Source organism: Myxocyprinus asiaticus, chromosome 34 (assembly GCF_019703515.2).
Source record: "Myxocyprinus asiaticus isolate MX2 ecotype Aquarium Trade chromosome 34, UBuf_Myxa_2, whole genome shotgun sequence".
Lineage (NCBI taxonomy): Eukaryota > Metazoa > Chordata > Actinopteri > Cypriniformes > Catostomidae > Myxocyprinus > Myxocyprinus asiaticus.
The window spans coordinates 984,366-1,035,859 of NC_059377.1; the positions used below are offsets into that span (position 1 = coordinate 984,366).

The following is a 51,494-nucleotide window of genomic DNA, read 5'->3' on the forward strand; positions in this document are numbered from 1 at the left end:
TGCTACATGGTGTCTATAAAGTAACTTAATCCAACCAATAAATGTACTCCCGAACCCATACGTTTCCAAAATGTAAAAAAGATAATCCCATTCTACCATATCAAACACCTTTTCGGCATCAAGTGAGATGGCAGCGACCGGAGACTGATCATTCGCTACTGACCACATGATATTTGTTGGGCCTCATGTGTTCAGATAGAAGACAAAGGCAGGCCTAACAGTCATAAAAACATAACTCAAGCCCCCACCTTCTAAGTCAGATGTTTTACTGATAAAAATCGCGCCAAAATCAAACAAAGGGAGTCCAAAACAGACTACAGATCCATGAAGCCTTGCCCTCTAAAGGATTGAGCTCTCAACTCCTATTGGATGAGGCACACCACAGAAGGTCCCTCAAACATGACATCATCAGGACTTCAAATAATTCTGAAATGCTTCCAAAGTTGCTTCCACCGAATACGGACGTAGCTTTTTGCTGCTCTCCGGTGCAACCTCGTAGCTTAAGGAATTAATGTCCGACTTGAAACTGTGGCCATACAATCTCCATCTCGCTGGACGAGTTGAGATTATTCTGTGTTCAACCAAACACTAACGGATCCGAAGGAGACCGCCGAGCAATTCGCATCTTCATCCGTTGGCCTACAGAAGTGAAGAGATTAAAGATTTCTCTTCCATCTTCAGTCAAGTCGACATTTCTGAGTTCTCCGCCAGCCCGCCGAGAATCAACAGCCGTACCACCCGCCGACAATCAACAGCCGTACTGCCCGCCGACAGCGCGAGAAAACGGCCTCCCGTCATCACCCGAGCCTCGAGGAACCGGGTCAAAGTTAAAGGACGGAGGAAAACACATTCTACCTGCGTCCTCATGCGATTCAAGTAAGAGGTTACGTCTGGGCAGAGATAGAATATTATAGTGTGCTATTCTTGTGTTTCAAGGTTTTTGCTTGTACAGTTTACGGACCGCCATGTCCGCTAATTATTAATACTCAGGGTATTAATTATCACGAATTTGTTTTGCTGTATTGTGGTCCAACCAAATTGGACTGTTGTGCATTTTCGCCATCGCGGGTGAGACAGCAACTGAGTTCATCCATTAGAGTCAAATAACGCGGGACTTTTACGAGCCCCGCTCGTAAAACTGCGTCTCTGAGTGATGAACACGGCTGCTTTATCTCCAGATATCGCGAAATCAGCTTTCGGGCTGTCACTTAATCATCTCTCTCTCTCTCTCTCTCTCTCTCTCTCACTAACCACACTGACACACACACACACACACTGTCACACACACACCTTATGTGTTATAGGATTATTTTTATTTCCATATCTAATCATATCACTGTTTAGTTTGTAGTTGTAAGTCGGAAGTTTATTGACTGCATTGTATTAATTATTAATTGATATTACTGCATAAATAAACTTTGTTTATATTACAAAGAGAAGTGTTTTGGTTTGTTTTGCATACGCCTGTGTCATGCTGACGGGATGTCAGTGCTCGGATTCAAACCTTCATTCATTGTTTTTTTCCCGAAAATCGATATTCTTCGGATGTCGATTTTCCTAAGAAAACAATCTAATATTGAGACTGTTTTAATATTCGGTTATTAGTCCCTGATTCCAGGGTGGTGCCCCGTCAATGTTAATCCTTATTAATATTCTATTGATTTTTGATAATTGATAATTATCTTTGATTGAATTTGAATGATCAATAAGCTAGTGTTAATTTTAATTAATGTTTCATCGACGTTAACAATTAACGATTATCTTTGATAACTGTTGATTTAAAGGATTAAAAAAAGCTAACATTGATTCTCATCAATGTTCTATTGATTTTAATAATTAATAATTATCTTTGATAATTATTAATTATTGCTAATAACCAAACTTGCTCCTAAACGTAGCACACTACATTTACTGGAGTCCCATATGAGGTTTTAATGAGTTAGATACGATTGATTAATTTAAATATTGATTAATAACTACAGAAATAATTATTAATTATTTCTGATAGTAACACTGATCTAAACAACCAGTAAAGCCCTACATATTGATGAGACGCCTGATGTTGTCAGAAGAGCTGCAGCCCCGAATAAACCCCACCTGATCTATATGTATAAGAGATGTCATAACCTTACTTAATCGGTTAGCCAAAAATTTTACATCTAGTTGGATCAGGGAGATTGGATGGTAACTTTTACACTCGCTTGGATCTTTGTCCTTTTTTAAAGACTGATTCGGGCTTGTGTCATGGTTGGAGGAAGCTTTCCATTCTTTAATGATTCAGTATAAACTTCTAACAAAAGTGGAGCCAGTTCTGTAGCATAGGATCTAAAAAACTCTGTGGCAAAATCATCTGGCCCCGGAGGTAGTAGGTAGGGACTTAATTACCTCGTCAAGCTCCTCCAAGTGTATCTCAGAATCAAGAGCATTTTTTTGCTCAGTCTTCAGTTTAGGAAGATCTAATGGTTCCACAAAGTTTCTAATATCTTCATCAGTAGATGAAGACGTGGAACTATAAAGATCAAGATAGAACTCTTTAAAGGCATTATTAATACCAATGGCTGAGGTAAAAATTTCACCACCAGCAGATTTCACTGAGGGAATGATAGAAAGAGACTCTCTCTGCTTTATATATCTAGCCAAAAGCTTCCCTGCTTTGTCCCCCGACTCAAAGTCTTGCCTTGAATAACCAAAACTCCACTTTCTGTGACAAAATAGTATTATATCTGTATTTCAATCGAGTCAATTCTCTGAGGCCATAAGATGGCCTCTGCACTTTTAATATTTCCTTCCAACTTCACGAGTTCTCGTGTTTTGGATTTTTTGATGAATGAGGCATACTGTATGATCCGACCCCTAAGAACCACCTTAAGTGCCTCCCAAGCCACGCCCACAGAGGATACTGAGGACAGTTGGTCTCCATATAAACACTGATTTCAGTCTTTAACATTTGTTGGAAATCAGGATTTTGCAAAAGGGAACCATTAAGGTGCCAACTATATGATTTCTTTTTCTAGATATGTGGCAACGCCTCTAAACTCACCAGGGCGTGATCCGAGACTAAAATGTTTCCAATTGAGCAATCAACAACAGATGAAATGAGGGATTTGGATATAAAAAAAAATCTATTCTTGAATAAATCTTATGGACTGATGAAAAAAATGTATAGTCTCTTCCAGATGGGTTCAAAAGTCTCCAAATATCTGCAAGACCAAGATTTTTACACATCCTGTGAAGTGTCAGTGTTGCTCTAGGGGGCTTACACACTTTTGCTTCACTATGATCAAGGACTGAGTCCATCAAAAGATTAAAGTCTCTTCCCAAAATTATATCACGAGGGGTGCCAGCGGCTTGCAACATCCCTTCAAGATCTATAAAAAAGCCCTGATCATCAGCGTTAGGTGCATAAACATTAGCCAAAATCAGACTTTGCCCCTGAATTTCTGCTAAAACAATAATGACTCTTCCTAATTTATCATTAAACTGTTTGAGACATTTGAATTGTAAATGTTTATTTACCAATATAATGACTCCCTTGCTCTTACTTGAGCCAACGCTAAAGAAAAAAAAGTCCACCCCATATCTTCCCAAATTTTTCAGTTTCCTGCGGGAAATTATGTGTTTCTTGAAGAAACACTATATCATATTTCTTATGTTTAAGAAAAGAAATAACCTTCCTTCTTTTTATGGGGTGCCCCAACCCATTCACATTCCATGTGGAGAGAGATAGTAGACTCATATTAACATTTGACATTTTGATATAATAGAAAAAATAAAATGTGTGCCAAAAACAAAATTATGAAGACCACATTTCAACATTAATGCAACAATAAAACCCTGAACAAAACAAACAGAAAAAAGAAAAACGCATTAACCCCGCACACGACAGCGCCAACCGGCGTCAATCCCTTTAAACTCAAAGAGTCCATGTACGCCTACAAGAGCCCCCGCAACAACTTTGCCATCGGATTGCTCAATTTTGCCTCACAAATTTGTAAGGCAAAATTACATAACATCAAATATTTTGTAAAACAAACCCCAGCCAATAGGCAGAATAAACACAAAGAATGTGTAGACTCATTCACAGAACTGTCTCAAAGGTGTGTTCCTTCACAAAACAAATTCCATCTGATTTAAAGCCATTCAGTTTTCTCAGTCAGACAAACAAATCTTCAGTGAGCCAGCTGAGTGCAGCAGATGACATAATCATTCCAATGTCTCACAAAAATACTCCACAAATCATACTTCAGCCAACAGGAGGCATAAGCACAAGGAACTGACAGATTCATCCATAACTGTCCAGAAGTAGTGTTATTTAACAAAACAAGCTCCAACCGCTAGGCGGAACCAGCACAAAAGGAAACGAAACACGCATCCCGGTTCCTCGGATGGTCAAGAGTCAATTAACTCGGAGACCGCATAAAAGTATATCCCATGATTTACACAGTCCGCCAACTTTATAAAAGACATCCTTTGTGTGGGCATGTAGATATTTTGCAGTCATCCGTAGTGTCTATTCTCAATCTGCCTGGGAACTTCATTGTAAAAGTGATCTTCCGTCAATGCAAAAGTTTCTTTAAGGAAAAGTGTTAATCCACAAAACAAAACAAACTCCAGCCGCTCGGCGGAGCCAACGCAAAAAGAAACAAAAATGGTGCCCAGCCCAGTGAGTCAATCCACTTACAAGAAAAACTCACCCATTGTTTCAATAAAAGACATTGCCTGATTGGGACATGTAAATACTTTGCTGCCATCCTTGGTGTTTATTCTTAGTCTGGCTGGAAACATCAGAGCAAAAGTGATCTTCCACTGATGTAAGAGTTTCTTGCATTCCTTAAACAGATCGCGTTTCTCTCTTGTCGAGTTCGCAAAGTCCGGGAACAAGAAAATACTGTAATTCTTCCAAGAAAGCTTTCCTTTGCTCCCCGCCTGGCGCAACACGTGATCTTTATCGGATGCCTTTCACCCTCAGCAGATCTGTGAGCTGGGACTCTGTGAGCTCGCTAGATTTCCAGCTTGGAAATGTCGAGCAGACTCAGGATAAGCTCGTCTAGGAATTTCACCATATCTCTGCCCTCCTCATGCTCAGGAATTCCAACAATTCGAATGTTATTCCTGCGGCTTCTATTCTCAAGATCTTCAAGCTTTTCAAGAACACGTTCCAAATCAACTTTGGTCGCGGGCAGATTAGCGGCTAATTCCCTCTCTGATGACTCCAAATAATCGATTTGTTTTTCAACATCTGTCACTCTTGTGATTAGCTCAGAGAATTTTTTTCCATCGCCGTAATCGATCGACATACAGTATTACAGCGAGATCCTCCAAGTCAACATCACCGACATGTTGGACAGTTGACGCTGGATTCCTTCCCCCCGCCGCGCCATCCAAATCGAGTCCCCGGTCCACAGGCCTGTCTGGGCTTTCATCTTGAACCCGTAAGTGTCTTTTAATGTCTCCAGAGCCCGAGGATTTTGACTTCTTTGCCATATTTACCTCAAACAGTAAATGTGTAACTGGCTGTATCGAATTTCACTGGATTATATCATGAAAATAATTAAAAAAATTATCGAAGTGCACAGAGCTGTCTCACACGTCTACCCTTCGCATGGCATCACGTAGCTCCCCCTACGTTTAATTTTTAATGCCGCTGTCGAAGTCTGTTCGCCCTATGTTTCACCTTAGGTTAGTGTCGAAGTCTGTTCCCCCTATGTTTCCCCTTAGGTTAGTGTCGAAGTCTGTTATCCCCTATGTTTCCCCTTTGTCGAAGTCTGTCTCCCCTTTGTCAAAGTCTGTTCACCCTACGTTTAATGTTTAACGGCGCTATGGGGAACAATAACCGGGGAAACATAGGACTAACCGGGGGAAACATAGGGGGAACAGACTTCGACACATCACCGGTCCGTTCATTTTAGGTGCTAAAATAATACAATAAGATGAAATAGGAGACACAAAAACACATCATGGTGATCATGGTATATCTATATTTGCTTAAAATTCCCATAAGTGGACAGTAAATTTTGACTGGAATATGAAGTATGTAATGTATGGCAAACCACGAGGTACTTATGTCATAAAATGCAAACCGGACTGGTACCTCTTCGCTTTCAAACCGCACAAATCAATCGAACCACAAAAGGACCCACAAACAAACCGTACTCAAGCCACCTCCTGAGGTGGCCTGAGTACGGTTCACTTTTGGGTCCTTTTAGGGGGGTCTGAGACCACTTGGGTTGTTCACATATAAATATTATATCCACTCTATAAATATTATATCCAATATTAATTCCACAAGCCTCCCCTCCCTTCCAAAAATACTTGAAGAGTTCCTGATCATATATTAGCGGATGGTTGATTTCGAATGAAAAATGTAAAAGATTTTTAAAAAGAACAATTAGGGGGATCAATAAATGATGAACAATTTACTGCCATTGCCTGATTAATATGTAATCACGTAATCCATAAAAAAGTAACTAATTTGATTGAGTATTTTAAAATGTAATTTAATCGAATTACAAGTACTTTTGTAATCTGATTATGGAATCCAGATTCATTACTACCCACCACTGATTATATTCTACAGTTATACAGAGACATTGTCTTAAAGGTGTATGTGTACAAGCAATTACAAATGAAAAAATACAACAACATGTTACATGTACATATAAAAATAATAAAACATACAAAATGTTCAAGATCTTTTTACATGGACTAAATGAGTTGCTTGTTGCTGTGCTTTCTAAGACACATGGCTATAGGATATACCATACCAATACTATTAATAAAAGAGCCACATAAATAAGAATTACATAGCATTTCAAATTAGAATGTCGAGTTTGCTTTTTCAATGCTGTTCATGATACATGTTTTAAGTCTTATTGGACTTATTGTTATATATGACTCTGGATAAATGGAAAACTCAAGAAAGACATGTTAAAACTCCCTTTTTACTCATCCAACCACTGCTCAAAGATGAGATGTAGGATATGAGGCAGCTGAACATTATAAGCTGGTTGCCATTGCTTTAATATTTCCTGTCTGTTCATGGACTAAAATAAATAATCTTTATGTGACTACTATTTCCTGAAGAAAAGGGTGACTTTCCCATGGCCTTCATATTTTTCAAACACATAATCCCTTTTTTTCTATGATGGATATAGAGTATAGCCCAATTTATCTCTGCTGTATGTCTCTATTTTTGTCTGCCCTCATTGGAACGGTGTGTGTATTTAGTAATCAGGGCACTAAAATAGGGCAAATACCAGAGATAAAATGTGCTTTTGCAACAAGACTGTAGTGCAAAAGATATTAGTTCAGAAATACATGAAAACACTTTCTTGGCCATTAAATCCTGCTGTTGTCCTGCAGGTGGTCACTCGTTATGGCACTTACGCTTAATCACATCCATTTCACCAGAATTACAGTCAGTATCTGTATTAGTGTCATTTTCATATATTGTACACTACAAAAAAAAAAAACAAAAAAAAAAAAAATTACTCTAGGGAATAATGTCCTACTTTTTTCACTTTCTCTTAGGTTAGGTTAGATAATGATAAACTCTGAGCTGTTTCTCCTGGTAAGGAAGTACATTTACTTCAGTTAAATACATGCGCTCTTTGTTCTAGTCCAGACAACTTACCAGTCAGTTACCACTACTTCACCTCTTAAAGGACTTTATCAGGTTCAAAACGAGTTTAGCTTAACTGATAGCATTTGTGGCATAATGTTGATTTACCCCCCCCCCCCCCCTCAAAAAATAAAATAAAAAAATAAATATGAGTTAGAGTAAGCACTTACAATGGAAGTGAATGGGGCCAATCTGTAAAGCCACAGGACATAAACAATATGCATGTTAACATGATTTTAGTGTGATAAAATCACTTACTTTCCCTGTGTGAAGTTATATCCAATTTTACAACTTTGTTGCCATGATGACGTAACACTGTAATCCTACAACAACTGTAAAAACGATTATATAAACAACTTTATAGCTCAAATAATACACGAGTTTTAAACAAATAAGCATCACATTTATGTGCCTCACTGTAACCTTTTTTTTTTTTTTTTTTTTTTTTTAAGAAAAGGAGGGATGAGTCAAAATAATTTTTTGTGGTAATCAGTATTTAGCAAATATAGCAAACTTTTTTATATTTTCAATTTCTTAATTATTTAGTGTCAATTTATAACATTATGCTTTGTGTTATTTTACCCTGGAATTGGTTTAAAATACTAGCTACCACAGATGCAATGAGGTTTCTAAGACAACTGCTAAAGGAAGTAACTGTAAATTTGGCATCCTCTCTCTTCTGTTATAACACAGTGCTCTCTATTTTTTCCTTTTGTGGAAAAACCTTTTCCTTTTTGTGTAATTGGATTTTTTTCTTTTGCTGTTGGACAAACATGATTGTAGATTGTGTCTTAAAAATATATTATTTGTGTTTAGGCCCCCAGTGAGCAAGCTAAAGGTGACTGTGGAAAGGAACACAAAACTCCATAAGATTTTGGTTTATGGAGAAAAGGAACACAAACCTTGGGGGAAACAAGGGCAAGGCTCAATGTGGGGGCCAGTTCCCCTCTGGCTAAACAGCATGAATATAATGCCAGTATTAGTTATCAATCTGTAATACAAGTCATCATGGTTTACATTAGTAGATGTTGGTGGCCAATGTTTAAACAAAATGATTTTGTATGAACTGTAAAATTATTGACTAAAAGTCTTTGAATTCCATGCTGAATTAACTGCGTAAATGCACACAGTCTTTTGTTATCTGGCTGATGAAGGCTTTAGTCAACAATTAATTTATTGTCTATGTATATGAGAGAGTGTAGAGAGTGTAGTCCATCCTATCACCAGGGTTCAGTGATGGCACCACAGTCTGGCTGGAAGCTTGTGGCAGTTCATTTCCAGTAAAGTCCATCCTAAGTCCATGATTCAGGCAGTAGCCAGTGAAGTATCCCATGTCTTACAATTTGAGTTGGCATCAGTTCATCCTCTGTGAAGTCCATCAAAGTATCTTTCTTCTTTTGAAAGATTGTAGTCCTTTTTTTCTTTTGGTAGCAAAAAGTTTATCAATCTCCTATATCATATTTTTAGAAAAAGAATTAAGAGTAGGATTGAAAATACATGAAATGAATTTTGACTTAGGCTTGAAAGGTGTATTTTTCTCAGAAAAATTGTGTGATGCTGATTCATTAGGACTTATGATACCAGGTATGATACCGACTTTAAGTTGGAGATTCCGGTAAAATAGAAAAAGTCCACCTTTTTCTGGAACTCACTTGCTGAATTTGTAGGGGCAAAGGTGAGACCTTTCGACAAAACAGAGATACAGCTTGTTGACAATGGAGTCTCAGAGATGTGAATCACCTCTGCCCTGTTTGGTTCCTGATGGTCCGGCCCTGGTTTGGATGCCTTAATTGATCTGCCTCTTCCCCATCTGCTCTTCTGCCTCTTTGTCTTCTGGTTCTCAAAATGTTTTGTTGGTAGAAAATCTGTTGCAGTGTTGTCATCGTCACTACTACTACCACCTGTTCCAGTTGCTGCCGGCACGCTGCACAAATGTTTGTAGCTTGCTCCTGCTTAGCGTAGCTTATTCTTATATGTTCATTGTTTTATCCTTTGCCATATTACCAGATGCTTCGTGTTTTTCCAATTTTCTACTGTTTCAACTGCGTGTATTTTACTGCGCGCACCAGTTTTCAATCTTTTTTCTTTTCCCGCTTGTCTACATCTCGCGTCTCGACTGCGTGCATTCCTTTTCTCCACTGTGTTTTACACTGATTATTCCATCAATCTCAAACATCTACTGATCAGGAACCACATCGATCTAAAACCCTCGTTGCACAAGAACAACCATAACAACAACAAACAATTGTGTTAAGTCATGGCATTCGCTCATGTTATTTCTTCCTGCATTGCATGCCACTTGTTTACTATAGTTTCTTCCGTCAGCAGTGAGGGATTCACGTGATAAATGTAAGGAATTAATCAGGCTGACGGAGAAGGTTAATGAGTTAGAGATATGCATCCGAATGCTAGTGGAGGTCAGTGAGAAAGAGAAGCAGGTAGATACTGTTTCGAATGTGGGTAGTACAGCGAGCAACACACACACACTTTGGTTCCAGCTGTAGAGCCCCCACAGCAGGGCGTTTGGGTGACGTCTTGGTGGCATACTTGCTCAGTAAAGCGACACCAATATGCCGTTCCTGTTAGGGTTTCCAATAGATTCTCCCCACTCAGTGATGCACCCACTGAGAATCATGTTGATAAAGCTTAATAATTGGTGATTCTATTGTAAGAAACATGGAAACAGAGACTCCAGCCACCATTGTTAAATGCATTTCCGGGGATCGAGCGTCTGACATCCGATCAAATTTACAAGTGCTGGCTAATGCTAAACGTAGATTTTCAAAAATTGTTATTCATGTTGGCACAAACGATGTCTGGCTTCACCAGTCAGAGATCACTAAAGATAATGTTAAAGAGGTTTGTGAACTTGCAAAAATGATGTCAGACACTATACTATGCTCTGGCCCCCTCTCCACTCATCGTGGTAACAAGGTTTATAGTAGATTAGTGTCAATGAATGGCTGGATGTCTGAGTGGTGTCTGGAGAATAGCACAGGATTTATTACAGAGTTTTTGGGGTAGACATGACCTGCTAAAGAGAGACGGACTCCAGGGAAGGTGCCGCTCTCCTTTCTAGTAATTTGGCTCATAGTCTTAATAGTGATAGTATGTGACTAACTGGGGCCCAGGTCAGCAAGCAGACAAACTGCTTAATCCGAATGTTTGCTGGCTGCCTTGAGACATCACACAGGTCACATAAACTACAACACATAGAGACTGTATCACCTAGAAATCATATAGAGACTGTGTCTGTTCCCCGAACTACCCAACACAAAGCCCTCACTAAATAATTTAGAAAAAATGTGATTAAGGTCAAACTTGAAAAAAACAAAACAAATAAATTGAAGATAAACATCATATAAAGGTAGGGTTACTAAACATTAGATCTCTTTCTACCAAAACACTAATTGTAAATGAAGTTATTACAGATCATATTTTGGATGTGCTCTGTTTGACTGAAATCTGGTTTAAACCGGATGAATATATTAGTTTAAATTAATCTATTCCTCAGGTTATCGTTATAAAAATAAGCCTCGCCTGAAGGGTCGAGGAGGAGGTGTTGCTACAATTTACAGTGAACTTTTTGGTGTTACTCAGAGGACAGGATATAAGTTTAAGTCTTTTGAACTAATAATGCTTAAATGTGACACTGTCAGATATAAATAAAAAAACCTCGTCTTTTGCCCTTGCTACAGTATATAGATCATCCGGGCCATACTCAGATTTCTTTGGTGAATTTGCAAATTTTCTATCAGATCTAGTAGTTAATGTAGATAGAGCTTTAATTGTTGGTGACTTCAACATTCACATAGATAATGAAAATGACACAATGGGTTTAGCATTTATCGATATTCTCAACTATCTTGGAGTCAACTCATCGCCATAATCATATGCTAGATTTAATACTGTCATATGGAGTTTATGTTGATTCTATAGAAATTCTACCGCAGAGCGATGACATCTCAGATCATTACCTCGTCTCTTGTTTGCTGCGATCATGTCACTCAATCTACACCATGCTATCATTCAGGTACAACTATTCTTTCGACCACTAAAGATAGCTTCGCTAATAATCTTCCAGAATTGTCTCACATACTCAGTAAGCCAAAAAGTCTAGAAGAACTTGATGTAATAACAGAAAATATAAATACAGTCTTCTCTAGCACTCCTGACAGTGTCGCCCCCCTTCGATTAAAAAAAATTTAAGAAAAAAGCCCCGCATCATGGTACAATGATCACACTCATGCTCTCAAGAGAGCAGCTCGGAAAATGGAGCGCAAGTGTAAGAACAAAATTAGAGGTATTTCGCGGTGCATCAAAGGATAGTGTCTGTAGCTACAGACTGGCACTAAAAGCTTCCAGGTCAACATATTTTAGCAAACTCATAGAAAATAACCACAAAAATCCTAGGTGTTTATTCAGTACTGTGGCTAAATTGGTTAGGAATAAAGCATCCACTGAACCAGATATTCCGTCGCGGCACAATAGTAATGACTTCATGAATTTTTTTACTGATAAAATTGAAATAATCAGAGATAAAATTGGAACTATGCAATCAACTGTCACCTCAGAAAACAGTGTCTCATAATTTTCCTCATGAGCAGCTTCAATCCTTCGCTGTCATAGGTCATGAAGAGCTAACAAAACTTATCAAAAAATCAAAAGCCACAACATGTATGTTAGATCCAATACCAACTAAGCTCTTTTTTTTGTAATTAACATTTTTATTGATTCATATGTATATGACAGTAGAAAAAAAACAACACATATATAAAGAATCAACATTTTACATTTAACCCTATTAATAAAATCCCACCCTGACCCCTAACAAACACCCCTGTGGTCCCACATAACACACACACACAGCCCAAAAAAATTAAAAAAATTAAAACATAAAAATAAATATATACATATAAACATATACATACATACATACATACACATCCACATACATAAAATAAAATATATATATTATATATATATACACATACATACACAAATAAATAAATAAAATAATAATAAACATACATGATTACACTAAACTACACTCTCCAGATCGCCTCCCCGAGAGTCCCCCAAAAAAACTAAATATTTGCCCCATTTTTTAGCAAATAAGTCCCTAAACCCCAGCCTTCTACTTACCGCCTCTTCAAATGCAGCTACCCTCCCCATTTCCACACACCACTCCGAAAAAGAGGGTGCTCCACTTGACTTCCAACCCCTTAAAATTACTTGCCTGCCAATCATGAGACTGGTCATAACCCAATTTTTTATGTGATTATCCCCTAAATGCATGACCGCCCCATCACCCAAAATACAGAGTCTGGGACAGAGCAAAACCTGAGTGTTCAAAACATCACACAAATACCTCTGAACCCTCAACCAAAACTCCTGGATCCTAACACACCCCCAAAAGACATGGGTAGTGTCTCCAACTTCTGACTGGCATCGCCAGCAAGTGGGTGTGTCTTTAAGACCAAGCCTATATAATCTAGAGGGGGTCCAATAAAATCTATGTAAAATCTTAAATTGCATGAGGCGAACCCTTGCATCTCTAGATACAGACTTGACATTTTTAAGAATCTTAGTCCACACTCCATACTCCAATACCAAATTCAAATCTTTCTCCTATACTCTCTTGAGAGAAGTCAAGGCTCCATCCCCCAGACTCTGAATTAGTAGGGAGTAATACACTGATGCTTCATGGCCTTTTCCGAAAGCAGCAATCACCTCTCCCAAAGCACCTGCCGCTTTAGGGGGGTGCGTGCCACTCCCAAAAACAGTGCAGAGTAGGTGGCGAAGCTGTAAATACTTATAAAACTGAGATCTGGGAATGCCAAAATGTTGAACCAAATTTTCAAAAGGTCTCAATACTCCACCCTCATACAGGTCACCAAGTGTATTAACCCCCCTCACAATCCAATCTGACCAACAAAAAGGGGATTTATTAATACCTAGTTTAGGGTTCAGCCATATGCTCGAGGCTGCGTTTAAATACAGGTGCATCTCAATAAATTAGAATGTCGTGGAAAAGTTCATTTATTTCAGTAGTTCAACTCAAATTGTGAAACTCGTGTATTAAATAAATTCAGTGCACACAGACTGAAGTAGTTTAAGTCTTTGGTTCTTTTAATTGTGATGATTTTGGCTCACATTTAACAAAAACCCACCAATTCACTATCTCAAAAAATTAGAATACATCATAAGACCAATAAAAAAAACATTTTTAGTGAATTGTTGGCCTTCTGGAAAGTATGTTCATTTACTGTACATGTACTCAATACTTGGTAGGGGCTCCTTTTGCTTTAATTACTGCCTCAATTCGGCGTGGCATGGAGGTGATCAGTTTGTGGCACTGCTGAGGTGGTATGGAAGCCCAGGTTTCTTTGATAGTGGCCTTCAGCTCATCTGCATTTTTTGGTCTCTTGTTTCTCATTTTCCTCTTGACAATACCCCATAGATTCTCTATGGGGTTCAGGTCTGGTGAGTTTGCTGGCCAGTCAAGCACACCAACACCATGGTCATTTAATCAACTTTTGGTGCTTTTGGCAGTGTGGGCAGGTGCCAAATCCTGCTGGAAAATGAAATCAGCATCTTTAAAAAGCTGGTCAGCAGAAGGAAGCATGAAGTGCTCCAAAATTTCTTGGTAAACAGGTGCAGTGACTTTGGTTTTCAAAAAACACAATGGACCAACACCAGCAGATGACATTGCACCCCAAATCATCACAGACTGTGGAAACTTAACACTGGACTTCAAGCAACTTGGGCTATGAGCTTCTCCACCCTTCCTCCAGACTCTAGGACCTTGGTTTCCAAATGAAATACAAAACTTGCTCTCATCTGAAAAGAGGACTTTGGAACACTGGGCAATAGTCCAGTTCTTCTTCTCCTTAGCCCAGGTAAGACGCCTCTGACGTTGTCTGTGGTTCAGGAGTGGCTTAACAAGAGGAATACGACAACTGTAGCCAAATTCCTTGACATGTCTGTGTGTGGTGGCTCTTGATGCCTTGACCCCAGCCTCAGTCCATTCCTTGTGAAGTTCACCCAAATTCTTGAATCGATTTTGCTTGACAATCCTCATAAGGCTGCGGTTCTCTTGGTTGGTTGTGCATCTTTTTCTTCCACACTTTTTCCTTCCACTCAACTTTCTGTTAACATGCTTGGATACAGCACTCTGTGAACAGCCAGCTTCTTTGGCAATGAATGTTTGTGGCTTACCCTCCTTGTGAAGGGTGTCAATGATTGTCTTCTGGACAACTATCAGATCAGCAGTCTTTCCCATGATTGTGTAGCCTAGTGAATCAAACTGAGAGACCATTTTGAAGGCTCAGGAAACCTTTGCAGGTGTTTTGAGTTGATTAGCTGATTGACATGTCACCATATTCTAATTTTTTGAGATAGTGAATTGGTGGGTTTTTGTTAAATGTGAGCCAAAATCATCACAGTTAAAAGAACCAAAGACTTAAACTACTTCAGTCTGTGTGCATTGAATTTATTTAATATACGGGTTTCACAATTTGAGTTGAATTACTGAAATAAATGAACTTTTCCACAACATTCTAATTTATTGAGATGCACCTGTAAATATCCGAATTAAACACTCTGGACACTTTTGTCCATAACGAGTGCAAATGCAAAATAACGGGGTGCGACTTAACCTCTCCGGCTAGTTTGATCAAAAGGCTTTGCAGTGGCGAGATATGGGCAAGAACTCCCTTTTCAATACAAAACCAGGGAGGGGCTCTCTCAGGTGGAAGTGACCAGTGAGCCAAATGTCTAAGACCGAACGCATAATAATAAAACAAAATCCTGGGTAGGCCTAACCCACCTTTGTCAATCGGCCTATGTAACTTATTGAAATTTAACCTGGGGCACTTAACATTCCAAATGAAGGACTTCGCTATGCTATCAAATTGCTTGAAATAAGAGAGGGGGACATCTACAGGGAGAGACTGAAGCAGGTAGTTGAATTTTGGAATACAATTCATTTTAATAACATTAACCTTCCCAATCATCGATAAATGTAATGAAGCCCACCTGCTCACATCACTTGAAAACCTTTTTAATAAAGGGTCAAAATGAACTCTAACTAAATCAGACAAATTTGCTGGGAATAAAATCCCCAAATACTTAATGCCCTGTTTGGGCCACTGGAAGGCGTCCGGCTGGAAAGCCGTTTCTGGGCAGTACGCTGTCAGCGCCAAAGCTACGGATTTAGACCAATTGACTTTGTATCCTGAGAATTTGGAAAAGGAATTAATAATTCTGTGGAGGCAAGGCATAGATCTAGTGGGGCACAGAGACAAATAATAAAATATCATCTGCGTAAAGCAGAAGATTATGCGCCACACTTCCCGCTGTCACCCCTGGAAAATCATCCTCCTTTCTTATCACGGCTGCTAATGGTTCCAGGGCAAGACAGAACAATAATGGGGAAAGAGGGCAACCCTGCCGAGTGCCCCTACTCAGAGTAAAATAGTCTGAAATTAATTTGTTTGTACCGCTGCTACAGGGTGTTTAGCGTAACTTAATCCAACCAATAGATGTACTCCCGAACCCATACATTTCCAAAATCTTAAAAAGATAATCCCATTCTACCATATCAAACGCCTTTTCAGCGTCAAGTGAGATGGCAGCGACAGGAGATTGTTCATTCGCCACTGACCACATGATATTGATGAGACGCCTGATGTTATCAGAAGAGCTGCGGCCCCGAATAAACCCCACCTGATCTATATATATAAGAGGTGTCATAACTTTACTTAATCAGTTAGCCAAAATTTTTGACAATATTTTTACATCTAGTTGGATCAGGGAGATTGGACGGTAACTTTTACACTCGCTTGGATCTTTGTCCTTTTTAAGAATCAGACTGATCCGGGCTTGTGTCATGGTTGGAGGAAGTTTCCCCTTCTTTAATGATTCAGTATAAACTTCTAACAAATGTGGAGCCTGTTCTGTAGCACAGGATCTAAAAAATTCCGCGGCAAAACCATCTGGCCCCAGAGCCTTACCAGTAGGTAGGGACTTAATTACCTCGTCAAGCTCCTCCAAGGTTATCTCAGAATCAAGAGAGTTTTTTTGCTCAGTCGTCAGTTTAGGGAGTTCTAATGGTTCCACAAAGTTTCTAATATCTTCATCAGTAGACGAAGGCGTGGAACTATAAAGATCAAGATAGAATTCTTTAAAAGGCATTATTAATATCAATGGCTGAAGTAAAATTTTCACCGCCAGCAGATTTCACTGAGGGAATGATAGAAAGAGACTCTCTCTGCTTTATATATCTAGCCAAAAGCTTCCCTGCTTTGTCATCTGACTCAAAGTATGACTGTCTTGCCCTGAATAACCAAAACTCCACTTTCCGCGACAAAATAGTATTATATCTGTATTTCAATCGGGTCAATTCTCTGAGGCCATCAGCTGACATACGGTGCTTTAGATCTGCCTTGGCACTTTTAATATTTACTTCCAACTCCACAAGTTCTCGTGCTTTGGATTTTTTAATGAATGAGGCATACTGTATGATCTGACCCCTAAGAACCGCTTTAAGTGCCTCCCAAGCCACCACACAGAGGATATTGAGGACCAGTTGGTCTCCATATAAACATTGATTTCGGACTTTAACATTTGTTGGAAATTAGGATTTTGCAGAAGGGATACATTAAAGCGCCAACTATATGATTTCTTTTTCTCTATACAGTATGTGGCATCACCTCTAAACTCACCAGGGCGTGATCTGAGAATAAAATGTTTCCAATTGAGCAATCAACAACAGATGAAATTAGGGATTTGGATATAAAAAAAAAAATCTATTCTAGAATAAATCTTATGGACTGATGAAAAAAATTTATAGTCCCTACCAGATGGGTTCAAAAGTCTCCAAATATCTGCAAGACCAAGATTTTTACACATCCTGTGAAGCATCAATGTTGCTCTAGGGGGTTTACACACTTTTGCTTCACTGTGATCAAGGACTGAGTCCATCAAAAGATTAAAGTCTCCTCCCAATATTATATCATGAGGGGTGCCAGCGGTTTGCAACATCCCTTCAAGATCTATAAAAAAGCCCTGATCATCAACGTTAGGTGCATAAATATTAGCCAAAATCAACCTTTGCCCTTGAATTTCAACTAACGCAATAATGACTCTTCCTAATTTGTCTTTAATCTGTTTGAGATGTTTGAATTGTAGATGTTCATTTACCAATATAATGACTCCCTTGCTTTTACTTGAGCCAGCACTAAAGAAAACATGTCCACCCCAAATCTTCCCAAATTTTTCAGCTTCCTGCGGGGAGAGATGTGTTTCTTGAAGATACACTATATCATATTTCTTACGTTTAAGAAAAGTAATAACCTTCCTTCTTTTCATGGGGTGCCCCAACCTATTCACATTCCATGTGGAGAGAGATAGTAAATTTATATTAACAACTGACATATTGATATAATAAAAAAACAAAATTGTGTGTGAAAAACTAAATTATGCAGACCACATTCCCCATTAGTGAAACAATCAACCCCCGAACATCCCCCTGTAAGAAAAGGAAAAGGGAATCTTTATGGATAATTTTCTATCCGTTCCGGAGCAGAACTTCAATAAATTGCCCTTGAAGGTCTCTGCGTTGTTCTGTCTTTTCTGAGCACTAAAGTAAATCAATTATTGTTAATTCACACATTTAATTCCGTTATTCATTTTATCTGACTCCAATTTTAATTAATCTGACTCCAATTTTAAGTTGACCTTTAATTTATATTTAAGCTCAAATTAATTTCTGATCATTCTTTTAATTTAACATTTTTAGGTTATTGATTACTCTAAATCCTCTTCTATTCATTGTCCTTTTGATCTTTGGAGACTTACACCGGCCGTTATTAAATTACGTAAACATCCCAAAAATGGATAGTCAGTTCCGTTCTTAGTCAGTGGTTGTAGGGTTAACTAATATCGTCTGGTTTGGCTTTTCTCATAACCAGACAATATTGCCGCTTAGTACGTACATACACGTACATACAACTTGCTAAGACGGGTGGTGAGCAGTGACAGAGTCTTTAAATGGCTTTCTCCTACCCGGTTGTCCTGAGTGGTTTCTCCTATATTAAAGCTCCAGTATGGTCTACCCTGGTCTATTGAAATTCAAATCCTACCCGGCTGTCCTAGGTGGTTGTCCTACCTGGTTGTCCTGAGTGGTTTAAATTCAAACTGAGAGTCTTTAAATGGCTTCCTCCTATATTAAAGCTCCAGTAATGATTTCAGAGGAATTCAGAATAAATCAAATAATAACAATTTATTTGTCAGGTAGGATGTAAAACATTGTTGCAGAAATTCAAATCAAAGCCAATTTCACATGATCATTGTTTTTTTCATATAAAGTGTGCAGCCCACCTTCTTTAGCCCCTGGATATTCCTTTAGTTCATACCAGGCAGTGATATTGTGTTGGGATGGCCATGCTGGTGTGTGTTGACATGTTTATGTATGCGGGATGGGTGGAACCTAATTTACAACAGATTTGTGGTGTGCAATTTTGTTCCGGTGCTACTCCGGGAGGCCATGTAACTATTTCTTTGGGTGCAATAAGAATTCGTGAAGTGTATGGCCCCTTCGTATATTTCCATACCCATCTGCCGCATCCTAATGTGTGTATGAGCAATACCCGTTGACCCAGCTTGATGCATGTGGGTCCGGACACCTGCCTTGTGTCCGGTCTCCATGGGATTGCAGAGGTTATCCTGAAACAGAAAAGGAAAAAATACAGTTTATTGGTTAGCTGAACCTTTAAACAGTTTGCATTGAGACAGGTGATACCATCTTGTCTTTCCTCTGACAGCCACAGCCACACAGCTGTTGCAGACCGCTTTTACCTCATATGGTCCATGCCATCTTGGAGCGAACGTGCTTTGTTTTACAAAGACGCGCACCATTACCATCTCTCCTTCTGAAAATTTAGTTTCAGAGGTTGGGTTAAATTGCATGTCATTTGTTAGGTCTGACTGTTGCTGCTTTAATTCGGCTCGTGCCTGTAGCACTCTGAGCCTTTCTTGTAATTGGCCCAGCATGGTCTGTTGTGTTGCAAGCATGAGAGGCCCCAGGTCTGCTGGGGAGACATTTGGATCAATCGGAAGCTTCATGATTCTTCCGGTCATGAGCTCATATGGGCTGGTGCCTGTGGCTTTTGATGGGGTTGCACGTAGTACAGTGAGGACAGTTGGTAAGGCATCTGTCCACCTGTTTTGATGTTGTGCAATTTGTTTAGCTAGGTTTTCTTTGATGGTGCGGTTCATGCGTTCCACCATACCTGAGCTTTGTGGTCTGTAGGGAATGTGAAATTTTTGTTTGATGTTAAGCGTTTTACATATGTTTTTCATAATTTGCCCAGTGAAATGGGTTCCCTGATCAGACTCGATTTGGATGGGCGCACCCCAAAGAGGGATGATTTGGTTTGCCATCACCCGTGCCACAGTGTTTGCAGTGTTATTGCGGGTGGGAATTGCTTCCACCCACTTTGAGAATTTGTCAATGATTACCAAGCAATAACGACATCCCCCTTTGGCACTGGGGAGTGGACCAATGAAATCCAACTGTAAGGATTCCCAGGGTCCCTTAGGTGGGTCTGGTCTGCGTAGATTAGTGCGTCCATGTTTGCCCTGATTAACTGTTGCACAAACTAGGCATGTACTACACCACCTGTCGACATCAGAGGTCATTCCTGACCACCAAAATTGTGTTTTTATCAACTGCTGTGTTTTAGCAGCTGATACATGGGCATATTCATGGTACAGTTTGATTATGGGTTTTTGGAGGGCTTCTGGAACCACATATTTTCCATCTCTGAGTATTATGCCCTCTGTGACAGTGACTAACTGATCTTGCCTTAGGTGTGGTGCAATCTCTCCCTCAGCTGTCCACAAATCTTTTTGATACTGTTTAAGGTCGATGGGAGTGATTTGGACCGCACTCATACCAAGGGCAGCTAGTTTGTCTGGTTGCCACTCGTCCCCTTTCGTGGCTGCTATTTTTGCTAATTGATCGGCAATGTTGTTGTTTTTCTCTTGTTCATTGGGGTTTCCGTTTATATGTGCACGTACTTTGATGACGGAGATAGACGATTCACGCGCTTTGATTGCTTGCCAAATTTCAGTGATGGTGCTGAAATGTTTTATTGGTGTTCCTGCAGAAGTGAGGAATTTTCGCAATTTCCATTGGGCCATAAAATCATGCACTACCCCAAAAGCATAACGGCTGTCTGTGTATATGCAAAGTGGTTCATGGTAAGCTTTAATGGCTTCTAGCAAGGCCACAAGTTCTGCTTCTTGTGCAGACATACTTGGCGGTAATTTTAATAGTAGTTGTTTTCCAACATCTGAGTTGAGAGGATGAGGAGCCCACACCACACACCCAGTATAGAAATGACCCTCATTACAAAACCGGGAGCCGTCAATGTAAACTTGGGTTTGGTTTGGAAGTTTTTGATCCTGTACAGGACTTTGTACTTCCTGTTGTGGCTCACAAGTGTGCGGGTGTCCCTCAACATCGCCAAGCAGATGAGGCAGAATTCGTGTGTTTACTGTTATGTCACGCGCTTGTATGTCTGTTATCCATCTTGCTAATCTTTGTGATGAAACACCTTTTATTCGTCCCTGCAGCAGCATTTGAACCGGCGTGTGCATTGTGTGCACAACAACAGGCTGGAAACCAACAATTGGCTCTGTTGTTGTTAACATCCAATGAACCGCCAAAACATTGAGTGCATGGGTCGAAACCTTGCTCAATTGGAGATTTTTTCCGGCTATAGTGTGCAATCGGACGCAGTTTTCCTCCATGCTCTTGTGCTAACACGCCACTGAGTGTGTTTTCATACGTGTCTACTTGGATATGGAAAGCTTTAGTTGGGTTGGGCAAGCCTAGGGCAGGTGCGGAACATAAACGTTGTTTTAAATCAGTAAACGCACGATCATGTTCTTCGCTCCATTCAAGAACGTCAGACGGTTTTGTTTTTCCTTTTAACAGTGAATATAAAGGCACTGTGGTATTTGCAAAATTCGGGATGAAATCTCGCAAGTAGTTTGCTGTTCCTAGCACTTTTTGCAGCGCATTTAACGTATGAGGTCGGGGCAGTTCGGCAATGCATTTATGTCTGTCCTCTGTTAGTGCTCGGTGGCTATGGGTTAGGGTGTAACCTAGGTATTGCACTTCCTGTTGTGCAATTTGCGCTTTCTGTTTAGTTTGAAGCCGGCTTTTCCTAGCGTCTGTAGGAATGTTAAGTGATCGTCAAGTGTCCCTTCTGTGGCAATGATGATGTCATCCACATAGTGAGCTACTCTGCCTGCCCCTAGTAGGGGGCAGAGTGTTTCTTCCACAGCTCTGTGGAAGATTGCAGGGCTGTTGTGAAGGCCTTGTGGCATCCTTTCCCATGTATACTGAATTTGATTTACAGTAAAGGCTAATTTCCACTGGTCTTCACGTTTAATCTTGATAGACCAGAAGCAATTCTTTATGTCTAAGACAGTAAACCAAGAGGCTTTTGTTGAAATTTGCGATAATAGTGTAGAAGGATTTGCCACTATTGCGGTCGCTTTAGGTAGGACTCGATTCAGACGCTGATAGTCTATACAAAGCCGCCATTTTCCGTTTGGTTTAGGTACTAGCAGACACGGAGAGTTGGTAGATGAACTGCACTGTCGAACTATGCCTCTTTTTTCAAGCTGTTGGACTATCTCCTGTACAGCGGCCTCTGCCTCTGGCTTGATGCGGTATTGTTTTTGTGGGGGAGGTGGCTCCCCCCCAATGCATACTTCAAATTCAATGAGGCCACAGTCGTGTTCGTGGTCAGCCCAAACATTGTTATATTTATCCATTAGCAGTTGTATGGGGTCTGTTTTGGAAATGGACGTAATGCTTGCTTTATCTCGTGAAAAACATTTCTTCACTGTTTTATTTGTTCGCAATTCAATTTGTTTCTCAAGGCAATGAATTACAAAACCATGTTTTTGCATGATGTCCATACCCAATACCGTTCCTTCACTGTTGTCTGGTAAATACCAAAAAGGCTCTTCTAGCATTATCATGCCTAAGTCGAGTCAAACTCGCTGTGTTTTGGTCGCAATCATCAGTGTGTCGCCTATGCCTCTAATTCGTATGGTTTCATTTGTTAGAGGTAAAGGAACATTTGTGCAGGAGCATGCGGCGCCGGTATCGATAAGTATGTTGGCTAACCGGCCTCCAAGGCTAGCCCTTATTTTAATACGGTTGCCGCTGTTGATTATACTCCCTATTGGAATGGAGGCCACGCATCCCTACTGTAGGTTATATTTTGACAGCAATGATTGGAGTTCGGTTTGAAATTTGTTATTTTATCCTGTTGTTGTTGTTGTTGTTGTTGTTGTTGTCCCTCCATTTGTCGGGGAGCACTTGGGTTGTTTTGCATACTCCATGTATCTAAACGTTTGAGAATTTCAGTGTCGTTTTTGGAGGGTGCTCCCTTTCTTTCGTGTTCAGCTTTTAACTGATTACAGTCGCGTATGTTATGATTACCTCGTCTGCAATAATCGCATCGAAGTCGGGTGTAAATCCGGTGTTTTGGTTTTTCTGCACCCTGGCCCTCCGTCACCCACTGGGTTGCTGCAATAGGACGCGATTTAGACTGATTGTGTCTATTTTCGATTTTAGATGCCCAGTCTATCAATGCCCTGTACGTATTTTCAGCTGGGTCGGCGCCATTCAAAAGAGCTTGTTGAACAGCTGGCCCTGCATTATTTTTTAGGAACTGAAGTAAAACTTCATGATCCCTATCTGCGTTCTCTAGGCCGGAGTATTCTTTGTACAATTCCCACAATCGCTCTGTATAACTTTCGAATGGTTCTTTATTTGCTTGTTTAATGTCTACAATTCTACTCCATTCTGCATGACTGGGTCCTCTCATATCTAACAGTGATTGCTTTAATCTTTCGTACACTTCTGTGTTGGTTTCACGATCGCGTCTGTTTATAATGCGTCCCGTTTTCATTTCCTCATTTAGTTTTGGTCTGAGTTCGTTCGGAATAGTTAAGAGAGCAATTTGCCATACGTCCCTGATCTCTAGATTGTAAACATTGGCCTGTAACATTAAGGTGTCCCAGTAGGGCTGGAATGGGCCTCTTCTTGGCATCATACCAATTATTTCTTTGTGTTTGCTGCATTCCTCACACGTTAAAGGACGACTGATTGCTGTGATTTCGTCTTCAGCATTTGTTATGGTCTTATGGACCGCGACTTGGACTGATTTTTTCGGAACATCGCTAACTTTCTGCCGCGTCATAACCGGGCTGCGTTCTCTTGTCTTCTGAGAGGGATCATCCCCATGAGCTCGGTTACGAGCCTCTCTTGTGGACTTTGCGTATGCTAATGCGTCATCATCGTCGTCACTATCTTGTTTTCTTTCCGCATCAAATGGTAAATTTATGGCTGCTTCTTTTATAGCTGATATTGGGAAGCCTGCGTTGTTACAACAGTCTTCTAAAGCGGATGCATAATTTTGACCTGATCGGAGTTTTTGTTGGAGATCATTAATCTGTGCTTCCATCGCATCTACCCGTCTTGCCCAACTTTGCTTTTCATACACACACGCGTCGACTTGAGCCCTTAACTTTTTTAAATCTTCCGATCGCGATTTCTCTAATTCTTTAATGTTTACTATCATTTGTTCGTTTTTCGCCATGGTGTTGATGTCGTTACGGCGAAGCAAGTAAACAATAGCGACGGAGGTTTTTCGGTATTTGGATTTTATTTCTAATTTCCGACCTTCCGTAGAGTACCATGATAAAATTTTGTCATTACTCCATGTTAAGTTTAATCCTTTGTCGCGTAAACGAAAAAGGAGATCTTTGAATTGAACGGCAAGCGCCTCCATTACCTCCTCATCTACACTGCTGCTAGCATATCCCTGACGATCCATGTTTATGTCTAATTTCTTTAGCCCCACCGGATTTTTCGGTCTCCGGTCTAACAGTGGGTATTCCGACCCGCTCTACAAAATGTGTCTATATGGGGTGCGTCTGTGCTTTCCCTCAACACTTCTAAAAAGCAAAAAGAATGGACTTACCAGAGCTGATGAAGACAGAGAAGTAGAAGAAACTCAAACCTCATCCTCAGTACACAACAGGAGATCACGGAGGATGGTCACCACTGTAAGAAAAGGAAAAGGGAATCTTTATGGATAATTTTCTATCCGTTCCGGAGCGGAACTTCAATAAATTGCCCTTGAAGGTCTCTGCGTTGTTCTGTCTTTTCTGAGCGCTGAAGTAAATCAATTATTGTTAATTCACACATTTAATTCCATTATTCATTTTATCTGACTCCAATTTTAATTAATCTGACTCCAATTTTAAGTTGACCTCTAATTTATATTTAAGCTCAAATTAATTTCTGATCATTCTTTTAATTTAACATTTTTAGGTTATTGATTACTCTAAATCCTCTTCTATTCATTGTCCTTTTGATCTTTGGAGACTTACGCCGGCCGTTATTAAATTACGTAAACCTCCCGAAAATGGATAGTCAGTTCCGTTCTTAGTCAACGGTTGTAGGGTTAACTAATATCGTCTGGTTTGGCTTTTCTCATAACCAGACGATATTGCCGCTTAGTCACGTACATACAACTTGCTAAGACGGGCGGTGAGCAGTGACAGAGTCTTTAAATGGCTTTCTCCTACCCGGTTGTCCTGAGTGGTTTCTCCTATATTAAAGCTCCAGTATGGTCTACCCTGGTCTATTGAAATTCAAATCCTAACCCGGCTGTCCTAGGTGGTTGTCCTACCTGGTTGTCCTGAGTGGTTTGAATTCAAACTGAGAGTCTTTAAATGGCTTCCTCCTATATTAAAGCTCCAGTAATGATTTTAGAGGAATTCAGAATAAATCAAATAATAACAATTTATTTGTCAGGTAGGATATAAAACATTTCACATGATCAGAATAAACAAGCATTACTAAAAATAAAAGACAAGTCAAAGAAACATACCTGACAAAACTACATGCAGCGGTACAGCATGGGAGATCTGTATACAGATTCCCAGAACTTCATGCCAACTTTCCTTAAATATCCAGACAGAATAAACATTGTGTACCAAATGGTATTATCCTATGGACAATGAGGATTTGGGGGTGAATGGGTTCTAGACTTCCTGGGGTTTAACCTTGTTAACATACAGGAGATAATTTCAATTGTAGGTCAAGGAGGGGGAGCCACCTCCAGAATTATGCAGTATTTGGCAAAGACCTTATAACTTTGTTACCATTAGTTTTATCAACATGGGAAAGAGACCACTATACCAGTCGCACAGAGACCTCTTAAATGATATCAAACACATACAGTTGCATTCTTTGTTTTCATGTTATTTGTTATATTTTTTACATATAAATCTTATGTCTTTGTGTTGGTCCAGAGCTGTTGAAGGGGAGAAGGGGAGAGAGAAGGGGGGGCAGCAAGGTGATTTCCAATTGATCACACTGTGGTGATATTCAGGTGTAGATTTCAGCAAAAGGCGATTTGCACTTTATCACACGTGGTGATATTCAGGTGTAGATTTCAGCGTTTGTGAGAGAGTTCTATGACGTTGATTCTCGCAGAGTTCTTTGACTTTTAGATGGAAATGGCGCCTTTTGGTTGTAGACATTCTGGTGCCAGCCTTACACCCCCAAACAAAACAAACAGAAAAAATAAAAACATGCGCATTAACCCCACGCACTACAGCGCCAACCGGCCCACTCACATGAGAAACATCCAATGGTTTACTCAGACATTGATTCTATAAAAGACATTGCCAGATTTGGACATGTAAATACTTTGCAACCGTTTTTTGTTTCTATTCTCAGTTTTGCTGGAAACATCAAAGCGAACGAGATATTTTTCTGATGTAAGAGTTTCTTACATTCCTTGAACCGATCTTGAGCGTTTCTCTCTTGTCGAACTCGCAAAGTCCGGGAACGAGAAAATATTATGGTTCTTCCAAGAAAGCTTCCCTTTGCTCCTCGCCTGGCGCAACACAAGATCTTTATCGGATGATCTCAGAAATCTGGCCAGAATCGATCGGGGCCTGTCTCCCTCAGCAGATCTGTGAGCTGGTACTCAGTGAGCTCGCTCGATTTCCAGCTTGTGGCCCTTTATGTCGAGCAGACTCGGGAAAAACTCGTCTAAGAATTTCACCATATCTCTGCCCTCTTCATGCTCAGGAATTCCAACAATTCTGATATTATTCCTGCAGCTTCTATTCTCAAGATCTTCAAGCTTTACAAGGAGATGTTCCAAATCAAGTTTGGTCGTGGGCGGATTAGCGGTTAATTCCCTCTCCGAAGATTCCAGAAAATCGATTCATTTTTCAACATCAGTCACTCTTGTAGCTAACTCAGAGAATTTTATTTCCATCACTGTAATCGATCTACGTATTACGGATTTCAGTCAGGATTTAGTACAGAGACTGCACTTATCAGAGTTAAAAATGACTTGCTCTTATCATCTGATCGTGGCTGCATTTCTCTTCTAGTGCTTTTAGATCTTAATGCTGCCTTCAACATGATAGATCACAACATTCTCTTGAATAGGCTGGAGAATTATGTTGGCATTAGTGGACTTGCATTAGCATGGTTTAGGTCCTATTTATCAGACCGCTACCACTTTGTATGTGTAACCGAGGAATTGTCAAATCAAACAAAAGTTAAATATGGAGTGACCTTCTGACACGCTACTGTAGGTGCTACTGGTTGTTTAGATCAGTTTTACTATCAGAAATAATTAATAATTAATATTTATTAATTATTAATTAATATTTAAATTAAATAATAGAATTTAACTCTTTAAATTCTATTCTCTGGGCACCACTCTTTGGCAAGAGAAAATTATAGCAAGTTACTGATCGAGTCTACCCTGAAGGTTGAGTATTTTGATTATTAATCAAAATAATCAAAAAGGGAGGAACTAGTTAAATTATTGCCATACAAATCTAACAGTAATCTAATTACAGTTAGTTTCTAACACTAATAAAATAAGGTAACATGGGAGTTCTTGATGTGGCAGAGGCTGGCTTCAACACAATATTCAAACAAAACAACCAGGAATACTTCTTATTATAATATAACAAGATTTATTATAATCAAGCAGTAATGAACACAGCCAATACTATCTGAATATAATCAAAACATAACAAGGAAATTCTAAACTAACAGTGGAGCTATATGCTAGAATGTGGGTGTGTGTGTGTGTGTGTGTGTGTGTGTGTGTCTAGATGCGGTAACAAAGGAACCAAAATGGATGACTAGATCCAAAATGGAGGACTAGGTCATTTGAGGGTGGAAGGAAAGGGGAAAAGGAAAGATGGCTTGATCAGTTCCAGAGCAGTGGAGTTGATACCACGTGAGGGTGGAAATGAGCAGACACACAAAGGAAATGATGAAACAGGCACGAGAATTTAGTACACCAGCCTGAGTTGGACATAAACTGTGGCGCCGCTCACTCAGTGAATATCAGTGAGAGAGAGAGAGAATGAGGTAGAGAGAGAGGGAGAGAGCAAAAAGGTGCATGCAATCTAATTGAGGGTAACCGCTCGTAACAGCGGGACTGAATTACTAGTTCAGATCACTCAACAAAATGAACTTCACCCAAAAATTAAAATCTCCCAACTCAAAACTGCAAACAGCCAGCAGACTTCTACATACAAAATATACTCAAAACATCAGCATTTAGAATCAAAATGTGCTGGCCACCTTTCAGTTTTTCAAAATAAATTCACTGTTGTCTTGCAGTAAAACTGAACCTGTTATTATAAGTATACTAGAAGACTTGAACAAAGCTAAGTTAATCTTACTCTTCCGTGGCCAAATGGTGAGGTTAGGAAAAACGTGGTCTCTTTGTTCTCAGTCCAAAAAGGAGGGAAAACTCCTTCAGCATGTGCACGATACAGATGTCTCTTAACAGCCAGCCGGAGCTTAGCACAGAGAGAATGAACAACATCAGTCCACTGGTTTTATTGACAAGATGACATAATCGGTCGTAGGCCGCTTTCAACCAATGGCGATTGAGACTGGGTCCATGGGCGGGACTTCCCATCCAGTTGTGAAATTGTGAAGGATCCTGGGGAAACTGAGTTCAATGTCTCCCCTTTGATCATAGAACAAAGGAGCATGCAGTCTCAGCTGCCATTTTGAGTGGGCCAAGGCCCTACACCCCCCCCCTTTGGTCTTAAGGTTGGGGTTCCTACCACAGTCCTTGAGAGCAACCCAAAAGTTGAACAGTTCAGTCCCTGAGGACAACCCGAAAGTTGTACAGTCCATGTGTCCTGGGTTAGCATGCGCTTAGTTCCTGGAAGCATTAACAGTTCATAAAGGCTTTTGACACCTGGGCAGTCATAGTAGGTAACATCTGGGCGATGAATTTTAACTAGGCTAACTAACATAACTTCTATCAAAACATAGCACTTCACATCGGTAAACACATCATACATTGCAATAACCCTTTGTTATCCCTGAATTTTCTATGATTATGAAAAGGAAAATGGGAAAGATTGTTACATTTATTAAAACTGTTCCTGGGCAGAGTTAGGAGCAGTTAGTGGTAGAGGGGTAGACAGGTGCTTGAAACGATGTGGAATGAGTGTCATGGCATCCAGTCTAGAGTGTAGTGTTTGGATGTGTCTGTGCATGGCGTATGCGATACCTGCCGTGATGATCCAACCACTGAGGAGGAGCCCAAGGGCAGTCAAACTGATGGGGTGTTCTTGATAAGACGATAATTTTCCTATACGATTGAGAAATGTAGTCATGAGCCCAGTCGATTTGAGACTGAACTTTACTACTTTGGTCCCTTCAGCTAGAAGCTGCTGTTGAAGGGTGTCGTCAATAGTGAGGTTGTGGCCTCTGAATGCGTCCATCATCTCAATCTCTGTGTCGTATCTCTCTGGACTGAGATGGTGGAGGACAATGTTGGCTATATGTACAGTGGCCCCATGTGGGACCTTCAAGAACATCGTTTGGTTTGGGATTGTTAATTTAAGTGTTTGTGTCATGACGGTCGTATGACATTAGGATCTCGGTGGCAGAGGTACTGACAAGCCATCGACTACCAGCTCTTTCTACCCTAGATTCTGTTCCTTCATCTTAAACAGACATACTAGCCTGGCATTTTTGCTCTGGGGTGTCAACCCTCAGACCACACAGGTAGTCGGTTATGTCTCTGATAAAGGGTTTACTGGGGCAAACCCAATATATGTCCTTGGTGTTAGAACACATGTTCAGATTGGGAATAAGGTAGAGAGAGGGGTTCTCATTGTGGTAGGCGAGCACAGGCGGTGTTTTGATATGTACATGTATATCATTCCTCCAAAACCCAACGTTCAATATGGATTTTAGTTGGTAAATGTTCTGTCTCTCTATAATGGGTAAGTTAAGGATAAATCCTATCTCTAGGTTCTGAGGATTTACATGGATGGGGATTGCACTGCCAAGGCTGTATGCCAGATGTATCTGAGAAGTTTGCACAACGGTGGTAGTGGCAGATCTGAGGATTTGTTCAACCATTTTTAGGGAAACTAGGTAGGATGGGATCTTTCCACCACTCAGGCTGTTAACTGAAGTGCTAATTTCCCTCACAAGGTCATGCATTTGATCTCTAACTATTCACACATATGTTATGTCTAATCTCACAACTTCTGACAAGGCATCCAGAGATGTTTACAGTGAGTATGGATACCCTGCAGGGTTTTACCCAGACACTGTAATTGTTCTTGTTGTAACAGGAGTTTCTCTTGGATTTCTGGCATTTCCAAATTAAGTTCACCCATTTGTCTTTGGAGTGTACCCAGACTGACGGAGTTGGCAGCCGAAAGGCCGATAGAGAACAGGGAACCAATGGCCGATGCTGCTGCTAGCAGACCACCGAGGAACCTCTTTGGTCGTGTATTCCTACTGAGTTCTTCCTCTGTGACTAGGAATTTCTGCAGTTGTTCTAGGATGTGGACAGTTGTCAATTTGGCATGTTCAGCTGTGTCCTGGGTTTGGGTTCTGCTTACCCTGCCCTCCGTCAACTGTGGAGGTAACCGGATGTGTTTTCGATACACATCCCAAGGCTCTAAATGAACGTGTATTCTTTGGGTGTAAAGGTGACAATGGGTGAATAAGAGCCCAGGGATCTCCTGTAGGACAATACCGGTTGGTGGGCCGGGTTCTACCACCTCATTGGCTTGTGTGAGCTGTAGGCTGAGGAAGATGCCAAGGATCCAAAGGAATTTCATCCTGCAACATACGAGAGTCTCGTTACCTTGTGTTTGCGGGAGTAGTCTTAAGTGTTAGTGCATGCTAATGTTGTGAGTAAAGCATGCTACACCTAACTACAGGGGACACTATTGTTGTGGGTCCACCCACCTTTGGAGTGGAGACTGTTCAAAGGGTTTGATCTGATTTGAATGGACCCATTTGTACATTGGTGTTTGGTTTGGCTTCGAGATTCAGTAAGCTACCGGGGAGAGCTTCCCTATGATCTCAAGGGAGCCTGACCAGCTTGGTAGGAAGTTTTTGGAGACTCCCACTGGTTTAACGAACTTGAAGTAGAGGACTTTATCACCAACTTTATATTCGTGGTCAAACGTTTTCCTATCATAATAGGCCTTTTGTCCTTTGACACTGGTTTCCAGGTTTGTTTGGGCCCAAGCAAACGTAGTTTGGAGGTGTTTGCGTAAATCGGTAATGTACTGATGTGCAGTATATGCGGTTGCAACACTGACGTCTTCCGGACAGTACAGCAGATGCAGTGGGAGAGTAATTTCTCTCCCAGTCATCATTTCAAAGGGTGTGACCCCCGTGGTGCAGTGTGGAGTAGACCTGATGGCCATCAGTACCAAGGGGAGTTTCACATCCCAATCTTTGCCATTGCTGTTGACATACTTCTTGAGCATACAGACAATGGTACGGTTGGCTCGCTCAACCTGACCTGATGACTGGGGGTGGTATGCAGTGTGGAATTTCCCACATTGTTTTCATCACAGCCGCCGTGAAATGAGTGCCTCTGTCCGAGTTGATCGAGAGAGGTAGCCCCTAACGGCTGAACACATGGTTCATCAGCACAAGGGCTGTGGTTTCAGCCGTGTCATTGGGTGCTGGTAAACACTCCACCCACTTTGTGAAAGCACAGGTGACAGTGAGGTGGTACTTGTTACCTCGCGCCGATTTGGGTACTGGCCCGATCCAATCTATCTGCAGACTGGACCACGGAAACCTGATTCCCTTGACCTGCAGTGGAGCTTGATTCAGTGGCCAGGTAGGATGGAATTGACAACAGATCAGACAGCCCTTTACATATGCATTAGTGTCTTTAAGCATAAATGGCCAGTATGCAACCTGTTGGAGGGTGTGGTAGGTAGCTTTGTAGCTCCTGTGACCTCCAATGGGAACATCGTGGGCATGTAGCAGCATCACTCCCCTATGGTCGTTTGGAAAGACCCACTGGGGTGGACCTCGACCACTGGGAACATAGACCAACAGGCCTTTCTCAAGTTTCAGGTGTTGTTGTACCTGACAGAAAGCTTTTAGTTCTTTTGAGTCCTGTAAAGAGGGTGGTAGGGCCCGTTGTGTCTGAGGTTCCATCAACTGCTGCCGGATTGCCTGGATCACCGAGTCCCGTTCCTGCATGACACTCGCCAGGTTGTCGACCCAGGTTCACAGTCTGCAGGCAGTTTTGGGGATTTTCCCAGTTCTCTCTTGCCTGTCTACTGATGATGGCATTCACTGAGCAAGATAGTGGTTTTGGGAGCCACTCCTCCTTGAATTCCCATAGTGGCCCCTCTACTGCACCTCGCTTAGCTAAACGATCAGCTTCATCATTGCCCTCTTTGTCGGGGCCAAGAGTTTGTGAATGACCTTTGACCTTCTTCCAATACACAGTCATCCATCTGTCAGTCACGTGTTGGTCACAAGCCAGGAAGAGTTCAGAGTGTTTGATCTCTTTACCTCTGGCGTTCTTCATGCCATTTTCTTTCCACGTGGGGAAGTGCGAGAGGAAGCTGTGGCAGGCGTAGTTGGAGTTGGTGCAGACTACCAACTGCACAATAGCCGACCTAGCGGCTTGTTGCAACACAATGAGTGCTGCGGCAATCTCCGCATACTGGCTAGTCTTTGCACCAAGTTGGTAACTGTCTGGCACATTAACAACATAATTGACCCAGACTATGCCCACTCCATGTTGGGTCTGGCTCTCATGGTGAAAAGAGCAGCCATCCACATAAACCATCGGGAGGTCTTGACAGACAGTTTCATCATAGTAATGATGATTGGAGGGAAGAGAAGGAGTGGTAACGAGGAGGGGCGGGGAACCTGTCTGTCCTTCACAGTCACAATGTTGGCACTTGGCCAGGCCCTGACCCAAAGCCATCTTGTGGTTCTGAGCATACCTGACTTCTATGTCGTAGCCTTGCAGCGCCATCATCCACGACGCAATGCGACTGTTGGACACTCGTCCTTCTCTTAGCTGCTGGCTATTGAGGAAAGAGACAGGCTGGTGGCAAGTTTCAATGATTACTTTCTGACCCCCAATGTAGCTGCGGAAGTGTTCCACAGCCCAGACTGTGGCTAGGAGGGCTCTCTCACAGTCGGAGAACTACAGCTCTACACTGCTCAGAGGTCGGCTTGCGTAGGCAACGACTCGGTTCTCTTTGTCATGCCTCTGTGCCAGGGTGGTGCTGAGGCAGTGGGAGGAGAAGCTCACCTCTAAGTGAAACTCCTTATCCTTGTCTGAGTAGGCAAGGCAAGGGGCTAAACAGAGCTTTGCTTTCAGTTCTCTGAAAGCCTGCTCTTGAGGGTCTCCCCATTCAAAGACCTTGTCTTTCCGGAGGAGCTCAGTAAGGGGCCTGGCTATCTCCGCATAGTCCTCAATGAACTGTCTGGAGTAGTTGCAGATGCCCAAGAAGCTCCTGAGTCCCGACACGTCGGTTGGGGCTTTGATGTTTTGGATGGCTTGAACTCTCCCTGCTTGGGGTTCAATGCCACTGGCACCCACCAATAAGCCCAAGTACTCAACCTTGGTGCGGCACCACTGACCCTTCGAGAGGGTCAGCTTGGCTCCTGCACTGGAAAGCTGGCTGAGCACGTATCGTATTTTGGTCAGGTGTGCTTCAAATGTCTGACTTCGCATGAGGATGTCATCCACATAGATCAGGTTGCCGCGGACAGCAGCATCACTCATGGCTTTGTGTAAGAAGATATTAAACTCTGCTGGGGAGTTTGAATATCCGAATGGGCATCGGTTCCAGGTGAACTGTCAATTGTCAAAAGAGAAAGCCAGCTTGTACTGATCCACTGGGTCGACTTTCATTGTCCAAAACCCATTGGACATGTTAACGTTCGAAAAGAAACAGGCTCTTTTCACTTTCGCAAGCTCCTGATTCAGGTGGATCATGGGCCATCGTGAAAGAGGGACCTGTTTGTTCAGTTGTCGATAGTCAATCGTCAAGCGCCACTTACCATTTGGCTTCAACACCAGCCATAATGGTGAGTTGTATGTGGAGTTACACTCCCGAGTGATGCGTTTCCTCAGCAGCATGTCAAGTATCCCTTGGATTGACTCGTAGGCAGCTAAAGGAATTCTGTACTGGCATACAAATGTGGGTGGTGCATTTGGGTCAGTGGGGATACGAACTGTATGGAGTTCGGTGATTCCACAGTCGTTGGAATCCCTTGAGAAGATCTGTTGGAAGTCGTGAAACAACTTCCGCAGTTCTTGTCTTTGACCCTCTGTCGTTAAGGTGTCTGCCTTAGTGAATCGTTGTTCTATTTCATCCTCGAATCCTGGATAAGGTTCCTCTGGCGGGAAACCGGCTTCATCACCAGTTGAAATCATGTCGCCAGAATGAGCAGCAAGGGCGTACACAACCATGTCTGTTTCCGTGCCCAAGGCAGCACTGCAGATTGCTTCATTGTGTATCGCCTCATGACAAGCAAGTGATCATTTTGGTCGGGAAGGTGAGGGAGGGAAGGGGTTCAAGGTTCTCCTCCCTCGTCAAGCATGGAGGCAGCTCTCCAATCATGGGCACTGTCAGCTCGAAGTCATAAAACGAGCTGTCAATCAGCAGCCCTAATGGTCGACGTGCCGTCACAACAATTGGTATGTTCGTTAGGTTCTGGACAAACAAGTTATCTGAGCGGTTGTTGAGCTCAAGCAGAGGTGTGCCACAGACGGTCAGGCTGAGTTCCCAGAAGTACGGCAACGGTTGGAAGAACCCGGTATCATCTGTCCCTTGAGCATCATGAGGTGGACAGGGGCACCTGCAGTTCTAGCTGGGATAGTCAGGTCAAACTCACTCACTGCCTGACATGCCTGAAGGATGGTCTGATCAGACAACATGTGTTCTGGATCAACCCCCACAGGATGGTTTTCAATGCTTGCCTGAGACCATAAGACCTGGTTGACAGTGTCCAGCAGAGCACCTAACCTAACAAGGATATCAGCCCCCACGAGGAGTGAGGGATCAAGTTGGGGAATCACACTCATGAAGTGTGTAAACCTCTTCTTTCCAATTTAATGGAAAGAGCACATATCCCAATAGCCTTGATGGGCCTCTGCAGTGACTCTGCAGAAAGAAGGCGGTGACTTCTGTGCACGAAGGACAGAGATGAGCTGTTCTGACATAGCTTGTCGTACAAAGCTTGACTAATGGCAGACTTTTCAGACCAGAGTGCAACAAGCACATCAGGTACCAAGATACCGTTAGCATGCACGCCTCCAGCTATGCGGAGGCTGTACAAAGCTGGGTTTGAGTTTTGTAGTGAGCAAAGGAATGATTCGTGCGGTGTCGGTGGAGTCACAGATGACTCAAGAGGCTCAGAGCCAAGATTAGTCTGGGTGTCTGGGTAATGACAATGCGCTGACTCAAGAAGAGTGTCACAAGTGGGCTCTCCTGACACTTGGATATAAGTGACTCGGACGTCTGAAGCGTGATGGCTGTTGGCTTGACGGACCGGATTCGGGGTTGCGACCTGGGCCCACATGTGCCCGCGAAGGCAGTCGATCAGTGGGGCCAGTCGGTCCAGCAGGTCCTGCCCGATAAGAAGTTGTTCTGTGTTGAAAGCACAGATGTAGATGGGGTGGTTGAGGGGGGAAGTGTATGGCCTAGCCATGCTGACGGATTGTCACCATCAGGTCCCTTGTGGCCATTGTCTGGCCCTTTGTGGGGATGGCGAGAAGCATCGATGTGCTTTGTCACGTCCGCTAGGCGTTTCCGGATGAGGCTGAGCTCCAGCTTCAGATCACTCTTTCTGGGAGGCTCCGAACGATTCCCTTTGTTTCCATTCCAATGTCTGGGGTTTTTCTCAAACCCAAAATTCCTTTTTTTTTTTTTTGGAAAAGGATTCTGTTCTTGGTGTTTTTTCTGACCCTGGGAGGGACCTTGTGGTCATTCCCTTGGTTTCGACAACCCCCAAACCCCCCTTTGGGGCTACCGCTTCGCTGCTTACTCTAGGTCGAGGCATTTCGTAGCCCTCAAGCCCTAAGTCTGCCCTCTCTGAAGACTGGATGTCTAGGACTCTGACATCGTCTTCTTGTTTATCAATCGGATGCACGACTGTTTCCCAAGTCATCTGGGCCATCTTTATAATTCCTTGCATGGTCGGTCTACCCTGTTTACACATCAGTGTAATTTGGGTTCACACGCAGGGGTGGAGGTTATGAAGGAAGAGAGATCTGAAACCTCGTTCTTCTTCCAGACCTGGCTCATTACTTCCTTGGAAGTATGCGTTCCTTAAATGCCTATAGTACTCCCTGGGAGGCTCCAACTGCTTCTGTTGGATGCGGATGGCACTGAGGGTGGCAGATGTTTCATCAGTATATGGCGAGTACTCCTCGCACAGGACCCTGCAAAGCCTCGGATAGCTGTCATGAATGCGCGGTGGTTGAGTCTCAATGAAAGCGTGGACGCTTCTGGAAGTTGTTTTCCAGATGAGTTTCAACTTCTCACGTGCCGAGGCATGAGGCAAGTCGGCAAAACAATGTTCGATTTCCCTGAGGTAATCGTTGACATTTGAATCTCGGCTTGCCGGGTCGAAGTGTTCTATGTCCTTCACAAAGGAGTCAAGCTGGCGCATGCGCAGACCTGTGGCTTGGTCCCTCTGGTATCCATCTGACTCATCAGAGGACGAGTACCATTGCCCGCCCCCATTGCCATGGCGTTGGGTGAGACCACTTCCTCCTTGTGGTGAGGAAGGCGTCCTGCTGGGGTGGGGCCTGGAAGACACCTGAGGGGAAGATTGCTGAAATGTGGCCTTGCCCCCGAAACATGGTGGACTCATGTCCCAAACAGGGATGTGCTCTAGCTCCGGGAGTTGGAGCAATGGTTTGAACCAGGGGTGGGGTATTTCGCCGTAGTGCCAGTCTCTGAGTCCTCTGCCCCACTCTGGTCAAAGGTGGGGTAGCGGAGCACTTCTTGAGCCTTGGCCCATATGTCTCAATTCTTCTGCCGGACTCGGTCGTCAGCGGCCTCTCGGCTATCTTTTTCAGCCGACTGGAGTCTTTCTACACATTCATCCAGCATAGTATTTGTGGTCTGGAGGTCTCGGTGTAAGGCACGATTGCTTGAATCAAGCCGACTACAATGGGCTGTAAGTGTCTTTACCTCATCCTTGAGTGTTGCTATCTGCAACTGGGCCTTTTTCTGTCAACGTTGACTACCTCCTGCATTCTTCTCCATCGCTGACGAGCGTAAGACAAGGGACCATCCAGACCGTTTCTCCTGACCGTTCAACGCCACAGGAATTCTAACGGACAACCCTACTGAAATCACACAGGATTTTCCAAGTAAGGCTTGATATCTGGGCAGATTTAGTTTAGAAACTGTGATTTTCTTATGCAACTAAATCTTATGTTTGATTCTAAATGCTGATGTTTTGAGTATATTTTGTATGTTGAACTCTGCTGGCTGTTTGCTGTTTTGAGTTGGGAGATTTTCATTTTTGGGTGAAGTTTGTTTTGTTGAGTAATCTGAACTAGTAATTCAGTCCCGCTGTTACGAGCGGTTACCCTCAATTAGATTGCATGCACCTTTTTGCTCTCTGTCTCTCACTGATATTCACTGAGTGAGCGGCGCCACAGTTTATATCCGACTCAGGCTGGTGTACTAAATTCAACCGCCTGTTTCATCATTTCCTTTGTGTGTCCGCTCATTTCCACCCTCACGTGGTATCAACTCCACTGCTCTGGAACTGATCCAGCCATCTTTCCTTTTCCCCTTTCCTTCCACCCTTAAATGACCTAGTCCTCCATTTTGGATCTAGTCATCCATTTTGGTTCCTTTGTTACCGCATCTAGACACACACACACACACACACACACACTCTCTAGCATATAGCTCTACTGTTAGTTTAGGATTTCCTTGTTATGTTTTGATTATATTCAGATAGTATTGGCTGTGTTCATTACTGCTTGATTATAATAAATCTTGTTATATTATAATAAGAAGTATTCCTGGTTGTTTTGTTTGAATATTGTGTTGAGGCCAGCCTCTGCCACGTCAAGAACTCCCATGTTACCTCAGCGTACTGTTATTTTATTGGTGATAGAAACTAACTGTAATTAGATTACTGTTAGATTTGTATGGCAATAATTTAACTAGTTCCTCCCTTTTTGATTATTCTGATTAATAATTAAAATATCAACCTTCAGGGTAGATTTTTTTCGGGGGGATGTTCGATCAGTAACTTGCTATCATTTTCTCTTGTCAAAGAGTGGTGCCCCAAGTATAGAATTTAATGAGTTAAATTCTATTATTTAATTTAAATATTAATCAATAATTAATAAATATTAATTATTATTTCTGACAGTAAAACTGATCTAAACAACCAGTAGCACCTACACTATATTCCATCACATTCATTACGATCACAAAATTCTGGCTTGTTAATAGTTCCTAGAATATCAAAATCCAAAAAAGGAGGTAGATCCTTTTCCTATTTGGCTCCTAAACTATGGAATAGTCTCCCTAACACCCTTCGGGATACAGACAAACTCACTCAGTTCAAGTCTAGACTAAAGACTCATCTATTTAGCCAGGCATACACCTAATTTATCCATCAGCTCACAATTAGCCTGCTTTAGTTTGGTCTGCCTGAACCAGAAACATCTATCATGATCTATAACTCTGCATAAAATTGAATGACATCTACGCTAATATTATTCTATTTGTTTCAATGTCTCAACCTCATTCATATCCCGAGGTTACCAGAGCCGGCCAGATCCCGCTTCATTCCTACTTGGTGTCGGACTCCACTGCTATGTGTCTCTGAGATGATGACTAAATGCAGCCGGTGCTAGCCAGACATCACTTCAGACTTTTACGATGGACCTCAGAGGATGAACTGATGCCAACTCCAACTGTAAGACATTGGATACTTCATATGCCACTGCCTGAACCTTGGATTTAGGATGGACCCCACCGAACCTCACCAAAATCACCTGCCGGTTGAACTGCAATGCACCTCACTGATCTCTGCCTGCATCAGCTTTGTCTATTGATGGACTACAATCTTGAAATGGAATACATAGACTAATATTTAACTGCCAACAAAAGCCTTCATCAGCCAACTAACAAAGGACAATGCATCTATGTGAACTTCTGCAGTTAATTCAGGATGGACTTCAAAGACATTAGTCATTTATCTTACAGTTCATCAAAAAAAAAAATTTTTTTAAACACTGGCCCTTAACAATTACTTAGTTTACTAATCTTAAACCATGACCTGCACTGCACATAAATAACTAATATTGGCATTATATTCATGCTGGTTAGCCAGAGGGGAACTGGCCCCCTCAGTGAGCCTGGTTTCTCCCAAGGTTATTTTTCTCCATTAACCAACATCTTATGAAGTTTTGTGTTCCTTGCCACAGTCGCCTACAGCTTGCTCACAGGAGTTCTTAATACAATTACTATTTAATAATTTAATTTTTATACACAATTTACAATCATATTTAATCAAACTATACAATCATCACGACTTAAGACTTTATAGATAATACGGTTTCATTTTTTTTGTTAATGCATGATTTTCTGTAAAGCTGCTTTGAAACGATGTGTGTTGTGAAAAGCGCTATACAAATAAAAATGACTTGACTTGGCAATTGAAAAGACACGATTCTTCTCCTGTGAGGCTGAGTTACTTTGGCTATGTTCAGACTGCAGGCAAATCTGATTTTTTCTCAAATCAGATATTTTCAGGCAGACTGTCCGCACTATTAATTGCAAGTGATCAAATCAGATTTGCACGTTCAGACATAACCAACCTATCTGCATGGGTTGCTTTGGTAACGACGTAGGCGTACCCACATGACGAAGATTTCAAAACAGATGCGGGAAAAATGGAGGTGCATCATCTCGCTCTCCAAATAAGCGCCCTGTCCAGTCGCAGAAAAACTCAGCGACGGAGGAGACTGGTAAATAATGTGATGTTCTGTGCTGTAATCACCGATTTTTGACATCATCATTGTGTGTCGCGTTAAGAGTGATGCAAAAGGAGGGCACGTGACGCCATGCAAGGAGCAGATGTGTGAGCGACGAGCTCTGCGCACTTTGCTGAATTTTCGATTATTTTCATATTATAATCTGTTGAAATTTGTTACACCCAGTTACACATTTGCCCTTTGTTGCAAAACATGGCAAAGAAGTCAAAATCCTCGGGCTCGGGAGACATTAAAAGACACTTACGTGTTCAGGATGAAAGCCCTGACAGGCCTACAGACCAGGGACTCTATTTGGATGGCGCGGCGGGAGAAGGAATCCAGCGTCAGTTGTCCAACATGTCGGTGATGTTGACGAAGATTCTTGCTGACTTGGAGGATCTCGCTGTAATATGTCGATCGATCACGGCGATGGAAATAAAATTCTCTGAGTTAGGTACAAGAGTGACTGATGTTGAAAAACAGATCGATTTTCTGGAATCTTCGGAGAGGGAATTAACCGCTAATCCACCCACGACCAAAGTTGATCTGGAACGTCTCCTTGAAAAGCTTGAAGATCTTGAAAATAGAAGCCGCAGGAATAACGTTCGAATTGTTGGAATTCCTGAGCATGAGGAGGGCAGAGATATGGTGAAATTCCTAGACGAGTTTTTCCCGAGTCCGCTCGACATAACAGACCATAAGCTGGAAATCGAGCGAGCTCACAGAGTGCCAGCTCACAGATTTGCTGAGGGAGATAGGCCCCGATCGATTCTGGCCAGATTTCTGAGATCATCCGATAAAGATCTTGTGTTGCGCCAGCTGAGGAGCAAAGGGAAGCTTTCTTGGAAGAACCATAATATTTTCTTGTTCCCGGACTTTGTGAGTTCGACAAGAGAGAAACGCGATTGGTTCAAGGAATGTAAGAAACTCTCACATCAGAAAAAGATCTCGTTTGCTCTGATGTTTCCTGCCAAACTGAGAATAGAAACGAAGGTCGGTCGCAAAGTATTCACATGTCCAAATCTGGCAATGTCTTTTATAGAATCAATGACTGAGTAAACCATTGGATGCTTCTCATGTGAGTGGGCCTGACTCGCTGTACTAACTCTTGTGGATGCTGGGCGACATTTTGGATTTTTTGCATTGGCTCCGCCGTGCGGCTGGAGCTTTTGCATTGATAAAAGATTACTTTTGCATTGAAGTTCCCGGACAGATTGAGAGTGGACACTACGGATGACCGCAAAATATCTACATGCTGCTCACACAAAGGATGTCTTTTATAAAGTTGACGGATTATGTAAGTCATGGTATATACTTTTATGCAGCCTCCGAGTGAATTGACTCAATCATCCGGGGAACCGGGATGCCTGTTTTGTTTCTTTTTGTATTGGTTCCGCCTAGCGGCTGGAGCTTGTTCTGTTGAATAACATTCCTTTGGAACAGCTGTGGATTTAATCTGTTTGTTCTTCATGCTTATTCCTCCTGCTGGCTGTTGTTTGTTTTGAGTTTTTTTTTTTACAGGACATTGGAATGATTACGTCATCCGCTGAACTCATAACAGCCGGCTAACTAAACATTTGTTTGTCTGTCCGAGGAATCTGAACAGTTTTATGTCAGCTGGAATTTGTTTTGTGGAAGATCACACCTTTGAGACAGTTCTGTGAATGAATCTACACGTTCTTAGTGTTTATTCTTGCTATTGACTGGGTTTATTTTACAAAGTATTTTCTGTTATGTAATTTTGCCTCACAAATTTGTGAGGCAAAATTGAGCAATCCAATGGCAAAGTTGTCGTGGGGACTCGTGGGCGTTCATGGACCTTTTGAGTTTAGAGGGATTGACGCCGGTTGGCGCTGTCGTGCACGGGGTTAATGTGCACGTTTTTCTTTTTTCTGTTTGTTTTGTTCGGGGGGGGGGATGTTCGGGGGTTGATTATTTCACTAATGGGGAATGTGGTCTATATAATTTTGTTTTTGACACACAATTTTTTTTTTTTACTATATCAAAATGTCAAATGTTAATATGAGTGTACTATCTCTCTCCACATGGAATGTGAATGGGTTGGGGCACCCCATAAAAAGAAGGAAAGTTATTACTTTTCTTAAGCGTAAGAAATATGATATAGTGTTTCTTCAAGAAACACATCTCTCCCCGCAGGAAGCTGAAAAATTTGGGAAGATATGGGGTGGACATGTTTTTTTAGTACTGGCTCAAGTAAGAGCAAGGGAGTCATTATATTGGTAAATAAACATCTACAATTCAAATGTCTCAAACAGATTAAAGATAAATTAGGAAGAGTAATTATTGTGTTAGATGAAATTCAGGGGCAAAGGTTGATTTTGGCTAATATTTACGCACCTAATGCTGATGATCAGGGCTTTTTTATAGATCTTGAAGGGATGTTGCAAACCACTGGCACCCCTCATGATATAATATTGGGAGGAGACTTTAATATTTTGATGGATTCAGTCCTTGATCACAGTGAAGCACAAGTGTGTAAACCCCCTAGAGCAACATTGATGCTTCACAGGATGTGTAAAAATCTTGGTCTTACAGACATTTGGAGACTTTTGAACCCAACTGATAGGGACTATACATTTTTTTCAACAGTCCATACGTTTTATTCTAGAATAGATTATATCCAAATCCCTAATTTCATCTGTTGTTGATTGCTCAATTGGAAATATCTTAGTCTCAGATCATGCCCTGGTGAGTTTAGAGGTGATGCCACATATAGAGAAAAATAAATCTTATAGTTGGCGCCTTAATGTGTCCCTTTTGCAAAATCCTGATTTCCAACAAATGTTAAAGACTGAAATCAGTGTTTATATGGAGACCAACTGGTCCTCGGTATCCTCTGTGGGCGTGGCTTGGGAGGCACTTAAGGCTGTTCTTAGGGGTCGGATCATACAGTATGCCTCATTCATCAAAAAATCCAAAGCACAAGAACTTGTGGAGTTGGAAGGAAATATTAAAAGTGCAGAGGCAGAGCTGAAGCGCTGTATGTCAGCTGACGGCCTCAGAGAATTGACCCGACTGAAATACAGGTATAATACTATTCTGTCGCAGAAAGTGGAGTTTTGGTTATTCAGGGCAAGACAGTCATACTTTGAGTCAGGGGATAAAGCAGGAAAACTTTTGGCTAGATATATAAAGCAGAGAGAGTCTTTTTCTATCATTCCCTCAGTGAAATCTGCTTGTGGTGAAATATTTACCTCGGCTATTGATATTAATAATGCTTTTAAAGAGTTCTATCTTGATCTCTATAGATCCACGTCTTCGTCTACTGATGAAGATATTAGGAACTTTGTGGAACCATTAGATCTTCCTAAACTGACGACTGAGCAAAAAAATTATCTTGATTCTGAGATAAACTTGGAGGAGCTTGTTGAGGTAATTAAGTCCCTGCCTACAGGCAAGGCTCCGGGGCCTGACGGCTTTGCCGCTGAGTTTTTCAAATCTTATGCTACAGAACTGGCTCCACTTTTGTTAGACGTTTATACTGATTCATTAAAGAATGGAAAGCTTCCGCCAACCATGACACAAGCCCGGATCAGTCTGATTCTAAAAAAGGATAAAGATCCAAGCGAGTGTAAAAGTTACCATCCAATTTCCTTGATCCAGTTAGATGTAAAAATTTTGTCTAACATTCTGGCTAATCAATTAAGTTATGACATCTCTTATACATATAGATCAGGTGGGGTTGTTCTTCTGATAATATTAGGCGTTTCATCAATATCATGTGGTCAGTAGCAAATGAAAAATCTCCGGTTGCTGCCATCTCTCTTGATGCCGAAAAGGCGTTTGATATGGTTGAATGGGATTATCTTTTTAAGATTTTGGAAAGGTATGGGTTCGGGAATACATTTATTGGTTGGATTAAGTTACTTTATAGACACCCTGTAGCAGCGGTACAAACAAATGGGTTAATTTCAGATTATTTTACTCTGGATAGCGGCACCCGGCAGGGTTGCCCTCTCTCCCCATTATTGTTCTGTCTTGCCCTGGAACCATTAGCAGCCACAATAAGAAAGGAGGATGATTTTCCAGGGGTGACGGCGGGAGGTATAGCGCATAAGCTTCTGCTTTATGCAGATGATATTTTATTATTCATCTCCGACCCCACTAGATCCATGCCTTGCCTCCACAGAATTATTAACTCCTTTTCCAAATTCTCAGGATACAGAGTCAGTTGGTCTAAATCCGAAGCTTTGGCTTTGACAGCGTACTGTCCAGTAACGGCTTTCCAGCCGGGCACCTTCATGTGGCCTAAACAGGGAATTAAGTATTTGGGAATTTTATTCCCAGCAAATTTGTCTGATTTAGTTAGTTAATTTTGATCCCTTAATAAAAAAAGTTTTCGAATGATGTGGACAGGTGGGCTTCATTACACTTATCGATGATTTGGAAGGTTAATGTTATTAAAATGAATTGCATTCCAAAATTTAACTCTCTGCTACAGTCTCTCCCTGTAGATGTCCCTCTCTCTTATTTTAAGCAAATTGATAGCATAGTAAAGTCCTTCATTTGGAATGGTAAACATCCCAGGTTAAATTTCATTAAATTACATAGGCCGATTGACAAAGGTGGGTTAGGTCTACCCAAGATTTTATTTTATTATTATGCATTCGGTCTTAGACATTTGGTTCATTGGTCGCTTCCACCTGAGAGAGCTCCTCCCTGGTTTTGCATTGAAAAGGAAGTTCTTGCCCCATCTCGCCACTGCAAAGCCTTTCGATTAAACTAGCTGGAGAGGTTAAGTCGCACCCTGTTATTTTGCATTTGCACTCGATATGGACAAAAGTGTCCAGAGTGTTTAATTCTGATATTTATTTAAACGTAGCCTCGAGCATATGGCTGAACCCTAAACTATGTATTAATAAGTCCTCTTTTTGTTGGTCAGATTGGATTGTGAGGGGGGTTAATACAATTGGTGACCTGTATGAGGGTGGAGTATTGAGGTCTTTTGAAAATTTGATTCAACATTTTGGGATTCCCAGATCTCAATTTTATAAGTATTTACAGCTGCGCCACCTGCTCTGCTCTGTTTTTGGGAGTAGCATACACCCCCCTAGAGCGGCAGATACTCTGGAAGTGGTGATTGCTGCTTTTGGGAAGGGTCATGAGGCATCAGTGTATTACTCCTTGTTAATTCAGAGTCTGGGGGACCGAGCTTTAAATTCTCTTAAAAGATTATGGGAGAAAGATTTAAACTTGGTATTGGAGGAGGGAGTGTGGGCAAGGATTCTAAAAAACATAAAGTCTGCATCTAGAGATGCAAGGGTTCGCCTTATGCAATTTAAGATTTTACATAGATTTTATTGGACCCCCTCTAGATTGTATAGGCTTGGTCTTAAGGACACACCCATCTGCTGGCGATGCCATACTGAAGATGGAGACACCATCCATGTTTTTTGGGGGTGCCTTAAGATCCAAGAATTTTGGCTGAAGGTGCAAAGTTTTGTGTGCGATGTGTCGGGCACTCAGGTCTCATTCTGCCCCAGACTCTGCATTTTGGGAGATAGGGAGGTCATGGATTTGGTAGATAAGTACATGAAGGACTGGGTTTTGACCGGTGTGATGATTGGTAGACAGGTTATTTTGAGGAGTTGGAAGTCGGATGGAGCACCCTCGTTCCCGGAGTGGTGCGCGGAGATGGGGAGGGTGGCTGCCTTCGAGGAGGGGTCGAGCATTAGGATGGGGGTTAGGGAAACTTACAATAAGAAATGGGGCAATTATTTAGTGTTTTTGAGGGAATCTCGAGGTGGGGCATTGGAGGGAGTAATTTAGAGTTTTTTAATTTTTTTTTATTATTATTATACTTGTTTATTGTATGTTATTTATGTTGTTGTTTTAGTTTTCTGTGTGTGTGCGTGTGTCTGTATTCTATTGACCACAGGGGTGTTCGTGGGGGGGTCAGGGTGGGTTGAGAGTTTGGTAGGGGGAGGGGATATAGTGGGGGTTTAATGTTAAAAGTTTTTGATTCATTATATAGATGTTGTTGTATTTCTTGTGTTAATTTATGAATCAATAAAAAATGTTAATAACAAAAAAAAAAAAAAAAGAGTGACGCAAAAGACCATTTGAAATCCGATTTGCGCAGCCAGAGCGTCCGGACCGAGACGCATCTGAAAAAAATCAGATTTCGATCGCATTTGAAACCACCTCCCGATGTGGTTTGAATCAGATTTGGAAAAATCAGATTTCATGTGGTCTTTTGCTGTCCAGACTATCAAAACTCATCTGGATACAATCTGGATATGCAAAAAATCTGATTTTTAGTGGTAGTCTGAACAAGGCCTTTGACCCCGTGTCCACCTGGTGTTAAGATGTGTTTTGGGTGATCCAATCACATGTGGTCAGCCCTAAATTCAGGTCTAAACTTCTTGAGATCACAAAAACCACATACGAATGTGGTCAAAAATGCATGTGACCAGATCGTATTTGACGTTTAAATGGGAATCCGTCCTGAATGCATCCCAGCAGCAGTGAAGCGCCACCCTTCACCTGTCAATCAACCGCTGCGCTAAAACAAGAGTTTAAAATTTGCCGTTTACGTGCGGCTTTAAAAGGAAATAACCATCCGATCGGAAATTTTTAAAAAATCGGATACATACACAATCACGAGAGTTTCACGGATCTTCTTTAGTGTGTCTGATATCAACACAGATGACAATGATATCAACACAGATGACAAGCACGAACACCTGAAGATCCTTTAATACAGGTAATCCACTAAATAATGGATAATTTTGCTTCGCATGTTGTGTTTGTGCTTAAATTAAATTTCAGCCGTATCTGGGACAAACAGCGTGCCGTTTTTTTTTTTTTTTTTGTTTTTTTTTTTTGCACCTTCTTTGTCTTTTCTGACTTTGTTTCATTTTATTATCATGCAGTAACACACTGACATAGTGATTGATGTATGTCGTCATGAAACAGAGGCCCTCCCAAATCTGAACACAAGTGGTCACAGGAGATACATTTAAAGAACAGGTGTAAACAGTGATGTGTCTCACCTGAGCCAATGTGATCGGATCACCTGAGACGCATCGTAATACCAGGTGGAAACGGGGTCATAGCATCTTTGATTCCATGTTTAAGCTTTGAGCTCCTTGTAATCCTTTTCATCTCTTTTTGATTTTTGGTCCAACAATTAGTACCTCTGTTTTGTCAGAATTGAGTAGAAGGGAATTTTTAGCCATCTGATCATTGATAACATTGATACACTGCTTACTTGAAGGATTGGGAAATTTCACTGGGTTTCAAGTAAACAAAGTTGTGTATCGTTGGCATAAAAGTTAAAACTAATTCAACTGTTACCGATAATGTTCACAAATGCCAACATAATTCTAAAGCCTATCCAAAAGAATGTTGTGATCTGTGGTGTTGAAGGCAGCACTAAGATCTAAAAAGCACTAGAAGAGAAATGCAGCTGCAATCAGATTATAAGAGCAAGTCATTTGTAACTCTGATAAGTGCAGTCCATGTACTATTATGGGGCTTAAATCCTGACTGAAATTCTTCACAAATGCCATTTCTCTGTAAAAAATGAACATAGTTGGGAGGACACTAGTCTTGCGTAGCCAGACCTATGACTATGGAATAGGTCTGGGCTCTATCCACCTAATTTTGCAATACGGAAGCAGCGGCTGTATTTCCGGCGAATGTGAGAAAGTTCCGCTGGCATTGACCGCAGTGTAAATAAATAGAAGGATAATAATACCAGAGTCAGTGATCTGGGTAGGGTTGCACCAGCTGTGCGTAAGGTCTCACATGAGTTGGGACATAAAGTTCACACTAAGGGCTTAGTAACTCTAGTTAGTTTGTAACTAAGTCAGTGCTTAATTTGGTTGCACCACCTGTTCTTAATGCAAGACTTAACTAGTAGGTCTTAAGCTCTCCGTAAAGTAATGCGTAGTCCCATACCCTGTGAACTTCAATTTGATCTTGTTAGGTTGATGTTCAAACCTTGTGTGCTCACGTAACTGTCAGCTGCAATAAATTATATCCCCAATAAAATACAATACATAATAAAAGTAGATTTGATAAATAGTATATTTGCCCTGTGTAAATATCAATATATAGGAACTGTATCTATAATAAATAAGTGGTGATAAATAAATACTAATACAACAGGCTGGAAAAACAGACATTATTTTAATATCCTATATATATTTTGAATGTGTTGAAACTTGACACCGGGCGACGCACCCTGAAAACTGCACGGTTAGAAAGGTTTCATGCTTAAGAGCCGCTTAAAAGTACGTTTTTTTCTGTCTCGTATGTAAACGAGTGTAAATGTCAACATCATACTGAATGTCGAAATGACTGATGCCTGTCACGCAAAACATGAGCTCATTGATGTCATAAAATATCCGTCTGCTTTTTTAATCCAACCGTTACTCCTGGTCGGAGTCTTCCGTAAATATTTAGTTCATATGTAGGGTTACGTTCTACCTATGTTTAATGGTGCAACGCTCACATATTTAGCAGTGCATAAATTGTGACTTAGTGACCAATTATGCCACAACTAGGCTAAGTTGTAATTTACGTATAGCTGGTGCAACCGGCCCCTGGGCTTATTCACACTATCACACAACCACAAGATATACACCAGAATTATGTGGCAATGTCTGATCATCTCTAACTTCAGCATTTGTAGTATAAGAGTAAGTAAATCATTCACTTGTTGCTGTGTTGTTGTATTGAAGAGACAGTAATAAAATCTTCTTTCTTTACCGAGATTGTGAGGATGCTGTGTTTCTTGTCTCCATGTAAACCTCCATTCATATGTACCTGCAGAACCTCTGAGGATGCCTTTATTTATTTATTTCCAAAGGTTTCATATGCTGAATGCGAGATCTGCGTGTCTGTTAACTATGCACGCTGAGAAAGACAGAATGCTGTCTGACAAGAACGGGGTGTAAAATACGTTTATTATAAAGATGAAACAAGATACCGTTTTGTGCAGAGAAAGTTGAAGCAGTATTTTCCCAGCATCTTTCTTCTCTCTGCTGGTTGCGTAAAGTTTGTGGAGGCGTGTCAGACGGTGTGGAGGACTGTCCATGTCAGCGCCTGATTTCATTCATTCTGCCTGTGCAACAATGTGATTAAACCATGGAATAATGCGATAAACGGTCAAACTATTTGCGCTCAAAACCAATGAGTTTATGAAAATCGTAATTAATGATAATATGCCGACATTTATTGCCAGCTTGTAATATTAAGCAGCATAATGTAGTATTTTTGTAATGCTAAAATTGCTGAAGTGGCTTATCCCGGAAGTGGTACACATTCACCGTTGACAATGGCGGCACACTAGTTTCATTGAAAAATAAGGTGGATAGCAGAGAAGTCAAGAACCACCCATTTAGACAGGAAAAGCCATCTAACTGACTAGGGCTGCCCCCTAACAGTCAACCAAATGTTAGTCGATGAGAAGAGTCTTAGTCACGCAGTCAGTGATGGACAGACATGATCGTTTACACGGCTGGTACATGCGGTAATTGTCGGGCAGGAAATCCAAAGTGTGGGATCATTTAGAGAGGGTAAAGGATGACCCCAAGAAGGTGGCATGCAAACTCTGCAGGCAAACGTTTGCCTATCATTCATCGACCTCAAACATAGCTTATCATTTGAAACATGTAAGTAGCCTAATGTTAGCTACTTAGCATGGCCGCTCGCTCTAACATTAGATAACCTAGATAAATACACTATATTGCCAAAAGTATTCGCTCACCCATCCAAATAATTGAATTCAGGTGTTCCAATCACTTCCATGGCCACAGGTGTATAAAATGAAGCACCTAGGCATGCAGACTGCTTCTACAAACATTTGTGAAAGAATGGGCTGCTCTCAGGAGCTCAGTGAATTCCAGCATGGTACTGTGATAGGATGCCACCTGTGCAACAAGTCCAGTCGTGAAATTTCCTCGCTACTAAATATTCCACAGTCAACTGTCAGTGGTATTATAACAAAGTGGAAGCGATTGGGAATGACAGCAACTCAGCCACGAAGTGGTAGGCCACGTAAAATGACAGAGCGGGGTCAGTGGATGCTGAGGCGCATAGTGCGCAGAGGTCGCCAGCTTTCTGCAGAGTCAATTGCTACAGACCTCCAAAGTTCATGTGGCCTTCAGATTAGCTCAAGAACAGTGCGTAGAGAGCTTCATGGAATGGGTTTCCATGGCCGAGCAGCTGCATTCAAGCCATACATCACCAAGTGCAATGCAAAGCGTCGGATGCAGTGGTGTAAAGCACGCCACCACTGGACTCTAGAGCAGTGGAGACACGTTCTCTGGAGTGTCGAATCACGCTTCTCCATCTGGCAATCTGATGGACGAGTCTGGGTTTGGCGGTTGCCAGGAGAACGGTACTTGTCTGACTGCATTGTGCCAACTGTGAAGTTTGGTGGAGGGGGATTATGGTGTGGGGTTGTTTTTCAGGAGCTGGGCTTGGCCCCTTAGTTCCAGTGAAATAAACTCTGAATGCTTCAGCATACCAAGAGATTTTGGACAATTCCATGCTCCCAACTTTGTGGGAACAGTTTGGGGATGGCCCCTTCCTGTTCCAACATGACTGCACACCAGTGCACAAAGCAAGGTCCATAAAGACATGGATGAGCGAGTTTGGTGTGGAAGAACTTGACTGGCCTGCACAGAGTCCTGACCTCAACCCGATAGAGCACCTTTGGGATGAATTAGAGTGAACACTGCGAGCCAGGCCTTCTCGTCCAACATCAGTGTCTGACCTCACAAATGCGCTTCTGGAAGAATGGTCAAAAATTTCCATAAACACACTCCTAAACCTTGTGGAAAGCCTTCCCAGAAGAGTTGAAGCTGTTATAGCTGCAAAGGGTGGGCTGACGTCATATTAAATCCTATGGATTAGGAATGGGATGTCACTTAAGTTCATATGCGTCTAAAGGCAGATGAGCGAATACTTTTGGCAATATAGTGTATCTTGCTGGTTTTTCCGACACATTCAGAATCATCACCGCTTTTGCCGGTGTTACTGCGGCTCGCTTTGTGCGTGCACTTGTAAAATTTATATTTTAAAGGCTCATTATTACAGTTTAGTATTTCTCCGTAATGTAGAACAGTGTTAGCAATGTTACTTATAACATGCTTTCTCAGCCCTGGAACTCAAACCATGTTCTGATGTCCCCCCCCAATAAATGTATTAAAAAAATTAAATACATTTATATTTAAGTAATTAAATTAATATCATAAATGTGCAACAACTAGTCAACTAATGGCTTAAACTAACGACTACTAGTCGATTAGGAAAATCTTTGGTCAGGGGCAGCCCTATAACTGACAGCTACCTATCACAGTCGGTTTTGTCATTATGGGGTATTTAGGGGTGGGGTTATCATACCATAAATAAAATAAAAGACTGATGTGGGGGGAAATTTTTTATTTAATGGTGCTTGAGACTCC

The 51,494-nt window shown here is 41.6% G+C and overlaps 1 long non-coding RNA gene across 1 annotated transcript; it reads right to left on the reverse strand.

Moving 5' to 3' along the window:
• Positions 1 to 18,928: 18,928 nt before the first annotated feature.
• Positions 18,929 to 49,038, reverse strand: LOC127425161 (uncharacterized). Its single transcript, XR_007894571.1, has 3 exons — positions 48,793 to 49,038; positions 24,700 to 24,782; positions 18,929 to 19,351 (listed from the first exon to the last, which is right to left on the reverse strand). It is a non-coding gene; the product is annotated as an uncharacterized LOC127425161 (long non-coding RNA).
• Positions 49,039 to 51,494: the final 2,456 nt, after the last annotated feature.